Here is a 61,665-nt window from a genome sequence, read left to right on the forward strand (position 1 = left end):
TGGTGTGTGTGTAATTCTGAGTTTGTGTGATTGCGAGTGTTTTTGTTGTCGTGTATGTGTTGAAGCCGACTCCCACTCAGACATGTGTGGGGTTGTCTGAGTGCAGTTCAGTCTTGGCCATGTGCAGAACCACAGCAGGAGATTTGTAGTGGCAGTGTGTGCTGCCGCAGCTGACACCACTGCAGGGCTTCCTACTACTAGTCCTGTCTGCCAGCTTCCTGCTGCACAAACCCTGCCAGGTCTGCAGGGTCTTAGAGCTCCACACCCACACCCCGCTGGTAATGCCAACCACCAGCGACATGAAGATCTTCAGCATGAACACAGCCACGGTGGGCACAGACGTCTGTAGTGTGCAGTCGCTGCTGTGCCCGTTGAACGAGCCGCACTTCATCTGCAGCCCCCTCAGCTTCCAGTAGTCCATGTTGAGCCTCTCATAGAAGTAGCAGACTATGACGCAGGTGGCCGGCACTGTGTAGAGGATGGAGTAGATGCCGATTTTCACCATGAGCTTCTCCAGCTTCTCTGTGTTGGTGCCCTCCGTCTTCATCACTTTTCGGATGTGGAAGAGAGCCACGAAGCCTGTGAGGATGAAAGAGGTACCGATTACCAGGTAGCAGGAGAGGGGGATGAGGACGAAGCCAGTGAGGGCCCCAGAGTCCATGCTTCCTACATAGCACAGCCCTGTCAGTTCATCTCCAGCCACCTTCCTCATTGTGAGGATGATGATGGTCTTTAGAGCAGGGATCCCCCAAGCAGCCATGTGGAAGTAGTTGCTGTGGGCTTCGATGGCCTCGTGGCCCCACTTCTTCCCTGCAGCCAGGAACCATGTGAGCGTGAGTATGACCCACCAGATAGAAGAGGCCATGCCAAAGTAATAGAGGATGAGGAAGACAATGGTGCAGCCTGTGGACTCCAGCCCTTCCTGGATGATGTACAGCTCACCATGTTCACGATCACAGGCAATATTTTCTGCCCCAGCCACAGAGCGGATGATGAAGGCAACAGAGTACACGTTGTAGCACATGGAGAGGAAGATGATGGGCCGCTCGGGGTATTGGAAGCGGTGAGGCTCTAGGAGGAAGGTCAGGACGGTGAAGGCAGTGGAGACAAAGCACAGGATGGACCACACTGTCATCCAAATGAAGGCAAAGTCTTTGTCCTGTCTGGACCAGAAGACATCTACCGCTGGGGAGCAGCGAGGTGCACATGACTGGCTCTTCTCCACAAACTGGAACTTGTCTGGGTTCTCACAAGAGCCCGTGCTGCCCGGCGAGCGGCCGCTGCTGGTGCCTGGCTGCCTGGGGCGAGGGGGCACCGGAAGCATCCCTTCGCCTTTCTTCCCCTCTGTCCTGGTTTCATTCTCGGGGGCCTCCATGCACAGAGCATTGGGGTCGTTTCTGGTGGGCAGCTTGGAGCAGTCCAGCGAGTCCGGCCAGGTGTAGCTGAACTTTTTCATGATGGGGGCACACCTCTCCCTGGCCTGCTCGCACATGGGTCTGCAGGCGGGGATGGAGGTCGACACTTTGTCTGTGCACATGGGGGCGTAGAGGGAGCAGAGGAAGAAGCGGAGGTGCACATCACAGCCGTAAGCCACGAGAGGGGCAAACTCGTTCAGCTTGATGGCAGCCTCGTTCTGGTTGTCGTGGTCCATAAAGTTGGGCATCCGAGTCAGGTTGTAGCCGATCCCCTGGCACATGGGGATCACGATGGGCTCGCACTTGGCCGGTCTGCCTCGTTCTAGGTCGTAAGAGCCAATCTCAAAGCTGGAGCCCGAAATCACGAGCAGACACCAAAGAAAAATCACCACCTTTAACGGAGAACCATCCATGCTTATTTTCTAGTAAAAAAAAAAGCTCTGTGTTTTAAAAATGATCATGGGAAAGCCAAAAACACGGGGTCGGATCAGAAGCGAGATCCTCGCTATTTCCCCATGGCGCAGCAGCTCCGAAACGCTCCAAAACAGCGGCACACACAAAGTAGCTGTTCAATTATTTAATGTTGCATTAAAACGGTTTATCCCACGGACAGTCGAGGTAAAGGTCCGCCAGAGAAACGTGACAGTCACAAAGTTCGACGACCAACGGAGGGAAATCACCAAAACCAAACACCGAGAGCTGAGCGTAAATCCTCTCACCGAAAGCTGCTGATCGCTGATCAAAAAGAGTTAATCGGTAATCTTGAAGCGGATGTTTGTGGCGTCTGAAGCGGGTCGACTTGTGAGTCTGTCTGCGGGCTCCAGTTCTTAGTCCTCCGCTTTCAGGCTCGACACTGAAGTTTGAGAGCCGCTCGGTGTGACTTCAGTCAGGGGAGAGACAGAGAGGAGGAGGAGGACGACGAGGAGGTGGGGGGGGGGCGCTCCGTGACGCTCACATTTCAGCCAGAGCACCACACAAGGAAAATTATCAGACAGATGCCGGAGGATGGTCAAATACTTCTGACATTTCTGCTCTGAATAGTACGACTCTCACACCCTTTACTACAGAAATTGTAGCAGTGCCACAAAGCTATATACCCAATATATAATAATAATATATACTCAATTGTGAGCACAACTACTGCATTCGTTTAAACAAAATAAAACGCAGGTCTGCTCAAACACAACAACTTTAGGCCTAAATGATGCACCAGCGAAAACCAAGTTTTTTACATACTGTTCTGTGCACGAGCAAGAAGATATCAATAAAAAGAGCACTTACTTTCCACTTAATATAATTTATGCACGTGTATTTTATTCAAGTATTTAAACTAGATTACAAAACGAATTGTATATAAGCAGGAGCTCAAGGGTCTTTTAGTATACATTAATTATTTCATAACTGCTGCACCATGAACATGGAATTCATGTTGTAGCCACTGACTACTTGGCAATTCAGGTTGGAAGCATAGGCCTTTTAGTAGTTACAGTAATCTTACAGGATTTTTCTACATTGATTATTACAACTAATAAATTCAACAGTAAAAAGTAATATGTAAAATGGAAATACTCATATAAAGTTCAATATCAATATTAACTCAAAACTTTTTTGTGACATTGAACCTGTGGCGGGTTAGAGTCTCAAAAGGAGACCACACAGTCAGCCAGTACTGCAGAGTCAGAGTCACTGAGTAGTTTATTTTTCTTCCCCATTGCTATAGAAAATAATACACTCCTCTGGTAACATGATATTCCCATTGGAATTTTACTGTTACTGACTCATAATGATGCTGTCACTATTTTTGTTAATGTTGTCATGCAATATAATGTGAAACTTTATTGAGCCCTGCAGGTCAGTTCTCTCTCAAGCAAACACATTTGCAGCTTATCGGGGCTCCACTGCATTGCCACAGGGCACTTTGGGCTAGAAAATGGACCAGATGATGCTCTTTCTAAAATCATAAAGAAGCATGCACATGATGAATCCACAAATAGGATGACTTGAATTGGCACGATGGAAAAAGACAAAGCAGTGCAGAGTGCACAGAATCAAGCATAACAAGCAACAAATGAATTGCAGCAGTGATTGTGCTGAGCAGAGGGCTATTGTTTCCATCTAGTGGCTGAATGAGGAGAGCCCACAGCTCCTCAGCTGTTGCACTGAGCATTTGATCTTTTCTCAAACGGGTGGAACTCAAGGATTTTGGCCTCTGGCCCTGCAGGACTGAATTGGCTGTCAACTGCATACTGTCTCTATTAGTCCCACGTCTGATGGAGGCAGTTTTGCTCTTTAAAGGCCTAAAAAGTACTTGTTTCCAACATTCAGATTGTTGCTGACACCATATTAAATAAGTTGAGCAATTTATATTGAATTTCATGTAATGTATAGCTTTTGCTGAGGGTTAAATGAGAAGATTACCATTCACTAATACATTATGAGCAACATACCTGCCAGGAGCAGGTGTCAAAGGCCCTCAAAATACACCAGCAAAGCACCTCACTAATTAAGTCACACATCTAATATCTTGAAAACAAAAACAAAATCCTAATTTATTGGTTTACCTGGTTTTAGGCCTGCACCTGAAAATATTTTTGATTTTCCAGCCAAAAATATAGCATTTACAAATCAGATTTCCTAGATGTTAAATAAGTAAAATAGATTTGCGAATGGATTAGGATTAAATGTTAGCTGGACTGGGCAGACTAACTATTTCTATTCTATTTGTTTCTGGTATTATAACCAGTCACTGGCTTCAGATTTATATTTATTCCACATCTGTCCATGTGAAAGTGGTATCAGCCTTCTCATCCCACTCTCAGCAAGTTTTTAACAAAATCACCACTATCCCTTTAATGTGACTAAATCCCACAATATTTTGATCCTGTCTGAAAAAGTTGTGAAAATACTGTAGCTTAAATACTGCACTTTGTATTATCAGACTGTAAATTTACCTCTGACATATGAAGGCATGTCTCCTCTTCTTTTGCTGTTTGATGACAAATTGAGCTAGATGAAGGCTGTGTGTGTAGCTTTATCAGATCTGGCATCAGGTAGAAAAAAAAGCTTCCAACTTCAAATTAAGCCTGATCGAGTGGGGGAGGAAATACATTCCAGGCTCCAAGATGATATCTTATTGTACGTCAGTGCTGAGGCTCTTGTTGAATCAAATAGAAATGCTTTGACTGAAGTTCCATTACTACTCAGCAGCCTTTCCACTTTAACATTTTCAAGTTCACACTTCAAAGACAAGGGTTCATTGGCGAGGGCCTGGAGAAGCCTGAGTGCGCCCTTAGAAGGCCTCAGATTATTATCAGGGGGATATCTCTCTCCAAGGTAAGCAGCCCATATCAACGTGCATTAGTCACAAAGCCTCTTATGGTGGTAGCACTGGTGGATCAATGTTTGACCCTCAAAGCAGTTTAAATTATAGTTAACTGAGTTAAGCAGCATAAGGACTGATCCAAGAGCAGTAAACCTCATAAAGCAAAAAAGATTTAAGCCACTGTTTCATTCAATGAAAAACAAATATTTTGTTTGCATTTGTATGGATTGATCAAGCCAGTTTATAATATTTATATTATTATATTATTATATTATAACATGTTAGTGAGCCTTGGATGGGCTGCTTGATTATATTTACACAGTAAAGCAGTTTCCAGTCCAAGCTAAGCAGCTGCTGGCTTTAGCATTTAGCACTAATGCTCAAATGAGACTGGTATTGACCCTCTTATCTTACCTTGATAAGAAAGCAGATGTATATTGCAAAATGTGAACTGTTACTAGAAAATTTGGAAACAGGTGTAAACAGCAAGATACTTTTGCCTCTACTTTTGCCACTATAAGTATAAAAATCTGTCAGTTTACAAAACATAAAATTATATCTCCAGACGTTTCTGTGCCAACCTGAGAAACAGCTCGAACACACATCACCCCCCATAAATTTTGCTCATTTTGTTACGTTTGGACAGAATTGCTGTTTCCCCCTTTTTCCAGTGTTGATGCCAAACCAAGCTAACCTGTGGATGACTGTTGCTTTATAGTTACCAGTATTAATCTTCGTGTAAATCTTGGCAACAAGGCAAATAGACCTCTACAACGTTCAGGAGGAATTCTGGACTGTTCTTCTTCACAGAACTGCTTCAGATCAGCCATATTCGAAGTATCCTACAGTATACTGTCAGGATGGTTGTCTGTAAACCGAAGTTCAGAAGAAGTTTGCTAATGCAGCAGGACAATGACCCTAAACACTAAAAGTAAATCTACTACAGAATTACTTTGGAAACAAAATATGCCTTTTAGAGTGAACCAGTCAGGTCCTAGACCTCAACCCAACAGATATGCTGGGGAATGCCCTAAAGATGAACATTTGCACCAGATTTCCTAAAAATATGACAAAGTTAAAGCCATTCTGTGAGGAAGAACAGACCAAATTACTCCTGAAAGTTAAAGGCCTAATCCACAGCTACAGGAATTGCTTGCTTAAGGTTATCGCCACCAAAGGTCCATGACATTGTCCACTATCGCTTTGAATGTTTTATGGGTGTGTTCAATAAGCAAATGAAAGATCATAACTGCTTTAACTGTGCTTTATCATCTTAAAAACGTTTTGTTTGTTGATATTTGTGACTTTGGTGAAGATCAGATCACATTTTATGACCAATCTTTGCAGAGAGCCAGGAAATTGCAAACAGTGCCATTACCTTTTCTTGAGACTCTATACCATAAATCCATTGTGATGCCCCTAAAGACTTGATTTACACATTATTGTTGAATACCTTGAAGCTAGATGTTTTTTTTCTTCTCTTGCATTCCTGAAGTGACATTTACAAAGATTTATTGGTGGTGTGCTGCTGATTAGTTTAGGAGACGTAAGGTCTGACCGCACTGTTGCTCTGTGTCCTGGGCCCCACAGTAGGACACCATTGTGTTATTATTGTTGTGTTTTAATTTCATCTAATTGTGTTATTTCTTCTTGACCTAAACAGAGAAATTGAAAACAGTAGGAATATACACAACTGAGTATTTTGATTTGGACACTCGCTGGCTTGCAGCTGATTTGTTTGAAGAAGGTCAGTGCTATTTACTTTGCCATTTTGTGGAGGAAATGGATATGTGCTATTTATTTCTCCCCCTGGTAGCACTCTCTAGTTCATGGTGCTGCTGCATGTCAGATCTCTTTATGTCTTTGTAATAACTAGCCTCCACAAAGAACCCCCCATCTTTTATTTCATGCATTCATCAAGTAATGGAGTGGTGGAGTGTGGGCCTTGTAATTACTCCCTCTTACTTATTGGTTATCATATATCAGGCACAAAGCTATAAACATCCCATGCAGAACAATGGGAGAGCCTTGCCACAGCCTGGCATGACATTACTATCCCAGAGACGTAGGCTGTCTGAGATTGTTATGGGTGTAATAAGAGCCACCTCACACTTAAAGCAATACATCTGGACCAGTGGAGGGCCTTTGACAGGGAGTATAATGGCGAATTGTCGAGGTTTGGATCATGTAATTATCTCTTTGTTTGTGTTGTGTAGAAATAATCTGTAATTTATGCAGTCCCGGGGGAACGAGCAAACACAGGAAACAAAAGTTAGCAGCCGTGGTTGTCATTTTCTTGTTTTTTACTCATCACTGCAGAGTTAAGATGTCTGTTTGAGCAACTTCTTTCCAATCCACAATTTGTTAGTCACTATAATGAGAGGACAGTGTGCACAAAATGTCTCAGTTTCACTGTTATGCAATTTTATGTTGAGCTATTAGGTGACTGAAGTGAATGGACTTGATTCATCACCTCATCCCATCTGTGTTCCTCATCCTCCAGTGTTTTGAAACTAGATAATGTCCTTTACAGTCTGTAGTAGGTAGCTAGAATGACAGTGCTGTCATATCCTCAAAATATCAGGATTGCTAAAATTAGGCAAGCATATTATATTGCTATTGCAAAGTTTGTTTCGTTACCTTCTTTTGTTTTATGTCTACCCTCGATAAATGGCAAAGTAGTAGTTGGAAGAACTCCTCACAGCTGGAATAGTAAAAGTAAAATCACTGCCAACGGAGGCCCGATGGTTCCAGTAATTAATTAATCGTCTCAAAACATGTTTTCTGAAATTTCGATTAACCAGTTAATGGAAATATTTTGAAGAAATCCATGCTATCACACAAATTAGCAGAAGAAAGAAATCACTAGAATCACTAAAAATCAACATACAGATGAAAATATTCTTTCACAAATTTTACATTAACAATGAATATTTTGAGTATACTGACATATTCTAAATGTGAGTTGCAGCAACTTTTACGCTTCTCTTTCTCGACTGGATCAATAAGAAGAAAAATCTCCTCTCTATATTTCCTCAGTAATGATTTGCATAAATATAAAAACAGAAAGATGTTTTATACACTAATGTTCATCACTGCAGATAAAGCACTATATTTTAAGAAACAATACCTGTCTAACTATTGGTGTAAGAGCTCACTGTGACATTTTCAACGCTGCCTGTGATAAAAATTCACAATGATCCTCATGGGAAAGAGATCTATACGGTTTCATTTCAGCAGTCAAATCATCAACTAAAAAAGAGAAATACAAAAATGAAGTTACGCATGTTTGCAGAGTACTCAGCAGAGGAAAGATACAAGGGTTCGCTTTTTTCTATTACTTTTTCTGCATACCTCATAGGTAAAGGAACCATATTTAATTTCAGTCAGTTCAGAATGTTATTCAACTACAGGATGTTTAGCCAGACATTTGAGAGATCATGAGGCCTGAATGTCAATACTTCTTGTGGTTCAGCAGCACTCAGAGTCCACACACATTTATTGTAAATATGTTCACTGCCAGTGAGAGCAAAATACTTTTGGGGCCCCTTCTAAAATAAAGGAGGCTTCAGAGGTTTTACAGTTTGTACAAGCGAGATTTGTGAAACATCACTAGGGTCCTAAAACAAAAAGGCCGAAGTGAAATGTTTGGATTATAATTTTACAACCTTTAACCACATCATAAACATGAAATAAACTATTGATGTGACGGTGTGTTTATGTATAGTATGTCTGCATGCAATATGTGGGTTATTGCATGTGTGAGGGGTTTATTTGCAACAGTTTATTGTCTCTGCTTTGTTTTAAAGGGGTGATTCTTCAAATCTTCTTGCAGTACAATGCAGTTAAAAGCTAATGCATGGACATAGAACTGTAGTAGATGAGGCTGGGATAGGATTGAATGCTTTGTATAGAGGGAGACCGGAGTCAAACGAATAAGCAATAATTTTAATGGGATTTTTAACAAGGGAATTGTGTTGTTTAAACACTTTGACTTTCTGTGGGTAATACAAAAAAGCTGAAAAAGTGCTAAGAGCGACTGTATTTCACTTTGGGATGGAGTCGGTAACAATGACTTTGTCAGCCAGGCTTGAAGGACTAAAAATGGACAGAGGGAGGTGGTGAAGCCAGCAAGGTTAAAAGAACAAGTAGCATGACTGACTTGAAATAACACTTGCAGTTGCTATTTATTGTGTCGAGGCCTGTCAATCTGCCTCACAACTGTACCAAGAAAATGAAAAACATGTAGGTTAATTTAAAAAATGCTCAGCAAACCTCACGGTATTTATCATCAATCATACTGAGAAAATATGCTGAGGAACACAGGAATGGCTCAACAGTTTATAAAATATGCCTATTTCCATGATTGCAGCAAGGTTGATAAGATATTCCTCCATAATTTCTCCAACATATGAAGCTACAACATGCAAGCTTACCATACTGGCTCTCTCTATAAAAATAGTAAAAAAAAACAACCCTAGATTATCAGCACATTAAAAACAAACACTATATTTTATTTTTTTGCATATTTGCAAAATAGTATGATCTGATGGTGTTAAATAGACTTTATTAGGGCCAACTGTTTCCCTCTCTTTCCATGCTAAGCTAAGCTAAATGGCTGCTAGCAGTACTGTCAAATTTACCATGCAGCCATAAAAATGACACCAGTCTTATTGGCTTTTGACTCCCAACAAGAAAGTGACTTAGAGCTTTTCCCAGAATATTTAATTGCAATTAAATCAAATAATAATGTTTTAAATCTATCCTTATTACAGAATTTTTTTCAGCCTTAACAGTGTGAAGTTATAAATTTTATTTATGAGCTGTTTAACTGGTGCACCAGTCTGCAAAGCCTTCGATGAAGCACAGGTTAAAATCCCAACCCCTCACTTTTCTTTCTTCTCTCGATGTTGTCCGAAAAAGTAATTACATACTGAAGGAGGGCAGAATGCTTGCTCTTTGAAAAAAATTAGGGGAGAGGATTATTTCTCACAGCTGTGCAGTCCTGAGGCCATATCTAAGAAGCCGCCACCAGAGAGGTCAGCCTGTCACAGTCTCACACCAGCCTTTAAATCAATCACACGTCATGGCTGTGAATAGCAGGCCAATAAGCTCAATTAACACCAAAATACTCTGAATCTGTGCCCTTCTGCTGCCCGTCACCACCTCCTGGGAGAGGCCTCTCAGATCTCGGGACATGAGACGACACCGACACCCCTGACCCGCCATAGCCTCCCGCCCAACTGCGGCTGTACCTCCCCTATCAATCTATAGTCACATAACTTGCGCCTGCACTCGCACACAAACAGCCTGCGGCCTATTTATATATCACATCCTGGCAACCCACATGGGAAAACAAGACCACTGCATCAGTGTATCCAGTGTTGTCTGCCTCTCACTGTTCTGTCCCTGTCTGATGTTAGAGGGGACAGAGACACAAGATAGCTGCTTGGGATAGCTGATAGATGGCTGCTTTAGATAGCTGGAGGTATCAAAACAACTTGATTATGCATTTGGCAGTGGGGAGCAGTTGTTATTATTCCAGACGTTCAATTCCCTGATGTCATTCCTATGTGTGTAATTGTCTGTAGTGTTGTTTTATCAAATTATTAAGAATAACAAGTCAACAATAAAGCGGCAGGGCAATTTACCTCTGCCTGCAGCACTTGTGCTCTGCTGTTAAACAAAAAGTTATTTTATGTGCTATGTTCTTTAATTGGATTGTGCTTCAAATGATACCTCGATCAAAAGAAGACTTCACAACATAAATAGAAATTGCAACGTGATGAACATGTGGTGGGCAAATGTTTAGAGAAATCTCGCAATACAATCCCTGCAATAAATACAACCTTATGCAATATATTGTAACGCATTCCTTTATTGTTTCATTCCTCCTTGATTATAAAAGTAAAGTCAAGCTTGCTATAAAAATCATCACAGTACATTAAAAAAATAAATAAATTTACCAACTACTCAACAATCAAATACCAAATAAATTAATTAATTTTTGTAATGAAGCACAAATAAAGTGACAAATTACAGCACAAATATTCTAGTAAACATTGATGATTGAATCTGATTTATAATGTACCAGACAATTGTAACTTTAGGCATTCAAAGGGACATGTGTGAGTTCATATTTCATTTTTTGCATTTATATTAAAACAATTATGCTGTGACCTTGGGCTGACAAATGCGGATTTATGAAGATTAACTGACACACTTTTCGACAAGACAATCCTTGTTACTGCATGACAAGATCAATAAAAATAGTTGCTTCAATATAATCATAATAAAAAAAGAAATGATTGAAGAAAATAAAGTAAAAAAAAAAAAATTAAAATAAAAAGGTATGTACATACATACAGTCACTGCACTGGTTAGAGTCTGGCTGGGAACCTGTGCTGCAGTTTATCTCTATATGTATTTAGAATATTTCAGTGAGAAAAACAAAATAGCTAAAGAAATGTGAAACTTTCACTTTCTTATGATGTAAATATGTGAGCAGGTTTTTGCAGTGATGATAGAAACCAATTACAAGGGGCAAGACATAAAATAAAACAAAAACACAATTTGAGTATGAATCTTTTCTATTTACCCTGAAAAGAGTAGTTTGAGAAAATAATCTTAAACAAAAGGCTTATTTGCCTATTAGTCACGATTATGATGAGAAAAAATTTACACTATTTTTATAACTGGGCATTAAATATAAAGCTAAAGCCTGCATTTAGTTAGCTTAGCAAGAAAGGAGCAAGAAAAAAAAAAGGAGGAAATAGATTGTATCTCTAAAAAAACAATTTTCTAGGCTTTACATAAAGTGTATGTTTGAATAGTTTGTGCAGAATGCTGCATCAAAAGAAGTCAAGGGAGTTTGATTATTTAAAATATACACATATAAACATTTTCAGAATAGACAATGAGAATACAAATATTCAGACGCTCCTATAGTTGATAACTAGAACTGGAATGTTATCAACTAAAAAAAGTGGAATATGTAAAGAAATGCAATATTAATTAGATGTTTTTGTATCTCTATCCCCTCAAAAAACACACACATAAAAAGTATTTTCTGTGATTCTGGGAGAGAGCTGCCTTTTAAACAAAGATAAAATAATGTTTGCATACTAACTCAAGAGTCAAAATGCATATTTTATAATATGTTAAAGTGTTGTTTTTATTTTCTAACATATTTGTTAGAAAATAATCTGGATTCTTTACATTTACCGTAAAAGACTTCTAAACACACATAATGGAAAATGGAATGGAAAAATTAAGAGTAGCTTAAACAAGATGAGGAACTTTGTTGTATGGCAGTGTTCCAATATAGTGCATGGAAGAAAACAAGAATATAGGGCTGTCATTTTGGGTACATAACTGTCATATTTTTAAGGTTTTCGGTGGGATTTAACCCCTTATATTAACTTAGTGTTTTTGTAAGCATATTGAAACTGTAAACCATCATTTCTTTATACTGCAGAAGATTAGTGTTAGCACCAATTCCCCCAAAACTTCAGTATTTGAAACTTTAGTATTTTCTCCTTCTAACAACCTTGATTATTACTCCCCTGATACACATAGCCTTCTTACTTTTCACAGCATCTAGATTTAAGTACAATTATGGAAAAAGTATTTTATTGGTACCTGACTCATAGTACACTCATAGCATACTGTGAACTGCGGGTTGAACCATAAAGTTAACATATTTTCTGGAAAGTGTTTATATTTCTAAGTGTACGCCTAGATATAAATACCACAAACGGTGACTCCTTATACTTTTTATCAGAATTTAGTGTCAAGACTGATAGTTGGTGATCAAACCCAGGTCTGAGGCCCAGCATGGTACCTCCTGTCTTATCTGGATTTTGGTTTTATCACTGTTTTCTTACCAAGACAAGCCTCCAACATGGCACCAGAAAGTTTGTTCCTTCAGGCTTGTTTAGTTTAGAGCACTTCAGAAGTCGATCTGCAGTCATCACACAAATGTGAGCCAAAAATCACAGGCACAGATTTAAAAGCAATTTGTTGTTCTCCATTCACTTAGGTGCTGCATTGAATCTGCCTGGTCTTCTTTAATCTTGTTAATCTGCATATCCCCTTTCTCAGGGACTCTCTGTTGGGAAATACAGCATGTGCAGGCCAAAGAATCGTAATTCATATGTTAACACATGTTGACTCATTCTGCATTGCTGCCAAGTGTGTAGTTACGCTTAGTGGGGGGAGCTAAAAGGGTGTTGGGATGCATTATAATTATGATGATGAAGCACAAGTCTATCTGACCATTTGCCATGTGTGTGAACCATTTGATTAACAGCTATCAGAGAGAGACTCAGCAATAATGATGATGAAGCACAAATACCTCCTGCCATTTGTCATGTTTTCATGTGTTTGACCATTTCAATTACTCGCTGTCAGCTGGAGAGGGAGAAAAGGAGACAGTGTATGGGAGATAGAGCACATGCCTGAGAGAGTGCGAGTGACACATGCTGCACAGAGTGAGTGAGGGGGGACACATGGTGGGCCAACAGTGAGCTAGAGAGTCAAAGAAAGAAAGTACACGAGGGCAGAGCTACGTGTGAGAGAAAGCTGGCAGCACAGAGGAAGGTGGGGTTAAACTGAAAGTGAGACCAGTTAGAGGACAAGCACGGGGATATCAACTATCTTTGACCCACCATCGCCTTCTAAAACCCCTACACCCCATTCTGCCAACCCTGAAAGCCTCAGTACTGGGACGTCAAACTAGTCCTATTTATAACCTGTGGATGGATGAGGGAATCAGGTGGACTCTCCTCTGGAAAGACTCCAGATCTGAAGGGTGTGTGTATGTGCTAATGTAGAAACTGTGTGTGTGTGTGTGTGTGTGTGTATGGGGATGGGTGGGAGGTTGGCTTATGCACATTTGCCCTTCTGAATGTGCACAGGAATGTGTCCCACGACTTACTGATATGCCGTGCTAATGTGTTGTTGCTGCTAGAGATATGTAGTGAAAAAATATAACTAGAATACAACAAGTGAGACAGTTCAAGTTGTTTTCATTTCGGTTTGTTCGTTGGACAATCCCTCATCTGTTGGTCCTGCTGAAGTTTCTTTCCCTGGTTTAAGAAGTTTCCTCATTTAAACCAAGACTAGTTGAGGTTGTATGTAACACAGAGATAGATTGACTAACAGATTTTTTTGTACATGCAGAAGATTATAAAAATAATATTAGAATATTAGCAGAATTCAGCACTAAACCAACTGAAGGGTCAAAGTTAATCAGGTTATAAAGGTGTCCTCTCATGTCATTAACACAGCCACAATCTCAGCTTTTAGTTATCTTTAGGGTGATTACAGGAATCTAGTGTGATGTCATTGAAAACAGTCTATGAGACATTCACTCATCCTTAGCAAAATAATATAAACGATATCTTTGAAAAATCTGTATTTTAACGTGCAACATTTTCAAATTTTTATTTTCTTAATTTGACGTGGTGCTATCGAAGCCTCCTGTATCAGCACTGGCAGAGATATTTTCCTCTAAATATTCCTGGCTATATTTTCCTCCCCCTTCTGACCAGTCAGATGGCTTTAATTATATCTTTTTTATCTTTATCTATATATATTATTGATTAGTAATATTTTGGACCCTTTTCATTTATTGTAACTTCATGATGACGACAACCTGAAGCACTGAGCAGAGAGTGATGGAGCAGTAGGAGGGAGCAGAGCAGAGTTAAGGGCCTGATAAGATGTGTAATTTATAACTTGAGGAATTCTGTCCTTTTGCCAAAGCATACAAATTCTGAACATTTTGCTCTGTAAAATCTGATCTCACATCTGTATTTGGGTGTAAAACACTGCAGAATACCACAAAGCATTATGAAAATTTGCACATATGTCTTTTTATAGAAGGAACTCTTTAAAGATTAAACATTAAGACAGGCTTTTACTCACTTAATAAACAAAAAGGCAAGTTACAATCATATGTTTCCACTACTAAAATAAAAGCCATGTTCCACAGCAGAGTGACCTGAAGAAAGACCAGGTTCAGATGCTTTGAAAGGGATCAGAGCATCTGAACGTGGTCTTTTGACATTTACAGTACACATAGTAATGTTTGTCACATATTTCATAGGAAAATGACAACTAATCTGAATAATACAGACACAATAAGTGCCAATAACAAAACGAAACCTAGAATTAATTGATTGTGGGGTTCTTCTTGCCAATAAACATATAGACAAAGTGTAAAAACTAATTATTTTGACTTCTTTTGATCAAAAAAAAAAATCTAAATCATCTCATCATCTCACTCCCAGCAGCGTCTCATTTCTCCCTGCTTGGTTGCCACGGTCAGCTGTGGTGTGTGCCCACGAGGCCGAGGTGTAAGGCTAAACCTGTGCTAACAGTGGAGCTAATAAGCTCATCCATCACATAGAAAACAAGACAAGCTCTCCCCCACTTTCTCTCCTCTATTGGTTTAGTCCCACTCAGCCAGACATACTCACACACAATTACTGCAAAGTTCTCCTTCGGGGTACCCTTTCTTTATTATTCTAAGTGAACAAGAGGGCCCTTCATGGTCAACGTAATTTATCCAGTATCTCAATTTGGAATGAAAAAGCCCAAAAACGAAGTGAAAGAAGCGCAAAGGTTGTTGTGGTTTAAAACCTCCAAACCACAGGTCTCAAGAGCCAAGGCCAGAGGGTCACGAGGAGACCCATTCAGTTCACATAGCTAAAAACACAGATCCATCAGTAGGGCCATTTACAAACTCTTGCATTCCTACACTCTGCCTCCCTCTCAATATTTTGGTGGTTTGTAGTTTCAGTATGTCAAATTTCATGGCGTAAGGACACCGAAAACATCAGCATTACGATGAAGGAAATGACAGCATAATTTAAGGACGGCATGAAGACTCTGCCTAGTGATTCTTTACAAATTCAGATCTTTACAAGATCAGATCTTTTTTCTGTACAAATTTCTTTTCTTTTTTCTTTACAAATTCAATATCCATGCAAGGAGTGAACGAGACATTCACTCACTGATCCATACCACCAGAATTTACAGCCAGGACATCCGAATGTCATTCTGACTGGGTTATTTTGGTGGGATGGTAACAAGGAGAGGAAAGGTAGTCAGAACTGAGGGGATTGTACTACCAGAAGGCAAGATAGCAGGTGTTGAGGATATCTACAGGCACCTTGGGATCCCAACGGCAAATGGTTACCATGAAGAGGCCACAAGCGCAACCTGTGGCGCAGGAAGGTAGAGCGGTGTCCACCAATCTCACAGTTGTTGGTTCAAGCCTCGGCTCCTCCTCATGTCAAAGTGTCCTTGAGCAAGACACTGAACCCCAAAGAGGCCAGCTGCATAGCAGCTCCCCCATCGGTGTATGAGTGTATGTATGATTGTGAGTGCGAATGGGTGAATAAGAAGCAGTGTAAAGTGCTTTGAGTGCCAATAGGTAGAAAAGTGCTATATAAGTGCAGACCATTCACCATTTACAAGGAAAGCAGCTACTACAAAGTACCTACAAAGAGTAAGGCAAGTCCTGAGAAGTCAGCTGAATGGGAAGAACAAAGTCAAGGCAATTAACACTTACGCCCTCCTGGTCATCAAGCTCTAAGCACAAGACCAATAGAGGCCGGGGTCTATCATACCAGGAGGGACTCCAGGTGCAGGCTGTGCAAAGATGCCCCTGAGACAATCCAGCACATAACAGCGGGGTGCAAGATGATAGCAGGCAGGGCATATGTGGAACGCCATAACCAAGTCACTGACATAGTGTATCGAGCGTTCATACACACTTTATTTTAGACTAATTAATATATTCCAAAGGCAACTACAGCACAACATCATACCAAACAACCACCATCACAATCTACTACTGTACATGAGCTCCCGAGTCATTTCGAGACATAACATCAATATATTGTCAGATACTGTTACAATATGATGACATATACTGATACAAAAGTTAAAAGTAAAAGTATGCAAAGTAGTATGTATTGTATTTCCAGAGTGGTGATAATCATATTATTTAGGTATTTGAAATTTGTTCGGTCACTGGCTTACTATATAAACATAATGCTCAAGCAAACATGCAGGTTATGTACAGACAAAGAGACTTGCAACTAAACATATATGATCACATATGCACATGCATGCATCCACATGCACATACACGGACACACACACACACACACACACACACACACACACACTCACACTTAAACGCACGCACACCTTTTGATGGTAAAAGGCGTGTTTGATTTTGTCCCAGTGCAGTACCCAGAAGTCTGTGTGGTTTCCCAAAAGCAGGAAAATCATAAAAAGGTACCAGGTTCCTAAATTACGGTCATTCAAAGAGTTTCTTTCTCCTTCTCTCTCTCCCTGTCTCCATTCACCTCTCCTCCCGCCAGCCCCACAGACTCTGACCCTTTCCTGCCTCCACCAGCAGCAATGGGGGCTTTCTCTTGTTTCCTGGTGCTGGCGCTGCTGGATAAACACACAACCTCCTCCTCATATAAAGGCTCAATTCTTCTCCATCATGTTTTAAATATGGATACAAAGAGAAACTTGTATGATAATTTTTGGCATATGGTGGTGGGGGTCAGCGGGTGGGGTGTGTATGTGTGTATAAGGGGGTGTGGGGGGTGCAGGCTAGACAGAGTTCTTCCTTGTTCTGATACTTGTTTAAGATTTCAAGGTTTTTGTTTTATGCAAGACCAGACTAATGCCATCTGACAGAGTCAGTGAGCGAGCAGCACTTTGTGTTCAAGCGTGGCAGAAAACGTGAGGTTCAAGCGTTTGGCTCCTTTGTGTCGCATGCTGATATGATAAGTGTTGGCAGGATATGCTGCAGCATAAAGCAGCACTGTTATGGAATTTCTGTGACATGTGGAAACACACTGAGCAGCTAAAGATTAAACAAAGGCTTAATTACAAAACTCTAATGAGGGAGATTACTTCTGCTCTCAGATGGTGGGCTGTCTCGTTCCAGGCATGCAGTTACAGTATCTTTCATCTCTGATTTAGTGATGGACTAATGGAAATGGAGACTGAATATGGCTCTTGGGTTGGAACATGCCCGAGATGACACAGATACCCTGGATGATACTGATGGTCTGCTGATAGCCTGTAGATCCCCTTACTGCTCCTGTGCCAACAGCCCTACAGTGAGGCAAGTGCTGGCCCCTGAGGAGAATGATGTTACCCTGCGTGGATCTGAAGCCTCCATGGAAGGCCCCAGTGATAAAGAAAAGTCGCTGTAGGCTTTAAAAATACACCAGAATTATTGGTTGTAGCTTATTTTACATTTGCTATCAGTTTCTAATAAGGCATGCTTCATGAAGGGTATATCAATTGTAAACAGTGCCCACTTTATTAATAAACCATCAAAATCATATTAAACCCATTAAACTAAAGCTTTTAAGTTGTTAAAATTGTGAATACATCTTACTTTACTCTCTTTTTACTTAGTCTTATTCATCAAGACGATGAAACCAAAAACCTGTGGCCAAACTAAACTAAGGCCAAACTAGACTAAGTCATGAATGTTACTGTAGTTAACAGAAACTCTTCACTCCACCTTGGTACATTTAGGACACACTGTTTCCTGCACTGGCAATGATTGTTGGCCCTGGACATACTTCGTGAGGAGCATAATTGTCCAGTATGGTTGTAATCCTTTGGCACAATTAGCTGAACAAAGTTGGATGGAGCAGTGCTGGCAAAAGAGAGGGTTTTGGCACAATATCATGACAAGTAAATCAAGGTACCAAATGCATCAAAAGGACTTTTTTGGTTGTGCTTTGCACACACCTTGGGGTCTCAAATCATTTCTTGTAAACAATTATTGAATGCTATAATGAATCTACAGAAATTAAACATTTGTAGTATTCAGTAAAACTTTATGAACCTCAGCCACTTACTTCACTCTTACAGATAGAGGCCACTAACAGCTAACATGTATTAAGGACAAGAAACATATTTTTTCTGTTACTAACTAGCATGTAGACCTGAAGATAGGATTGTTTAATCAAAACTATTATGTCCAAGGTGTGCAATACACTGCTCCACCTGCTGATGAAGACCCTGACATATGCTCGGGTCATTTTAGATTTCACTGACAGTCTGTTTTGCTCTGCAAGCATGAAGTGGATATGCTGCAGTATTTGATCTGTATTTGATATTAACACTGAAAATGAAAGCGAAAAATGTACCAAAACCATCAGATAGGAGCTGGCTCCAAAGTTCTTTGTGGTGATAAACCATAATCAGCTGGGATTTTTAGCTCAACTGAGGTGATTGAACTCTCAGGAAAAAGGCTAAAAAGATCAAAAGATGTGGATTTGATCATAGATAGAAAGACAGCAGTGCAGATTATAAAATCCTCTTTGTGTATAGCTCCTTTGAGTCTGACTGTGGGCACTCCCGGTTATATAATTTAGACGACAGTAAATATCTGTGCACATGGAACAATGTATCCTCATACATTACAGCCAAGCTGTTTTTGCAATAGTGTGAGGGACACCTATGATGATTGGCAGCCCAGTGCATATGTAATAAAGCAGGTATTCATTCTTCTTTCTCTTAGAAAATAGAGGACACATTCACCAGCCGCCAACGGACACGGCCTAATGGTTTGCTGAGGAGGACATATAAAAATCCTGTTTCTTTTGTAATCAGCCCAAAAGCCTATTTGATATTTCAATCCAATCTCACTTTACCCCTGTGTCTTCAGAATGAAAACTCCAAGGAACTGGAAAAACAACACATTAAGTTTACATTTCGCTAAATCTTTTCCAGGGTTTGTGTTTTTGTGGAATAAGTAAAAAAGTCCGCATCAAATGACGTACAGTGCACTTACTCATGCTTATACGAAGCGAACTACTGACAATTATGACTACAGTTAGATCTTTGTGCTGCTGCAGATTTCTGACCAGATAATACTGCAGGACAGGCGTTTCTGTGCATTTACTGAAACTGGACGTTGGATTTTTGCACAGATTATGAAAACTTACATTCTGCCAGTGACCTTGCTTCATTAATTTTTGATGGTAGTAGAACAAATAACACCCAAAGTGCCTCAACTCTAAACCCCATGAAAGACAAACCAGCTGCAAGTGCGCTAACACAAGAGAAGCTACACTGAGAGTGTTTTTATGTTAAAAGTCAGAAGTAGCAGAAAAACCAGAGGAGTCTTTATCTGAACAGGCACCCCTTTTAGCCTTGTTGAATTCATTTAATCTTGTTGCAATTACACCAATAAGCAGAAAAGGAAGGTTTATGCCTTTTTACTGTGATGTGTGTGAGTGTGTGCACGTGTGTCGGATCACCTCGTGCCCTCATCTCACACAGAGGCAACAGGGAGATTAGGAAATTGCCGGGAGGGTGATGTGAGATAAAGCGCCCCTATGCCAAACTGTACACCAGAAAACTGATCTTAGAGATAATAAAGATCTAAAACACTGACGTTCAGATTTCGAGTTGGTAAGTCTGACTCATAACAACCTCCTCCGTGCAGCGGGCATGAAAGAAAAACCTTGAATGAATTTGACATGTGGAGGAGTGAGCGATAGGGTCAGTGAAAAAAGGCAGGAAGAACGCAGACAACGCTGTTGGTGTTTCCATTGAGACTCGTAAAGAATGTTATGTTGTCTGTTTGGTAGCGAGGGAGGTGTACACAAATGTATTCATCACTCTGTCAGATTTTTTTAAACAAATTTGATTTGTGTTTGTTTTGGTTTTGTTAGTTGCCTTGATAGTTAGAAAATTTTTTTTTACCTGCCCACAGCCTTTCCCTCCAATCCCAGTCACCTGATTTCCAATGTCCACTTATACAAGTGTGTCTAGTTTCTGGCTCATCCCAGACAGTGTTTTAGCCTGTCAGTCAGTCCTGCGTCTTGCCACGTCATTGTTGTTCTGCTGTTCATGCTGTGATCTCAGCTTTTTGCAAACTCATATCTATAGCTTATACTTTTTAAGTCTTTTACATATCTGTATTAAACCAGTTAACTGCATTGATAGCCTCTCTGGCCTGTATGTCAGCATTTGGTTCCTCCCTTCCCTCTTCCAAAAACTCCAACCCTGATCCCAGGATGAACTGTAATAACTTCAGTGATCCCTGACTTTTCCTCTATTGTCATCATCAGTGTATAATTTAAGTAATTCCAACAGTTTGGTATATAAACCTGCCAAATGTATGATATTCTCATCTGCCTTAGATGCTGATGTCTAATTACCAGATGCCTACACATTAACAAATTAATCTGATGATTGCACATGGCTGACATTATACTGCTAAATATCAGTATGTTAAAGAATGGTTGGAAACGGAATGGAGTCTTTCAGGTTGGAATAGAAATTTCAAAGCTGTAAGTGCAAGACTCTTGGTCACAACAAAGTTTTAACGCTTTCCACAGTGTCTGCGAATGTTTCCACCCAGAATGTGACTGCGCTGTAAGTGTCACTTTAATCTTTTAGCTCAAGTACAGCTCAAGTAACGCAGCCAGCATAACTCTAGTTCGCTTGATAAACCAGTGATAAATTGTGGGTTTGGGGTTTGCAGGTAAACAGTCTATACTCCATGGGGACATTTTTGTCTTCAATTGCATATTTAGTTAGAATTGATCATCATTATTTCAGTGTTTGTAGATCTGTCTTGCAGATGTCAACAGTTACATTCAAAACCTGATGCAGACCATCTACTCACTCGTTAATATTAATTAAAACTGACTGGGTTAACTCAGGCCAGAGCAATAAAATATTTGCCCTGAGACCTCCTTTAAGCATATGGATGAATACATTCTGCCTCTCTCTGTACATACAGTGTCTCAGAATATCAGTTTAGTGATATGATTTTAGGAGCGCAGCCACTGTGTGGGGCATAAATCAACTAGAGATTAGTCTGTCAACATTCAATAATATACTTTGTGTTTGTGATCCTGTAAAGCTCCAGCCAACATAGCAAACTCCCCCTGTCTCAGCAGGACGGGGGATGAGCTAAAATATTGATTGCTCTCTCTTCTCCACATAAATCCTGTTAACAAGAATGCTTCATCTATCGCAGCTGTTAGAGGGAGAACCTTGTGTCTCCAGGATTGAGAAAAACATTAATAATATGTGTGAATTTCTGATAAATGGCCATATATTCTGAAAGCAACATTTGCCAAGTTGTGAAGAGAGACTGAGGTCATAAAGGACTGAGTTAGTGCATATAAGGTAATGTAACTTTTCAGTTTGCCTCAGGACTTTTTTCCAAGAGTTAAGTTTTCACTCCCTGTTTGTCTCCAGGTTTCACAGACATGAGTTATGAAGCATGTTCACTGACACGAGAGTTTTAGCTTCCATCTGTGTCATTGGCCTATCGATTTACAACATGAGACTGAACTGTTTCCCTCAGACTGAGAGATCCATGCCCGAAGAGCGTTAGGTTCTAGATCAGTAAGGGGCCTGAGCATTCAGGTCACAAGGAGTGACATGTTCCACAAGGGGGTCATGCTAAAGTCTAATAAAGCTCCATGGTGGCTGAATGCAGAGTGAGCCAAATCCATGGGGGAGTCAATCTGTGATGACTCAACACTGACGCCCTAAAGTACAGTGATGACCTTTTTCTCTCCACTCTGCGGTCCAACCCACAGACACTAGACCTGGAAATGCAGTAATGACCAATACACTGTTTAAAGAAGGCCAGTGTGGCCTAGCCCTAATCTGTATGAGACAACTGATGTTTACTGACAAATGCTGCAGTTTGAAGACAACAGCAGAAATTAGCTGCAGATCCACTAAAATAAACTCACCCTTCGTATGAACAAGCCATCTGTTGAAAAGAGGATTACTGGTATTTTTAAAATAATAAATCACAATTTTTAGCCATTATGATTTAGATTTCTGAAAAACGTGTTGCAATCCAAAGTATGTGTTGTTTTTGGTCAGTGTACCTGAGTTGAATACATGAAATAAGCCAGTGGTTGTGTCAGAAATGATCATTCCAATTAGTCTGGTCATTATTTACATCATGTGTGGATCATTTACTCTTCCATCCATCCGTAACCTGGTCAGGGTCACTGGGGGCTGGAGCCTATCCTAGCTGTCATTGGGTGGGGGCGGGGTCCTCTTTGGACAGGTTCCAGTCTATCTCAGGGCCAACAGAGAGAGACATACACGGACAGACAAACATTCACACTCACACCTACAGGCATTAACTTAACATGCATGTCTTTGGATTGTAGAAGGGAGACTGGAGTACCCACAGGAAAGCACAGGGGGAACATGCAAACATATAAAGTCAGCAGCTGGCCAGGATTTGAACCAGGGACCTTCTTGCTGTGAGGCAGATGTGCTAAATTCTCAACCACAATGCTGCCTCCAAATGTAAAAATAATAAAAATATAATGACTTCCCAGGCAAGGCGGAAGCTTAATCAACTGTTCCAAAAAGAATTAAAGTATTTCATGTTGTTCATATATGAAAAAGAAAACCAGCAAATAATGACATTTGAAAAACTTGCCAAAAATCTGTTTTGCATTTTGTATTGAAGACTGTCTGAACGGCTAAATAATCACTTATCATAGTGCAGATTACTTTTCTTGTGAGCTCCAGTGTGTGAAAAATGTTAGTATCAGAAAAATGTTCCAAAACATATCACAATGTGCTGTTGACTATGACGCCAAACTCACAGAACACCACTGCAGAGACACTAACCTCTACAAGTTTTTGAGCAAAGCACGAATTGCAAAATTTCTGCTTGATTTATTTTAATTTGAGAATTTTTAATAACTGAAGTATTGTGATGTGTACGGTGGAGCATAGCAAACAGAAGAGCATAGCATGGCAGGGAGAGGGAGAACTGGGTGGACTGATGTGGAGTCTAGCTTAAATTGTAAATTGTATTTATAATTTCAGCCGTTCCTTATATTGAACAGTAACAGTTCTGAGTTATCATCAGGTGTAATGTTTCATGAATGTATATTTAGGTATATTTGTTTTGTCTTGTTATAGACATTTTACAGAATACTATTAGTACTATGTTCTCACAGTTCTGAAGTAGACTGAAGTAATAATACTCAGTGGTTGTGGTTGTTGGTGTGTTAGTACAGTATAATGCATCTTTATGTACTTAGTCTAGCAGAAATTGAGTCTAACCCTGTGTAGCCTCAGAACATCTTTTGACTTCAGACAGTCCTCCTGAAACTCCTCAAAGAGAGAGCAGTATTGTATTGCCTTGACCTTCAAATAATTTACTGTGAAAACCAAATAGTACAGGTGGTTTAAAGCAGCACCTACAAGGAACCCTGCTGATGTATTTCAATAGTAAGGAACCCTGTGATTCCTACACCTGCAGTACAAGAGTTTGATGTTTCCACAGCCCTGCAGCCCTGAGACATGCCGAATTTAAAAGAACATTTGAATGCCTTTGAACCCATTTCTGTATCTTCCACAATACTATCCAATGCTCTATGCAGCCAATTGAAGCCGCCAAGTGTCTTCTGTTGTCTGCAGATGTGTACAGGCATCAATGGATAGTGGAAGCCAGGACAGTCTGTCAATACAGGTGATCAAAAGTAAATTTGATCAGCTATAGCCCACTACAAGATTATGAATGATCTTAACATGTTGTCAAATCTACATGTAGTGCACTTCCTCAGCACTGGGAAGTGCAGAGCTGATACACAGCCTTCTTCTGTTTTTTCCGGCAGACAGCACCACAGCAGGATGTTGTGAGCCTCGAAGAGCTGACAGGTAGTGTTTGTGCTCCAGCTGCTCCCTGCTGCCAACTTAAACCAAGTCACTGTGCTTAAGTTTCAGAGAGGCCAACAGAAACAGAAGGGCAGTTAGTTGGGTTGAGACTGACATCCTGTAAAATACAACTACAGTATGTAGGTTGTTTGTATAGGCAGGAAAGAGTGACCAACAGAAACATTTTACTGTGGGCCGACATGTAGTGGCTGTAGCAGACATAATACTTTAGACACAAAAAAGCAGAGGACTTCAGTGAGAGCAAATCTCGAGTCCAGTGTCAAACAACTTTTTGTTGCTTACTGCACCTGGTACATGACATAAGTAATTTGACAAGCGTCATGGGACCAAAACTTTTTAAGTAAAACTAAAAATGTCTATTTAGCATCTATCCCCAACCAAAGTAAGTCCTAGTCTTGGTGCCTAGCCCTAACCCCAAACTGCTGTTTGCACAGTCCAGCATTTTTAATTGTTTAAGGGGAAAATAGTGTTACACCAGCCACTTTGGCATCACTGTAAAAGAAGACTTCAGTTGTTGCCTGGTGCCAAAATGGGAGCACACTGTAATCAGCAGACTCCTGGGAATGCTCTTTAAACAAACAGTCCTGTTGGTCGTGGAGGGTAGGGACAAATGACCTGTATGAGTGTTAAGGTTGGGTTCTTCAGATTTTTCTGTTGACCAAAGCCACATTTTTCTATCTGATACATTTGATTTCTCTGAAAGCACAGTCGCAGTTTTATATCTCTAACCCAGTCACACTAAAGTTATTGTGTTATGTGTACATTGTACATGCAATGGCTGTTTGCTCACATCAAGTGAACGGAAACAGTTTTTCAGTAGCTCTGATAAATGACTTGTGCTGCCAGATAAGAACTCATGAAGTTGGACAAGTCTCATTATTATACAATGATACTTTGACACTCTGTTCGTACATATTCTCCAAAATATTACTTTTGTCTATTCTACATACAAGAAACCTTTAAAAAGTCTGTTCTGAGTTTTTAAATTCTTTTAAAATTAGTTGTTTGTTTTTTCTTTCCTGAATCAATAGTCTGACGTCAGATGAAGTCACATGATGTACAGATAGCAAAGCCCTGTGAAGGAAACTTAACTGGCATTCATTAATCCACCCATCTTATGATGCTATACAACCCTAATTCTAAAAAAGTTCGGAAGATGTGAAAATGTAAATAAAAAGAGGATGCAAAGATTTGCAAATCTCATCAACCAATATTTTATTTATAATAGAACATAACAACATATAAGATGTTGAAACTGAGATATTTTACCATTTCATGGAAAATATTAACTCATTTTGAACTTGATGGCAGCAACACGTCTCAAAAAAGTAAGAAGAGGGGCATCTGTGCCAAACTGTGGAACAATTTCAGAAAAATGTTTGACATAAAATTGCAAAGACTTTGAAGATCCCACCATCTACAGCATATAATATCATCAAAAGATTCAGAGAATCAGGAGGAACCTCTGGGCGGAAGGGACAAGGCCAACAGTCAAAACTTGATGCGTGTGAACTTCGGGCTCTCAGACGGCACTGCATGGGCTCAGAAACACTCCTAGAATTCACTTTCTGTGAACACAGTTTGCTGTGCAATCCACGAATGTAAGTCAAATTTTAACATGGAAAGAAGAAGCCATATGTGGAGACGAGGGAAAAGTTCATTCAATGGTCTGAGGCAAAATGGAAAACTGTTCTGTGGTCAAATGAATCACAATTTGAAATTCTTTTTAGAAATAATGGACACTCTGTCCTAGGGACTAAAGAGGAGAGGGACCATCCAGCTTGTTATCAGCGGACAGTTCAAAAGCCTGCATCTCTGATGGTGTGGGGTTGCATCAGTGCCTATGGTGTGGGCAGTTTACACATCTGGAAAGGCACCATCAATGCTGAAAAGTAGAGGTTTTAGAGCAACATACGCTCCCATCCAGACAATGTCTCTTTCGTAAAACAAAAAATCCGGCAACGAAAGCCCCTGACTGTTGAGCAGCTAGAATCCTGCATCAGAATCCGGTATGAGACAACATTCCTCTTGTGAAACTCCAGCAACTGGTCTCCTCAAGTTCCAGACATTATAGACGTTATAAATTATTATTATAATTTCCTCTCTGCACTAGCCCTGGCTTTTAGTGTTGTCCACTATGTTTTCATTTGTAGAGAAACACTAGCTGGACTCACCCAGATCTCTCAGAGGTCTTCCCCTCTGGTCATAATGGCCACTTTATACAGTTGTACATCTGTGACCCAGCTTGTGGAAATGTCACAGCCGGCCTCTTTGCAGCCGTTGTGCTTCTCCTGGCGTGAGGGCAACTTGCTCTGTTACACCCTCAGATGCCAGTCATGGATGACCAGGCCTCACTTAACATGCTAATACATTCAGAGCGGCAAACCACACATTAATGTTTGAAAAATTTGACCTCAGAGTCTTGATATCAATGTAGACCAATATGAGTTAAATCGGGCTTTGCCCATTGTGATTGGTCCAGCAATGACACCTCTGCAGCACATGTGCGCAGTGCCATCACGAAGTGTATTTGCAAGGGATTACCTCGATGATTAGTGATAAAGTGTTCAACTGTTTTCCACACGCTCCTCTCATGGGCACAAGGGCAGAAGCGACAGCCACAAGGGCAGTAGCAACAGATAGAAACAGAAAGAGTGAGAGAAAGACGGTGGAAGACAGAAATAGTATGCAAGCTAGATGGATAAAGAGTGACAGAGAGACATTGAGAGGTAAAAACAGACTAGGACAGGAGGCCAGGCTGAGGGAGAAATAAGCAGCGGTAGAAGTGACAGACCGCGAGTATGAGATGGCAGAGAGGGAGAGGGAGAGAAAGAGGGGAACAAAGAGCATATTGTCAGGGCTAGGCGCTAATCGTCTCCTCTAAGGCTGCCAGAGACAACAGGTGAGAGCAGTTTGACTCCCTGCAGGCTCCATGAAGCTTTCAGGGCTGTGTGTATGTGTGTGTGTGTGTTTGGGTGTGGGTGTGGGTGGGTGTTTGTGTTTGTGTGTGTGTGTGTGTGTGTGTGGTGTGTGTGTGTGTGTGTGTGTGTGTATGTGTGTGTGTGTGTGCGTGCATCAGCCAATGGACCTCGGGAGAAGTCTGTCAATGCCAACTCAAACGGCAAATAAAAAGTGAGGGCTGCACCATCAAAGGGTTCTTTTCAGACATATCAGGACCTTGGTTGTGCAAGATATATACACTACGTGTGTAGATGTGTTGGCATTTGAGTATAAGTGCATATGGGTATTTTTTGTGTTGCACTGTAAGATATGCTTGCAAGAAAGGCTCCATCTCTTCACAACAGGCGTAATAAAGGTACACGTGTTTAAAGCAACAGGAGAAAGGACACTGCACTGACTGAAAAAAGGATGCTTTGATGTTTACAAGTGAGGGCTTATTATGTGTTAACAATCTGACAAAGCATGTGAGCATGAGCAGCTGCTCTCACCTATAGGAGCACGGACATGACTGCTGGATTTCAAGCAGGAAAAATGATGAACGTCTGTTAAACACCACTAAACGGCAACCAGAACAGTAACCTTCCTGATGGGATTGGTTAAAGCCACCCACACAGGTGTTTTCATTCATGTTTCATAAGTTCATTCTTATCATGACACAGAAAAACCATACTTTTCATCCCATGCACAAGCTAATTTTGGACAAGAGACACAGACATACTTTTTAAAGCTGCATGGTAAGAAAATACAAGCAGCAGGACAGAAGTGCCCAATGACAGAGTGAGATAAACTTGGTCTTGTCTTATCCTTTCAGCTTATCCTGTGAGTTCAGGGTCGCCACAGCAGATCATTGTCCGCATGTTGATTTTTTTTACGCACATTTTTTACGCCGGATGCACTTCCTGATGCAACCCTCCCCAATTTCTACCGGGCTTGGACCGGCACTGCACAGCTGGGGATGGGAATGGGCCGTTAATGTCCTGCCCAGAGACATATAGCCGGGACCGGGGATCGGTCCCAGTTTTTGACACCTTGCAACTGCAAAGAGCTTCAATCTAACTATAGGTCAGATTAGCCAGAGTCACTAAAAAACCCCTGTGTTAGTATTTTAAATGAGATTGTGGACAAATCTGATCAATTGAAGTGAATAGCAGAGCACAGGAAATATAAAGAAATATAAAGTGAGCTGGGGTATGAATGAAAATTCATTTGGATGGCACTTTTGTGGGGACATCTGCCATGCTATGAAGATACTTTAGCCATGAAACTATGTGTTGGTTTGCTGATGTTTCAAACCAGACAGCAGATACAGTATGTGACAGTGGGATCTCTTCTTTTTTCAGTCTCATGCTGTGTTCACCTATAACACAATTACGATTTCAATTAAAAGTGTACAAAAAGCACTATTTCTACACTTTTAGGTGTACTAATGAATATTTCTGCCTCATGAAAGACTGTTAAAAAAGTTGGGAAAACGCAGAGCTGTGTTGTACAGGGCATGGAGAGTTAACTATGCACGCATGGGTAAACAAATGGCCTGGAGTCATAGCAGACCATGCCAAGAAACATCTGGGGGCGATGTGTGTGTGTGTGTGTGTGTGTGTGTGTGTGTGTTGATGTTTCTCATAGCACATTGTTGCATGTCCATGTATTTGTGTGTCACAGCCCAAAGACCACTTTGTCATGATCATCCTAAGATAAAGCCCACCCCAATAATCCACTGTAAATGTAAGTATAAAACACATTCACTAAAGATAAAAATAAGCAAGATAAGGTTACAGTGTGGAGCTTTAACATTTGAAACCTGTTGCCACTAAAAGCATTCTCAACAGAAGTTATGGCCTCTGTTGCAGGATTGGCAACTTGAGCTCAGCTGGATTTTGAATGCCAAAAGATGGCCTGCAACAAGACAAAGCCTAAAGTAATCTGTTAAAACAAGATGTAGTTTCTCAAAGGACACAACTTCTAAGTACACAGAGCATTTAAAACTGTAATTTTTTCATTTGGGAACCAAAATTATCGGTCATCCCACTGAGATGGGAAGAAAACCACAGGATTTTATGTATGACAACATAACTGTTTGGTGCTCATTCTAGTAACCTGTGGATGAGGTGACATCCACAACGAGTACAAAGCATCCCTCTCTGATCATAATCTATATTTAGCAAAAAAGCCACCTCTTCTTATTGCTACATTTGCCAAGGTGCATGTCTTTTTTTGAGATACCAGAAATTATACTGCATCCCTGTTCCACTCAAGGGAACAGGGATGCTGACATGTACATAGTGACATTGCCAACATGCAGTTAAGCACAGTATGTGAGGCTTAGCATGTTAGCCTGTAAATATGTGTTTGTTGCACAAATCAGAGTGGTACAGAAAAGCTACAAACATAAAAACTGAGAAGATGGAACTAAAATTGCAGTTTGTCTTTTGTAGTGGAAACTTTATAAGAATTATGTGCAAATTAAACACGTTCCTTTAGGAATCAATTCCTTAAAACCGTAAGATATTGTACTGTACCTAAACTCCTCTACATCAGGCATATAAAGCCATAAGCATGACATCATCTGAAAACAGCAGACATACCAGACTGCTCTGAACAAAGAGGACACTCTCCAGACCTCAGCTGCACACTGACACCCTGTCCACAGTGAAATATTGGACAAGGAGCATCCTTTTAGGAATTTAAAGCTTTTGCCAAGAATCTGAATATAGCTCTTCCTGCTAGCAAACAGGGACCAAATGACTCTGTGAGTAATACCTGTGAGGAAACACCATACAGTAACAGTATGAGGAGTTGCTGGGTTGTCTCCTGTGCTGAACAGACCTGACCTTTGTCTTTCAGCAAAAACCAGCTAGTTTACACACGTCCTACACGTTTCTTTATTACAGAAACAGGATCTATCAGCAGCTGTGTATCAACACACCCCAGATGTTATAGGATGGTGTGATGGGAGTGAATTTAATGAGACACACACAAACACACACACACACACATGCACACGCACACACACACACACACACACACAAATGCAAAGTGATACTGAGAGTCTTAAAGGTTGTGACAGACTGGAAGAGGCAGGTTACTGAGTCTGGGAACACACACCAACAGCAAAGATGGACTTGGACTTAGTCCAGACTGCCTGCCACACCAACTGTCAGTCATGACTCTGCTAACAAAAATGCAATAAGTACCAGCTAATTAAATCAAACTGCAAGAACACTTAGAAACTAACACCACCTCACAGCTTAGATTTCTGCTTTTGTGTCACTGCCACCCAGCACTGTGGAAATTATTTCTTTTGTGCCCACTTCTGAGGACTCACAAACACAGATGCCAAAAACCGCTCAAACAGTGACCCCCCAGGACAGCATGTTTCAATGTAATTAAAGTACATTAACACATGCACCACAAGTGTTTTTCCCTTCACAGTTCAGGATGAAGAGTTGTAAAGTGTTTCCCTGATACTGTATTCTGTATCATTATAACCCTCCCACTCTTCGTTTGATGTGCTGATCTTCAATCACCCTGCAGTGGAGGAGTGAGGAACATCAGAAAGCTTTACACTCTGGCCAACTCGGGTTTCAGGAAGCTGTAACTTTTTGAACTTTAAGCCGTTTCCTTGGGATTTTCTACTTGTGGAAGAGAACTTTATTCCCTGTGACAGGTGACCGAAGAAATGTGACAAAGTGCTGATCGTGGAAATGGGTAAACTGTGAAAGTTAAGAAGTGGAATAACAATTTATTGCAATTGCAATAATTAAAATAATAATAAATTGCAATAATCAGATTAAATTGTAACCATTTAGATGTTGGTAAGTGTTTATAGTGTAGATAGTAATCTATCTAGCGATAGTTGAATGTATGAATTGTTGAAACAATGGATTAAATAACAGACAAATTAGATAGATACAAAAATTGGCTTAATGCATGCATCATGACTTGTTATTTGTCCAGATGGCCCGACCCTTACAATAAATCATATGCTGTATGTGCTGGAAAACTACACAGGGCTTTGAAGTGATTTGATGAAACGTTTTTTGGGAATATGCACCACGTGAGGACAACATAAAGCAGAGTACTTCAAGTCTTGAAACAGGATTCATCACAGTTTCTCTCCAACAGCCAACAACAACATGATTAACAAATGAAGGAACTGTCTTAGTCGACATGGTACTTTAAGGTTGCGAATTCCTCCGCAGTTCGTCAGTTTCAGTCACTTCCATCTTTTACTGAGCCATAAAATTCCATTTTCCTGAATCAACTGAAAACTATCTGTTAATGTGGAGAGACCATTTTCACAGCTTCCAAAACAAATCATGTTTGTTTCATGAATTCTGTCCATACCTGTCATTTTCAGTATTTTTCTTACTGAAAGAAAAATAATTGTTGAAGTCTGAACATGAGATTAAATGACACAGACAGATGGCTTTTGCAGTAAAGAGACTAAACACACTGAAGAGATAGTATGAGAGGTAAGAGTGTGGGACTGTTTACAAGTGCACATAAGTACTAAATAGGCTCTATCCATGACGTTGTCCAGCCCCTGGCAGTGGAAGGGTCTGAGGTCTGGGCGCCATGGAAACTGCCCATTGGGCCTCATTGGGGAAGAAAATCATGCACACACACACTCTGTTTCTGTTGGACCGTTCTGCAGGAATTCACTTATTTGTGGAAATGTAAAGAATTCAAGCAATGAATCTTGGAAAAGTAACCGTTGACCAGAAACGAAACACTTCCTGAGTGGTAGTGGGGGTCACCCTGGTAGCTCAGCATGATGAGGCTCTCTGTCTCGATGTGATTCTTGATTCGTATTTCTCTACATTGTTATGCAATGGCATAAATATCACTCAGGGAAAATATTTCAACAATTGAAAAAAAAAGATTTTAAACCCCCAAATGAAGGACCTCACACTAACTGTGGGTACAAGACAGAAAGCAACAATCCTCTTCTTCAGTCTCACTCCCACATGGTTGACTCTCTCTTTCCCTCGGCAGACAATGGCCTTTCTGTCTTGGCTGTTTAACCACCCTATCACCTATGCTAAATACTCACTTTCACAGACACACACCGTTGTGCATGCACAAGTGCTTAGACTGACACAAATCGGCCTTTTTAATTTATACATCTATAGAGACAACTGCATGTGCATGTATTCATTTATCCAGATACACACTCACAGCTAAAGCAGGGAAAAACAGTAATATCAGTGGTGTGATACCATCCTGAGAATGCCAGTGCAGAGCTGAAGTGTGGCACATGCCTTTGATGTGAATCCAGGGCATGGGCATGTCACAAACGCAGATACCAAATTACACCCTGTCCTGCTTTGATCTCTAAAACCCTACGTCTGCTTCAACAGAGGTAATAAGATTTTGTGTGCGTGTGTAAGTGCAAGTGTGCATCAGAGTGTGTATATTTAACTGTTTGTTATGACATGTGTGCTCTGTGTACATCTTTGCCTGCAGAGTCAGCAGATTTACAAGTGTGTAAAGATGCATAAATGTGTATGCATCTGCATGCATGATTGCAAATGCGCAATGATACATGCTGTGTGCATGTGTGTCCACTGCAGAGTTGTTCATCTGCTGTGTATGTGTGTTAGAGGGCAGTATTACAGCGTCGGGCCATGGGGAACTAAACCCTGGCAGAGGCTTGTAGGCGCCTGGTAAAAACATGTTCCTGGAGACCTTCTGCTGAGTTCGTCTTGTCGTCACGTCGTCCACAGTGGACTCCCCATTCTGCCTTCACAGCCGACGATGATCAAGTTGCGTCTTGGATTTCCATCTGAACCACCCTCTAATCTCATGACAGTTGAGCGTGAACGGAACCACTTCTCAGCCCTGTAAGGTCACCGCCTTGCAGGAATTAGCACAACACATGTTTATGTGTCCCTCATTACCTAAATGCGTCTGAGGTTTGGGAGTGATCCACTGAGTGATGGTTGCTACGCTGGAATATTGAGGTGACATTGTGTTGTAATTGTGAATGTGCTGTTGTTACTACAACATTTTGCTCTGGCTATATAAAGTCAGATAATATGCAGCATGAGCAATGAGAGGATAATAAAAATAAGTGCATAAGTGTTCATCTGTAACAATTATTGTCATCGAAACTCATTAACAGAAATCATTACAGCGATCTTTATTTCACCATTTCTTATAAAAACTGTGGCTAAATGCTCAAACATTAAATAAATAAGAGTAGAGAATGTTGTGAAACACACAAAGCAATAAAAGTAACACAAAACAAGTACTAATAAGTTCTAATACCTATAAACCTACAAATAAAGAACGTATTTAATTGGCAAATATTGGCACTAAAACAAAACTTCAGATAAAATTCCTCCATTAAGTTAGTAATTAGACACCTGAACATGCTTGTAGCCTAAGATGTGTAAAATGTATATAATGCAACATCTGGTCATTTAGTCATCTGGCAGATGATGTCATCCTAAGCAACTTACAAGTGAGGTACAAAACCTGCGAAAATCAAAGTCAAGGAGAAAACATTAAAGCAAAGTACTATGAGAAGAAAGGTTTCTGGTTCATGAGATGCAAGTCCATCAAAGAACATATAGCATTTTTTTAATTGCAAGTGGAAGTTGCAGAAGAGTTCTGATTTGAGCAGTTTTTGGTTTTTTTTGTTATTGGGAGTTTGGAAGGTCAGGTCAGGTATAACATGGTCAGGGACGATGTTCATGTCATCCTACCTCTCTGTTCCTTCATTCCTCCTCTCTGCTCACTATCAAATATCAGTAGAATAACCTAAAGTAAAACACTACTCACAAAAAGTTAGAGATATTCCATGATGAAATTTCAGAATGCACCTAAAATGCGCTCTAACCTGTATGGGTGAACTTAATTTGACCTACTCTAAACTTTTGAATGCACATTTCCAACTGTTCAATATTTCAGTACTTATTGCATAACATCCTGTTCTCTAACAAGACGATTAACTGCAAAAATCACAGCGTGATCCGTGGACCACTAAATGTTCTGGTTCAATATCAGTTTGTATGTAAACATTCCTTTCTCATCATGCTGTTCAAATTTTGACATCATGAGACCAAGCCGACACATAACAATTGACAAGTTATTGAGACATTGACATTTTTTGTTGTGGTATACCCACCACTCTTGTTAACTCTTTTGTTTCAATAAATACTTTGAGATGAAGCAATTACTGTTGCAAAACAATATATGCAGTCTAAGAAAAATAAAAAAAATCAAGATTAGGCCATGGAGCTCATACTGAGGCTTTTTATGTAGGTGGAAATGAAGTCCATCTATGGATATAAGAACATGTAGTTCATTGTTGCTATGTTGTAAGTCTATAAGGTCTGTTACTTTAGTAGTGTATGGTGTGTAAACACAGGCTGATTTGGTGGGTAATAATCCCTTTTTATCGCCAAAACCTCCATGTGGGAATATGACAGCCGCATCCACTTGTGAAAGCTGAACTGTAAACACTACAGAAGCACAGCCAGAATAATGTGGATGGTAAAGAAAGCTGCTGGAGGTGGAATGCATTTCATGAGTGTGTGGCGGCACTTAGTGGCGAATGCCAGCAACTGAGAGCATTCACATCAGTCCTTAGCTCACATGAGGATCAAAACTCACAAGAGCAAAAGGCAGTCATGGTATTAATATTTAAACTTGAGCTTTCTAACAAATCTGACATATTGCTACAAATACTGATCATAATCCTGCTGCTGTTTGCTGACAGACAGCCATTAAGGAGCTTGTTTACAAACACGTGCAAACACTTAAGCCTGCCAAGATGACTGAGTGATGTAATGGAAACTATGCATGCACTAGGATCTGCTGTCTCACTAGGAACACAGGGCAAAGAATAAAGCAGCAGTTGCCGCACAATGTCAGCATGTGTTTCCATCCGGGCATAAAGTGGAAAACAAAACCTATGGTTTTAGTTTACCACTGAGACAGATGTCCCATTATGTTTGCTTGTGCCGATTCTATGATCATGGTTCTAAATCAGCACAGACTGCCAAGACCATTCTCCTTTGGTAAGACAATATATTAAGGTTAAGGGAAAAGGTGAGCAGTGGTTGTAAAACATGTTTGAAAAGGTTCCTGAGGAGTTTAATATTGCACCATAAGCAGGCACTGCAAATGTTTAAAATGGATTCGATTTATGGATATTTGTGCATTCAAAAGTATTCAAAAGGAATATTGTCCATTGGTAATGGAGATGAAATCAAATGCTTACAAAATTGCACACATCCTGGATGTCAATGATGTGTCACAGCCCTGTGCGTTTAGTTTGCAGTCATTCAGCTCATCGAACACTCCGCTGTCAATCATCTCTTTCTGCCACTGGATGGGGACAGCACCCGTGCTGAACTCCCTAAAGAATTGCTCATCCTTGGCATCCAGCTCAATGTCCTGTACATCAGAGGTGTGACTAAGCTTTTCCAGGTTCTTGGCATAGACCACATTGGTCTTTGGCACCCAGGGGGGCTGCACCAACCCTGCCTCAAGACGATGGAAACTGATACTCTTGAAAAATTCGTGACTTTTTGGGTCACCACCACTAGCATTAGAAAGACACAAAACATGGATGGTTAATGACTGAAATGAGACGTAACATATTTGATTTATACTGTAGGTAGTGGGTCTGTAAAAGTATTAAACTAGGCAATAAAATGGTTTAGGTGTGAGATCAGAAATATATAATAATAATTATCATCATCATTATCAGTATCACAAAAGAATGGGGGTGGATGCTTTGTACTTCTACTTTCTACTGGACTTCTACTCGAGGTCAGCTCTGTAGCTACTGAGAAGGACAATAAGGATGTTAGTTTTACAAATAAACAATTTACAAATTAAGTACTTCTATTATTATATGAAATTATTATTATTACATTATTATTATTAAAATTAAGGACCCAGATATGTGAACTTATTTTCTGCAATAAAGTATATTAAAAAATAGATTTTTGATCCCACACATAAACACTTTTATTGCCTAGTTTAATTTGGTCTCACGCCAGAGACCTGATTCACCTTTAAATTGTAAGGTTCTCCTGTGTAAAGATAGTTTCAGGGAGAAGGTGGGACTGACTGAAAAAAAATGTTAATTTTCTGTTCTTGCAATGAGAAATAAATGTTTGATGTGTACTAATGGACAGTCTACAGCACAGTGTGGCTGCTAAAGGTGTCTTTGGTCTCTGATCTGGCAGCTTTGTTTCAAAGATGTATTCAGGTATAAATTTGTTTTCCTAAAAGACTCAGCACCCCCTGTGCTGGCATGAATGCAGTGCTTCAGCGCTTTGTCTGGAGGTTCATTTTTATGATCCCCAAAATTCTGAATCTTGCTATCTAGACCAAGGATGTCATATACTTGCCAAAGTCCTCCAAGCATTAGCATCAAGCTAGTGCCCCCTCTTTTACAAGAGGTTTTAAAAAACCCACTGACAAGTCAACTCTGACAGTTTATTTTCATTAATGATGTTTTGGTTGGCAGGTAATTAGAATATTGGTCATGGCAACTACGATTTTGACCTGTTATTTCTTTTTATAATCTATATTTTATAACAAAACACACACACACACACACACACACACACACACACACATACACACACACACACACATATATATATATATATATATATATATATTTATATATATATATATATGTATATCCCAGTAGAGAGTAGAAGTACACATTTTATAATTTGTTGTCTTTTGCACAGCAAATAAATCTACCCATTCATTTACAATTACAATCAAATATTGTAAGAAAACATCAGTTTTCTGAAGCAGAACTCTGGTATGTTGTTTTACTAATATTACAGTCCCTTCAGTTTCTGATAGGGAAACCTACCAGTGAGGCCAGTTAAGTACAGTTCTGAGGAAAACATCATGCATTTTTGGTAAGGAAGGTATATGTGCCCAAAGTATGAAAAGATTCCCTGCTGTCAGGATATTTGTTGCACGATCCTTACATCACCCAATCTTAATGTGACAAAGTCTAAACAAATGTCTGTTTTTGCTTACCGACACCCAAGGCGATGCTCCAACTTCTTCTTGAGTAAGCGGCTGATGATGTCCTTTGTGGGAGCATCAAAGCGTTTGTGTTCAAACTTGCACTCATCCTCCAAGGTGCGGCGAATTACCTCCTCATTCTGCACCTTTTCTTTAAAGTCTTTAAAAGGCAAACGGGCAGCCACCATCTCGTAGATACTACAGCCCAGAGCCCACCAGTCTACAGACATACGATAGTACTCTTGCCTCAGGATCTCAGGAGCCATGTAGCCTGTCGTACCAGCCTGGTGACACAGAGAGAGGAGGATAATGAGGAAGAGGTCAAAGAGACATGAGCCTCTGCCCATTCCTCTGGAATAAAACTTTAACAGTGATGTTCAGGTCTGGTTACAGTCACAGGATGTTCATTTGTGTTGTTTGCAACAGGGTCTTGACCAGCCTTTACATGATAGAAAACATTATTAATGGAGACACAAATATTATGTGAGATGTAGGGGCCTAACATAAAACCTTATTCCACCAAATATTGATCTTTAACTTCCCTCCATAAGGCTGGTAAACTGATAAATACAACATTGTTGTTTCTCATCTTCGCTGAGTGCAGCTCTACTGTGAAACTCCTGACTCATCTCCTTTGACAGACAGTCTTATCTAGTATTAGTAAAGCAAAGATTAACGAAGTAATGCTAACAGGGTCTGGTCAGTTTTCCATACATGTTTCCACTGGCGCGGCCTCCAACCCAGGATGAGGTCAGGCATCTTTTAATTGGATTAATTTGTGTCACACAGCTCTTATGCTTTGTCTTTCAGAGCAGCATCGTGTACCATCATATCTGTTTCTGGTACATGCAGTACACTACAGTGTCATTACGAGGAGAGTCCAAAACACAAGTATATAATTATTGCATTTTGAGAATGGAGAGTTGTCACCAAAACTATTATCCTGTAATTAGTAGTCCATACAAATGTACAGAAACTTTTAAGCACAATCCAAGTACTGAAGGTCAATTTAGAGACCAGTCACTATACTAACCTTCTGGCAGAGCATTTTACCCTTTGGCAGTTCCATGGCCAATCCAAAGTCTGATAGGCGACATTGTCCTTTACTATCTAACAGAATGTTGTCAGGCTTCATGTCCCGGTACACAATGTCCATAGAGTGCAGGTGAAGGATCCCAGCAGTTATCTGGGCAGAGTAGTAAACTACACGCTCCATGCAGATTCCCCTCTCCCCTAACTCGTAGATGTGAAACTTAAGGTCTCCTCCATTCATGAGGTCCATGACCAGACACAGGTGGGTTTTGTTGTCGTAGGCATATGCCAGATTTACAATAAAAAGGCTGCTGACCTTCTCCAAGATCTGCTTCTCCAGAAGGGCCATCTTCTCACCCCTTTTTTTCTTCAAGCGCCTCTTGTCCAGCTTCTTGCAGGCATACATTTGTCCTGTGTGCTTTACCTGCACTGCACACACCTGGCAGAAAGAGCAACATTAGTTTGGTGTTAATGAAATTGGTTGCTACTACTCTGTAGTCATACTGCTTTATTAAAGTCAGCAAATTGTAATGTTTACTGAACAATACCACCGAGGCTAAATGTGCCAATGAAATCATAATTATAAAACATAACCTAAAACAGGTTGTCAGGTCAGTGCACAGCACTAAGTTAAATTTACAAATTGTTGCACAAAGATGTAGATTTGCACATTTCCTGCACCCACCTCACCAAAGCCACCTTTTCCCAAAGTCCTAAACTCATAAAAGTATTTGTCACTGATCTTCTGCTTCTCGTACTCCTTCCACTGCAAGAACTTATAAAAGAAGGGGCTTTTAAGATAGTCTGAGAAAGGTTTGCCTTTCAAGAATTTCCTTGTGCCTTCTCTTATCTGTCCCATCATGATCTCATCAAAGTTTTTGTCTGATAAATGCTTGCACCTCTTAGCATCCTCTCCTGTAAGGCAGGAAAGGAAACCCCTGGATTCAAGTTGACAGAACTTAGTGAAGATTCTCTGTTTGGCCCTCTCTTTGGTTTCATCTTCAGCAAAGCTCCAGTCACTCAGGTCTTCCAGGAACTCAACAGCAGCCATGTACTGAGGGTTAGAGGCTAGAAGGAACTGCCGGAACAACTTTCTCCCAATAGGCTGCTGTTCACACAGTGACTCATACGTGTCCTTCATTGCTTCCTGCAGAAAAGAGGATTTCTTTGGTACGGGCAGAGTGAGTGAGAGTCTCTGTTTTCTTAGCTCATTGTGATCTTTCTGCTGAGCCTTCAGGAAAGCTGTGTTGGCCACTAGGCTGTCCAGTCCCACCATGTCACCCATGCTGGCTGTATCCTGCAGCATACCTGTAGGTAGCTGGAAAAACTAAAACACATAATGTCATCTTCAGGTTACAGGCACAACTGAACATTACGAGCGTCTGCATCATGAATATCCGTCTCGTCTTGAACAACGCGTCTTTGAGCAATGAAAGTACCAATGTCCTCAGGGATTTGTTGGTAATTAAGTGTCTTTGCAAACTTATTAGTGCAGAGCACTTAGGGAAAGCAACTTATGTGGTTTGAACTTAAGAGGCTTTAGAATGCGCTATTTTTAGTAGAAGTCAAGAGCCTGTGTATAGTAACTGACTGGCCAGCATGACATATCAAGGTGGTAGATACTGGCCATAACAAGTTATGGATGATTGTAACCTAGTTTGTCAGATAGAGGAGCCAATGAGAGAGCAATGTGTATGTAATGTGCACAGAATGGAGACTGTGTAGGAAATTACTGCAGAGAGAATAAAGACTTAACCACTTTTAGAAATCATCGGGATCTTTTATCAAGACATGAAGATCAGGAGGTCATTAAATTGTAAATGTTTAAATGATGTAGAAAATATGGCATAATTTACAGGTCCAAAACAGCTTAGTGAACCTTGAGGAGAGATTATTTTTAATCCCCTGCTCTCATTTCAAATACATCTTAGAATATGCACCAAGTACCAACTTTACTTTTCGCTAAATGAAAATGGTTACAGAACACTAATTTAATTGCCATGCTTCCACCTGCACAGGGTGGGGACAAAATAACATTGAATCTGATGCAATTGCTTTGCCTTTCACTACAAATGTAGTGAAAGGCAAAGCAATTAGTGTAATCATAATACAGTACAGCTCAATCATTTCCTCAGCTACAGGTTCAAATAATTTGTCGTTATAAGAGCAAATGTACTTCTTTGTCATAAAGAAAGTGGCATAAGTTAAGATTGCATGAGCCAATTGGCTTTGTCTATTGATACCAGTATGTCTATAGCTTTAAGTACAATTTAATATTCAGGAAAATATTAGTATGAAGTTGTCATTAGGACACTGAAACAAGGAGTTGTTTTTGCTTACTACCTCTACTTGGTCAGGAATGTTGAAGCAATGACCTTTCATATATAAACTACATCTACAGGTAAGTGAATTAGCCTGATCAGCCATCTCACTTAAAATATTCCATGACACAGGAACTGTTCTTAGTACTTCTGTTATTTTGACAGGAAATTCCATACAATATTTGTTCATGTTTAATGCTTGGCATTTCACAGAAAAAAATATTGACATATCCAAATGTACATAATTATTATAATTATCATATTTAATTTAGTTGATCTAAATCCTGATGGAGTTGATGACTACACTAAAGAGGTCAGAATGTGTGGATTTAAGGTCGAAAGAGGAACAAGGCCTCACCATGCATGTGTAATGCACGCTAGTGGTGTGGTGGTTATCATGGCTAGCTTCCAGGTAGTTCACAGTGTCTGTCAAATTAATTAGGCAGGAAGGTGACTTAAGGGCTTGAGTCCATCCATTAACTAGTTATTTCCATGACGAGGAACTGTTTTGTGGTTGTTAAAGTTCTACCAGTTTGATAGAGGAAATTCAGCTTCAAACTCAATACAACATAACCTCTCTCGTTTACAGTCTAGGATCAGATATAAAGTTAACTGGATTCTTCTGGCTTCGCAAGATCCAGAACTAGCTGCTCAAGGAGTGATTACAAACACATTTTAAACAAATGTGGAGAAATTAGACTTCACACATTGTGCACCCTGTCCTCGCAGTGCACCTATATTGGTAATGAAAAAATTGTTAAAACCTTTCAGAAAATTAAAAAAACAAATATATAAAGATTTTACTGCACTAAAGAGCCAATCACCAATCAGGCATAACATTATGACCCCTGTGCAATTTAATGCAATACAATACAGTGGCTCTGCCATGAATTCTGCATTTACAATGTTATAATTTCTCAGTTTAGGGTGAAACTGTCAGAGTTCAACTTTCTACTGTCTGTGTATATTAAGTTTGTGGAGTCGGACTGGAGTGCATTATAAGAAGTGGTTATAATGTTTTGGTTTTGGTTGGCTGAAGAAACATTGAGCATATTGCTATATACCAGTGAAAAAGTACATTTTTACAGATATACATTTTATTTTTAAAAAGACACTCAAATATTCAAGACACACTAAACACCATCACAGACAATAATGTAAAGCAAACTTTTGACCAAACACTGCAGGTTTTTTTCTGATTGATCAAGACTCTTGATCCCTCCATCCACATTAACCAGTAGCTTCCCACGAGTCTCTGCTGCTGTAGTTTGTCCATTTGTCGAGAACTACTGGAACATGCAATCATAAGTAGGAGGACAGTTGTCAATGAAAGTGCACAGGACGCTGCAGTGATCACTGTCAATTTTGACACCCCTTCTCGGTGCAAACAGGTGAAGAGTCAGACTGCCTGGATGTGCAGCCTACTTTCCGATTCTCTGAACCACCCAATCCTGCTGGCAGAGGGGACAGCGATTGTTCTGCTTCACCCAAAGGGACATGCAGCAGTTATGGAAGGAGTGGTTGCATTCTCCCCATACAACTATAAGAGGAGCAGACAGCAAGAAAGTGACTTAGTGAACAGCAAAAATTGGCATTGAATTCAAAACATGAAACCATCAAAGCAAAAATTAGTATATGGTACAGATTACAGTAGTGAAGTCTTTAAAGCCATCTACAAGTGAACTTACAATTTACAAATTGTCTCAAAAGTTAGTTTTATATCTATAGATATATCTATATCTCTCTCTCTATATATATATAGAGAGAGAGAGATCTATATATCTATATAGATCTATATATGCAGCTAAAATCTATCAATATATCATAATAATTTCTTTAGAATCGATTAAAATGTTTATCAAAATGATCAGTTACTGGCAACAAAATGTTTTAAGTAAATATACAAGTATGACATTATGCTACAAATTTATCAGTACAATTACCACTTGAATAGCGTTCATTTAAATGTTTCTCACTTTAAACGTTTAACATGACACTTGTTTATGCAAACCCAGTTTAATGTCCAACTTAACTTAAATAAAACGTTAATATATGAATACAAACCCTTTCTCGAAGATAAATAAAACCATCTTGGAGAATCCGTCGACACTAACTTAGCTAGGTAACGTTAGCAGCATTAACCTGCAATAGCGCTAGTTGTGTACGCAAACGTCACTGCCTGATCACTGCCAACGGTGTGTTTTAGTGCTGACATGGTCTTACCAACACAATCCTCTTGTTTGTTTTCCGCCTGGCATCGGAGACACGCGTCTAAAAACGGAGAACATTTACTTTAATTATAATTGTTTTAGAATTCCAGATTTTCTAGCCAGTATCCGAGCTAAGCTACGCTAGCTATTAGCGGTCTAATCCAACTCACCCATCACTTGTACACGACAAATGGCACAAGTATCACATTCAACGTCCCAGCTCCACATTGCTACAGCATTCCACTTCTTTAAGGAAAACATCTTGTCCCCACCCGATTTAGAGCCGGAAGAGGTGTTGTGAGAGAGAACTAAACCCGGCTCGTCACCGTCATCCATCTCTGCTGCACGATAAATACGGTGACGTTAGCCAGTTTAGCTAAGCTAAACAAGATGGAGGAAAGCACTAGTGCTAATGCTAGCTAGATTAGCAAGTGTGCTGTCTGCCTAGCAGCAGAAAAGGGCGCTGTCGTGCAGGACTTTGGGTAAAATGACTACTACATTTAAAAGTTCAAAATCAAACTATACACAATACAACCATAGAGCACACCAGCGAATTGTTTAATAGAGCGTAAATACGTTTTCTAGACTTTATGATAAGAATAATTTTATTGCCTTTTAACATAATTTTAAATGTTTTATTTGACACTGACAGTTTAGTGACCTAACCTATGACCTACACATATGGTTACTAAAGGACACTCAAACCATCCTCTAGACTGTCAACAGCAGTAAATTACTGGTTTACATGATCGCAGGTGATGCTGCGACACACAGAGACCTGCGCAGAAGCTAAAAGTGATCTAGGGGCCGTTGGACATACAGGATCAAGATGTGTTGTGTTCACTGCTGCTTGGGGACATGAAATCCAACATTGAGTTGGATGAGTTCAGTGACAATTCAGCCTAAGGTTTGGAGTTGGTTTAGCACTGAATACATAGGGAGAATATTGGTTTTCTCTTAGTTTTAGGAGGCAGCTGATGACTAGTTATCATTAATATCAAGGGGGTGTTTTGACATAAGCAGGTCCTAATTTTTCTTTCCATCCTTGAACGCAGCAGAGGCAGGAGTATGCACTCAGCACACAGACCTGTGCTGAAGTACACTGACAGACACACAGTAGATGCCTCAGGACTCCTAAACTTTTGAGAGTCACGTCGAGAGCCTGCACTGAATCCTGTGACCTAGACTCAGAGAAGTGGATTTATCATGGCTGCGAGGATCCAGGGAGCAGTTGGCAAACCAGTGCCAAAGAGCAGAGAAACTGGTAATTTCAAGGAAGTGGAGATGGTGGCGTGATGGTATGCCTATCAGCTGCATGAGACAGTGACAGGAGGAGCTGCATAAAATATATTTTTACCTAAATCACAGTATTCATCAGGGTCCACTGAGAGTTAACCTATCGACCGTAATGCATATGGGTTTAATTTGCTTTAGGCCCAATGACAGATTAATTGGCAGCAGGTTTTGATATTTTTGCACCTTTCTGTATTTGTTAATTTCACATACATCTACAATGTTTAGATGTGTTTTATATGTTTTCGATTTGTTTCATATGTTGATGAAATTGAATATCGATTAAAAAGTTATGGATTGTACATTACGGCATGGTACCTTTACTGTGGTAATAGGTTAATTTATAAATATTTGTACAATCTTTCTTCAGTGATTTTTTTCCTCATACCTCTAAAATTAGAATTACTTAAATGTGGAGGCCATTTCTTTAGGACAACATGACATACCTTTTTCATTTACCAACAACACATTAAAATACAAGAGGAGCTGAAGGAATTTACTGTTTGCAGTTAGTGTTGTACAAGATTTGTAAACATTTTAGAAAACACAGAATAATTAATTTTAGCAAACCAAAAAGCACATATATCCAGAATAGACAATGCAATATTAGTGATCTTTATATAAATGACGTGGAATTGCTAAAGTTTTATGTCCAGACTAATACCTGGTGGGTTATGTATAATCGCATAAATAGTGGAGAGATTTGAGAGAATGAATGAAGATGGGAAACATGCTGTGGCTTTGCTTGTTGTTTTGCTCATTTTCAGATCTATTTAAATTTGATAAATGCATATTGTATTTGCAACATTCGCTATCTTAAAATGGCTCAAATGAATACAATAATTTTCTGTAGTCAATACAAATTTGAACCTAATTATAGTATCTGTGATTTCTGGTGTGCGACATTTGTTATGTGTATTTAGAAGGTCATATTTGTTTCTCTATAAGGTTATTTATTTATTGATGAGACACATTTGGTTTGTCTGTATTAAGCTATAATGGTGTGACCTACATAATGCGGTACATCAAAAATACAGGCGCAATCCTGTATTTTCATTATAGTTGTATTTGTATTATAAGTGTGAGACAAAATTAAGATAAATCAAGTTAAACCAAGAAAAAAAAATTAAACTTGATTTTATTTGGTGATCTCATAAGTCCGTTAAGTAGAAGAGTGCAGTCTAGTTTATTGTGTGTTAGTTGTCCTTCAATGTGCCATATAATATGATCGACTGTTTTTCTTTCAGAGATTATGATGAGGGTCCGGAAAGCTCTGTGGCTGGTACTGAGCATGTTCAGTCTGTCTCTTATGCTGATGGTGCTGGGGGCCTACACTACGACCCGGACAGAGAGCCTGGATGTGACAGGCTACATCTCTGGAGTTATTGTAAGTTGTTTATGTCCTAAAATAATTCCTTGTTACAATTTATTCATCAAGATGACATATTTACTTTTTAAAAATGTTTTCGAAATGTTTTGATTTTGCAGCTACATTAAAATCTGCTTGAAGTTTTTCAAAATAGTATGAAGCATGTGATATCCATTATGAAATTGAAGCTGAAATCCCCAAGTCTCATGGCCAAAAGTTTTACTCTGGTTACTCTGGTCTTCCTGTACTGTTTTCTCAAGACAGAAACACTTTAGTGAGACTATGAGATTGAGAGTTTGCAGTTTTGTGATTCAGTCAGAAATCAATATGAGCACTCCCTGCAATGGTTGAACAGGGCTTCAGGTGGCAAACTGAAGCCCTGCTGGGTGCAGCTCCTAAATTGGACTCACCATAATTAGTTTGTGTATTAATTTGTGGCGAGTTTAATGCACAGTTTAAATATTTTAGTGCCACGTTTTTCATATTTGACCACATGAGCCTTATACTTTCTACATACTTACCTGCTGTGTGCTCATATTACCGTGTCATATATATATATATTTTTATTTTGCTTACCACTTACAAATGCTTTATGTTGTGTTCTCTACAGCTGAGCCTCGGCTCATTCCTAGGACTTTTGGGAGTCCGTCTGGAGGAAAGCCGCAAGCAGCTGGTATATTCTCCCTTCCCTTTATCTATTTCTATGAGACACAACCACCCACCCACCCACGCACACGCACGCAAGCACACACACACACACACACACACACATACTGTTTATTGACCTGTACCCTCTGTCATAACTTTCTGTGGAGTTTCCCTGTGAACGCCCTCCCTCAACCTGCACTGGAGTACACTGGAGTTTACTTTGGCCAGACGACAGCATGTTAGCATGGTGACCAGCTATGCTGATCTGCCACACAAAGCAGACATCATGTGGCCTTTTGAAATATATCAGTGTGGAGGCTGGTGCCTATTCTCAAATCTGATATCATCAATCTTAATTTTAAATTTTCAAATGTCTGGATTTTTGTGAAAGACCACTTTTGGGAGTTAAGAGAACTGACAGCAACACTGGAGCAAAGCCATGGATTATAGGAGCAATAAGAAAATTCTGGATTTTAGCATTTGCCTCCACATTGCATGGCCCTCTGCACATGTATGTTGTCTTTTCCTCTGGTGACCCTGTCTGTGTGTTCCTGCTCAGCCTATAGACATTTGTGACATCACACAAATAAAATCCCATCTATAGGTAATGCGAAGGTATTACAAATATATACTTTCCTATAACTATGTAACTTTAAAATCTATGAGTTAAAGTTACAGTATGCAACATTTTTCACATTTTTCTAAAATGAAATGTGCTCCATCACTTAATGTGGAGATGTGAAGTAGAAGCTTCCCTTGACACAGACTCAATGAACAGTACTGCTAAGAGTGCAGAGAAATTCACTTACAGTATAAAAATGTTTTCAGTGAGGTTTCTGACTAATCATAGAAAACCAACAATTTCTGCTTGATTAGTATGTTTTTGTTCCTGTCACATCATTCTTTACTGTCATGGTAACCTGTTTTTATGTATGGTGCCGAAAAATCAAATGAAGGGTGCGGGAGATTTTAATAATTCATTTTAATAATTACTCACACTTTTGAGCCCTATCTCTCTCTCTCTCTGTCTCTCTGTCTCTCTCTGTGTGTGTGTGTGTGTATGTGTGTGTGTCTATTGACGCAAAAAAGATAAAAGTACATTTCAGTAAAAGAGTTAACACTGTCTGTACCTGCTGAATAAATTCATACTTTAATTTTTATAAAAGTGTGGTTGTAAAGCAATCACTGCTGTTTTTACATGTGAGACAAAAGACCTTCTAATAAGCATGAACTGCTTATAGTTTAAAATGATATACATTTATTTGTTCATTTTTACTTTTTTCTTTGTTTCTCCTCCAGCTGACGGCTGCAATTGTATTCCTGAGCTTTGGGATCATCAGCTGTTTTATCTGTGTGATGATTGATGGCATCCTTATCGTCCTAAGCTTGGTGAGTTACCTGCAATTGATGTACGTAATGTAACAGTAGTCTTGGATGATGACAGTAATCCCTCATTGTGTGCCTGTGTCTGTTTGAGTTTGACTCTGTTTTGAGTTTTAGCACAGTTTTGTCTATTAAAAGCCCACATTTTACAGCTCATTCTTTACCACATTCACCATTTTTTTTCTTTGTTTTGTGAACTCATAAGTTACCAGTTGTGAAAGCATCTGGTTTGCTACTTTTGGTCTTCTAAACCTCCTTTTTCTAAGAGGCTCATCAGTGCAGATGTACTGAAGGAGGCAAGTTGTCTTTCACCTAATACTTTAAGACATCTGATAAACTGGATGACTGAGAATCTTCAGAGATATTAACTAATGATTAATGCTGTTGTGATTAAGAAATACTCTACAGGTTAAAAAAGCAAAGCAACATTCCTGTCTCTAAGCTCTCATGTAAAGACAGAAATATGTATCCTTTGGATTTGCTTCAAGACTCCCTCACAAGTCTGTAGGAAGAGTGTTATTGGTATCTCAGCTTGTTAAGAAAGTGTGTTTCAAACTGTTCCCTATAATTATTGTAAACTAACAATTAATTAAAAAATTTCTAATTTGTCTTTTTCCCTCATTTACACTGCGTGAGTAAAATTATCAGCCTACATTTCTATGCAAACTCTAATGATGACCTCCAGGTGGATGTTTACACAAATGACCAGAAATCACAGCAAATATCAAAGGTCATCTGAGAAGGAAATGCATTGAAAGTGTAAAACCTAGAATCGTCCTTCCACCTTTTATACTTTCAACAAAATACCATGATGTGTGTGATTCTTTTTTATTATCGTAAAGTTAAAAATAGAATTACAGGCAGTGTGGCATATCCAAATGATTAGGCAACTGTGCATTAGAGTCTGAATTATATAAAACTATAAATGATGCAATAAGAGGGCAGCCCTCGTTTTAAGAATAAAATAATAACATCAGAGATTTGTGTGTTGAAAATAGCTTCTTGATCATTGTACTGAGTCACTGTGTAGGAAAGTACGACATTGTGACAAGAGTTTTACTCTTTGATAGTATTGCATACTTCCAATTAAAACCAGCTAATGTTGTCCAATCCTCTTCTCCACATTCCGGCATTCTTTTTTAAATATACCACGGGGGTGCTAGAAGCATACAAACTGAATACTCAACTAAGAGTACTACGGGTAAAAAGACACTCAAGTACAAATGTACTTCACTAAGATAGCAGTGTATTTTAAATAGAACTGAATTTGATGCTGTTGATAACATAAATGTACAAGTCTATTCCTAATTAATTTGACAAACTCTTAAAGGTGAATATTATGTTAAACATTACTTTTAGTGATTCATTAAAAATAAAGGTCAAAATTACCTTAATGTGGAAAAAACTCTGATTTTGACTCAATTTATAAAAGTACTTTATATTTTATTAGTTAATTATATCTTTAAAAAAAACAATAATAATAAAATATTTATGCACTGGAGTTAAAATATAAGTTGCACAAAATGGAAATGCGTACTGCAGTAAAGTACAAGAGATACAAAATTGTACTTAAGCACAGTGCCTTAGTAAATTTACTTAAAATAAAATGTGTGAACTTTTATATGATTGTTGGTTTAACTTTATTATATAATGTTAAAATCTTAATAAATATTTTACACTTAAACACACACATCATCAACTAGAGAACAGCACATTTCCCACACACAGAACAAGACAAGCAAAGAGTAACCAAAAAACACTTTCGTTTTTAAGTGTTTTCTGAAACTGCTGATCCAGTTAATATCAGTGTTGTTGCTAATCAAAACAACACAACACATATTGTGGACATTAATGAAAAGAAGTTTAGGAAATCCATAAAATATTTCAAATTGCTGCCAATAAACAAAAACAAACAAACAAAACACGCATTAGTACTGTTTGCTTTGTGTTTTAATGCTCATTATAGTAAAGAGACAGCTTCAGTCAAAGTAGGTAACAATATCTAGATGATTTTACTTAACAAACTTACTTTTGATAGCACTGGATGTGACCATGGAATTCTTGTAAACAGCCTGAGGCCTCATAGTGGACTGTTTGGAACTGTTTTTCACTGGTTTGCTTTGCTTGCTGAATTAGAACTTAAGGCTCATTTGAGATTTGTCACCAAATTAGTGTTTCTTTTTTTTGTTTGTTTTTTATTAATAAAATTGTATTTGTTTTATTAGGTTTAATTGATCTTTTATTTTTGATATATTATTGATTTAATTGTTCTTTCTGTGTGCACTAGTCTCTTTGTTTTATATTTTATTGCCCTCATTTGGTCTGTATTCTTATCAAGTTCTAAATGATCTGTAAACCACTAACTGCATTGCAGGTGCTGTTTAAATAAAGTTTGATGGATTGATCAATTCTGTGTAGTTTACCAGAGAAACATTTCAAAAGTGTTTTTTTACCTATTAGAAAGAGCCAAAAACTGTATTTTGTTGACAGACTCCTCGATTGATCACAGACTTTAAACTCAGCGCTTGTTTACTTCAGATGTTTTACTTTCTAAAAAAATTACCATATGGATTTTCTTGTGCAATCTTGAACAGTTTAACTGCTGAAAGTAAGAAACACATGTCATTATTTTTTTCTGAATAAAGATTGATTTGTGTTAACCTTTGCCAGGACATGCGTCCACTGAAAGCAGAAAGATGCCAGTATTACAGCAGCAGCACCGGCTACATCTATGAGAATTTTTACACCTCTGTAAGTCATACCCAAGGAAAATATTGACCACCTGAGAGTAAGTCAGACAACTTTGCACAAACTGAATAACAATGAAGACGTGCCTCAGATATTATCTAGTTTTCTTTTAGAGTGATTAATCTCCAGATGTAGTTTGTTTAATTTTTTTGGTTAATTAATAGCATTTTGTTTTTTCAGGTGTCGTGCTGGAATCTAAATGAGTCATGTAACATGACAGTATGAAGTGGGACCTGCTATTGCTGTGACCTCTACAACTGTGCCAAGTGAGACAATTCATTGTTAGTGTACTTTGTTAACACTGCATTCTCAGCACAATTAACACCCATTATCTGCTACAGTTTCCTCATCAATATGTAAGAAATGACACCAAACTCACAGGCTTTGTCTTGTTAAAATTATTTTCTTGTCCAACAAATTAAAAATTATTAGTAAAACCAGAGTTTTGATTGTGCAGTGGGGGCTACCTCAGCAACTACTATGAGTTTGTTGGAGTACGAAGCTGTGGGGAAGTCTTCATTCTGTACCTTTTAATCTGGATCCTCACTGGCTTGAACGTCGTGGCCTTGTTCGCAGGGATACTGACTGCAGCAGTGCTCGGCAACATCAAGGACTCGGTAACACACACACACACACACACACACACACACGCATGACACATTTTATACATTTAAGTTCAGTTAAAACCAAGGTCCTCTGCTCAACAGTAAACATTAACTTGGAGGCTAACAAATATGATTTTGTATCAAAGCCATTTGATTTTATTCTTTTTTTTCAACAATAAAACTCAACTTTAATTAAATTGTATTTTGACTGCAAAAAGAGATTCTTATTAAACGTTTGGCAGATTTTAAAGCTGCATTTATTTTTAGCTGCAGGAAAGGTTAGCAAATGCACATACAGTACATAGTACTTCAAAGGGTACCCAATGTGGGATCATTGGTAGTTGTGTCTCTGTAATGCAGAGTCACTTTGGTCAGTATATCCACTGGAGTGGTACTCATTCCAGGTCCTGAGAGAAGCTGTCCTGCTGGTTTTCCAGTTATCCTTGTACTACCCACTGTTCATTCACTGAACACACCTGATCCAGGTAATCAGCAGTGGGTAGAACAAGTATACTTACAAAACAAGCAGGGCTACTTGTTTGGAATACACACTTGAGGACCTGAAATAAATATTCCTGGTCTACTGTCTCAATGGTCAAATTCTTCTCCTTATTCTAAGTGTAGTAGCATCTATCAGCCCAGTGGCTCATAAATTTCTATACTATGAAGAAGTGCAGACAGAGTTGAAAGCACACACATATTATTAGAGCGCATTTACAAACCCATCTGAGCTGAAGTCATTCTAAATTGTTGTTCTGCATGCACAAGATACCAATAGGAGAAAGGAGGAAAAAACATGCAGCATTGTGGTGATGCGTGTCACAGAGTCCAGTAAATTTTGTCCATGTCCACGGTCTTCAAAAATGAAGGCGCAATGTGGTTCTCATTGCTCACAGATTTTCCTCTGGCTCTCTAGACCTGTCAGTTAGCATCATCCCACCATAATTAGTTACACTAAAAAGGCAAGTGAAACAAAAGAGCCCTGGAGTTCATTACAGAGGTTTCAGAAACTGTTACACATCAACAAAATATTTATTTTGTGCAAATTTTTGAATATTTTGGTTTATAGCAGAGATTAAATTATTGAATATTATTGTTATTTAATAGCATTTCCAGCGGTTTAATAAACATATAAATCATATATTTAGTAGCTGTAGATTTTAGGCCTGTTTCATTGTGTATTCAGTATATGTCAATTTAAGATGTCAAAGATATAACTAAAAAAGACAGAAACAGACAGAAAGACGTTTTGGCATCATTTAGTATTTTAAAATGTGATTCTTATCGAATTGCTGGTGTGGTTTAACATTCTTAGGGTGTACCCTGGAAGGTAATAAAATTTGATCTAACTACCGGGAAAGATGCTGTTCTACACCGTGTATGCTGGAGAATGATGTTGGGGTAGAGAGTTGATAAGACTCAGCAGTAAGGTATAAGAATATTTGGCTTAGTGAAATGTTTTCTTTTGAGAAACAACCTTTGTGACCAGAGGTGGTCCTAATCCATGATAATGTTTTTACTTTTGTTTTGGTTTATATGCAGTTTGCATAATTTGGTTAATGTGGTTCATGTGGTTGATGACCACAAAAATGTGGTCATTACCACAGAACCTTCAGCCACATAATCTGGAGACCACATATTGCATTTGAAGAAATTTGCTTGTGTTATTTAAGCGTGTCAATGTGTGAATGCTTGCATGCTTTTTGCAGACGACTGGAACAGTCACAGCTAAATCAGAATGAATAATACAAAACCTTTTTAAAAATTGTTATTTTATAACAAAAACAAATAAAATTCAAATGATTACATGATACAGTACATAAGAATGAATGACACATTTTGAAATGAAAAGACATTTACAAGACAAATAAATAATTGCCATCAAAGCCTATTGCATCTGCCACCAGGTGAGGGGCGACAGGTCTGCAGTCTATCTCAGGGCCAACACAGAGAGACTCACACACTCGACACACTCACATTCACATATACATGTAATTTAGTCACCAATTAACTTAACAAGCGTGTCTTTGGACTGTGAGAGGAAACCAGAGTACCCAGAGGAAACCCACGCAAGCACGGAAAGAACACGCAAACTCCAAACAAAAGGAATAAAAGTAATTTTAAAAACATAATTAACTCCAGTTGTACAGTGCAAAACCATGGAATGACACAGAATGCAGAATGAGAAATAAGAGTCAATTTCCAACCAGAGCTCTGTACATTCTTCACAAGTATAGTGAAAGCAGCAAAGCCACAGCCGAGTTCAGAACATAAACCATGAAAGCTAATCAAAATCTAAAAACACTGATAGGATATTAGCAGAATTAACCAGGACTGCTTCTGTAGGCGTTAGCCCCAGACCATCACTGAATTTGCTGTTTTTTTACAGGTGGGTGCAAAAGTTTGAATCACCTTATTTTGAAATGGAAAAAAGAAGAAAAAAGCTTCTTATAAAATGTTAGGCTAAACGTGGCATCCCTTTTATGAGCCATTTTAATGTACAATTAGAGGATGCAAACTTTAGCCCCCAGCTGTAGCTTTTCTAAATTGACCATACATCTGATTCACTCAGGTTTTAACAACGGCCGACTTCAGTGTCCAACACATTGTCTATGAAAGACAAGACCTCAGGCAGCTTCACCTTACCCACAAAAAAGTGTGGACGGCCTAAATCAGTGTTGAAATCCCCTTCTGCCCACCCTACCTGCTCAAAACTCTAAGGAATCAGTATTGTTTTGGTCTTTTGAAAGCTCATTGACCTTTGTGCTGCCAGAAATCAGGCTGATCTGCTTTGAGTGACCCCACACTCTGCAGGAGACTACATAGCCTTAGCATGTAGCCCAAACTACTCTTGATTCATTATATTTATTATCTTAGAGAAATAACATGATCTATAAGTATTTATGGAGTAAACACCCTGAACTGTCATAGTTATCTCTGAAATCTTTACATCAGATAGTCTGAATGTATTCCAATGTTTTCCTTATGTTCTTAAATTTAATATGATAAAGTACTTCATCATCGATATGTTGATTTTTCTCCCACATTCCACACCCCATTTCTATATTTATGGTGTATAAACACCTAAATTTAACTTTAAGTGTTTATAAGAGGTAATGTTATGACTGTTCAATATCTAAGATCTTTAATTTAAAAATCCATGCTATTTCCAGTGTAGGTGTGCTGAATTATTGTTCATTCTTTATTAGCTACATATGCACAAGATGATCATTTATAATGGGAATTGATTTACATTAAGCGTTTTGCACATTTCTTTTTGGTTTGGCTGCAGTAAATTACATTAAAGACATTGAAAACTAGCAGTTTGTAAAATGTAAAGATTTTCAGACTCCAACACCCTTTAATGCTGCAGACAGACCACCCAAATGGAAACCACAGCTGCAGGCCCAAATTCATCAGAGGTTTCTGCAGGGAAAATTGGATGCTGCATCACAAAAGTGAGCAAATATACAAATTCACAGAGACATGGACCTTCTAGTACCTGATGGAAAGAATTTGTTTTGTGAATATTATTGTTATTGTTACATTGTGTGTGTGTGTGTGTGTGTGTGTGTGTGTGTTTTCTTTGACTTCTTTGTCAGAGGAGCAGCAGCCCCATGACCGAACCCTCTGAGAGCACAATGTGTTCTCCTACAGCTCCTCTATTGATGGATGCCCACACACACCAGCTCAACCCAGTCAGTCTCCTGTTAACACACACGCACACGCAAACACATACACACACACACACACACACACACACACACACATACAAACTGTAAAGTACTGTCTCTTAGTTTTTCAGTTTCTATGCCAGTTTTTTCTACAGTTTTAGTTTCCATACATCTTCTCAACCGATTTCTCTATAGTCAGTAATTCAGGGATGGGTTTGAATAATCTCTCATTGGGTAATAATCTCATTGGATAAAAGCTCTATAAAAGCAGATCAGTTATTATGATAGAAATGAAAGTAAGAAGTGGGAGATGGCAACTGAGACTGACAGGATCCATTAGAGTGAACATGTGTCACTCTGTTGGGTTTTCTTGAACTACAGAAACATTCAGGTTGTGCATTGATGTAAGAGTGGAGCATCTTTTCTCACAAACAATATTTGGCTATGGGAAGATACTGGCTAAAGAGAGCACTTTAACCAACCCGTAACATTATGTTTATTATGTAACCAGTTAATGCAACATTAAGCACTGGTTAAAATCAAGAAGATTCTAGCCAAATGTTTTTTCCATTGTCATTTGCTAGTAGGTTTAGCAAATCTGTGTATTGTGACGAGTTCAGTGGTTGAATTACTGGCCGTGTGTCCACATTGGTCTTTTACCTTCACCCACTCCTGCCTGTAAAAGGGGGGGAGCACTCCCAAACCAGCATTTTGAGATACATGATACAGAGCACAGTAAAGAAATGATATGATATTGATCTGATATGTTTCAACTGCCATTCACACTTAAGACTGAAATTACTGATGCTCAGGAATTTACTGGAAGAAGTGCAGGCTCCCTGTTTGTAATTATATCTCTGTGATACCAGCCTCGTTTAATGTTGACTCCCTTAGCACCAAACATTTTCTACTGCTGTTGCTTTACATTTAAAGATGGGGTGGCATTTGTTGTGAAGCAGCGATTGGAAATGCGCTAAATTTGAACTGAAGATAGCAGTGGTTAACAGGTTCATCAGTCACATCAGAAAAGTATTTGTTAATTACTAATTACTTCATCTGTGACTAATAAAAAGATGTAGGTTACGTTCTACAGTGGGAGCTGATGCACAGTTTCTAACGAACTAGCTGCTGTCATATTAAACTGCATTCATGTCTGTCACGAAGGAAAGTCCATCAGTGATCTCAAATGCTTTGGTTAAATGCTTGTCAAACTGATCAAAATGACCAAATGCATTTTATCAATATTTTATTTTTGTTTGATCAACTGGCAAGACAATGACTGTTTAAACTTTGTTTTCAGTTAATGACATTAATCTTCACTGATTATGTTCAGCACATACAAAATATATTGTCTCTTTTTTTTCTCTCTGATCTTTGTCCTGTCCTGTTCATCCAGGGAGCCTTTATGTACTTCCCTCCAGGAGAAAAGGCAGCTGCCTCACAGAGTTTTCCTACATCCTTGATTCCTTCCTCAGAGTTTAACCCTCCTCCTTTCAGCCCGCTGACCAGCCTGCTGTCTTAGAGACCCCATGGCCTCTCTGCCTTGTCCTCACCAGTTTTTAATATTTTAAAAAGCCAAGAAATGGCCTGTGCTTACTGCCCCTTACATAATGACTGTAACTAATTCAGCTAGTTTGAGCTTTATGTGCATATAACTGAAATATACCAATTAAAATATCAAACTAATGCAACATACACATTTTTGTAATAAATAATTGGTTTTCATGTAGTTTCACCTGCAATTTTAGTGAGATATCACCTGTGTGTATTTTATTTCAGCATATGAGGCTCCTTAAACACATGATTTACAGTACGGACACAAAACAGACACAAATATTTCACTGTTGTCCTGCAGAATATATTGTGCTTCACAAATGTACATCGACTTTTTGTTTCAAGTGTCACATGCTTTATCAGCTGTAACTTGAGGACTGATTTATTGAGTCTTCTTCCCTTTCAGGGATCGCCACAGCCAATCATGTGCCTCCATCTAACCCTGTCCTTTCCATCCTCTCCTCTCACACCAACTAACTTCATGTCCTCTCTCACTACATCCATAAATCGAACAACATCGCTGGTCTCACCACTGTCTTGAACACCTTTCCTTTCATTCTCACTGATTCTCTTTTATCACACAGCACACCTGACACTTTTCTCCACCCGTTCCAACCTGCGTGCACTCGTCTGCACTCTCTAACTACATTTTATTGTTGGGTAAAAACATGCCATCTTTCCAAATTATGTGAATAAATATACACAAGAACATGTTTAAAATGTGTGAGAAAACCCTACATTTGATGTGATTCTTAGAAAACACAGAAAAGTGTGAGGTAGGTCTGGCAACAAGATGTTAGGAAAAAAGAAGAGAGATAGTGTGCCAGGTCTGGGAATTAGAGGGTATGTTTCCTCTGTAAAACACCCTTCAGAAAAACATGATGAGGAATTCAGGAAAATTGTCACAGTGTGTTTGTAGCCAGAGGTGGATAGATAAGTTTATCCACATGTAGAAGAAATCGAAAGGTGCATGGATCAACAAGGGAGGAGACACAGGAGGATTCAAGCCACAAAGTTTTAAATCCAGTACCACAGGTCAGTTACCAAATATAGTCATTTTAGTAGAATCTCCATCTACAATTAGCTTTAATCTGTAAAGCTACACATTGTTACACATTGTAAGTAGAACAGAGCAGCAAGCCACAGAAAAACTGGACTCCCAAGATTAACATCTGACAATAAAACTTGGTTTATGGACAATAACTAGCCAAAGAAAATGGTTTTAGTCAGTTTGACCACTTGGCTATATTTAGCTCGTCTCCACGGACTTCCCGTAAAACATAATAGAGGAAATACACAGCTCTCAACAGAGAAACCCTGTGATGTCAGATTAAGAACAGCCAGGCTGTCAGTCACATGTTTGGGGAACATTTGTATGTGCAGTGAGTCCAAGGATATCGCTAAGACTCTACAGACTGAAACTGTAGTCTTATAAAACAAAGAGGGTCAGACGGTGTCACTGTCAATAGAGCATGAAAGTGAATATGCTTGTGGTTTTACAGTGACTGGCAAGATGGCATTGTTTCCAGACCACTGCGCCCAAAAATAATGAAGAGGAGCAGCTGGGCAGCGCTGAGTTTTAGAGGGATGTCATGTTCATTCTGCATGTTCCTAATAATAAAAGTGACCACAAAGAGAAGGAATATTCACATTTTGTACTGATTTAAAATCAAATAAATTATGGCACATGTAAAACCCCTGTGAGGGACAATACACTGTGTACAGTGGGCACTTGAATGATATAAAACTGCAAACTCTCTGCTCTGTTCTCTCTGCTCTGCTCTTACACCATGTATTACAGCTACTGTATTGAATATCACAAAACAATTGAATGAAGATAAACACCTTGCGAAAATACAAAAAAAAAAAACGGACTAATGATCCACTATGGTGACCCTGAACTTATGATATAAGCCAAAAGGACAAAAAAAAAAAAAAAAAACCAAGGCTCCTGTCTATTTAGTCAATTTTTTCCTCTCTTAAGTCAAAGCCCAGGAAAAAAGAACTAAAAGCTGTTGATCTTTGATCAGCACACCCTTTATTTGTTCTGTATTCTGTATAGATTCAGTTCTTCTGCCATAAATAAACCAGTCTTGCACAAATCTGGGGAGAGCTGTGCCGTTCTTTACAGTTAATTCTTCTGAGCTGCTCTTTTTTGAAAGATGTATATCTGCTCTTCTGCTCAGTCAATAAACTTAAAAAACTGTGTGATTTTTGCAGCATGGTTTCATCTGACCAAAGAATATGCTGCCAACATCCATCAGGTTTCTTTACATGGTCTTTTCATTAAATCTTTAATCTCATTTTTGTGTGTATTGGTTTTGTTGTTGGTTGCCATGTGGCTGACTTCATGTCATTTGCTTATTCTGCTGGTCGCTACAGAACTGCAGCACACAGATTCTCTGTGTTCCAAGTCGGAAGCACTTGTACATCTGTTTTTCAATGTAACATTGTGCAAATGTTGAATTGTACGTAGCATCATTCCTGTTACTGGTAGGTGGCCAATCCACTGCCACTGCCACTGTCTGCATATAAAAATAGTACAGATATTGAATCATGTACAGTAATGAGGACTTTATGGATGGGGTGGACAAACTAAACCTTATGTGCATAGTTTTGAAGTTTTTTGGAGCTTTGAGTCGTGTTTGATAAGTTCACCATGAAGATGTACAAAGGTTTCAGAGGTCAAATGGAACATGCCTCAGTGTGATGTGTATACGGCATTACATTTTCAATATTCACCCCAAAGTATCTGTCAGACAAAGCATTGTACTCCTAAAGAGTGAAGGTATCGCATGCTGCAGTATAAATCTGAGCCTTAAAACACAAATATTTTCCCACAAATACTTTGAAAAGTGTATTCCATCTTCACAGACATGGAGGCACATTGTGGGCCTGAGTGTTGGCAAATAGTAATAATGTAACAATACTCCACAATAAAGCTGGACAGTGACGAATGAGGCGAGTCAGACCCTGTGATCACTGGCACATCCCAACTAAACACTCTGATCTGTGCTACATGTCAGGCATGAATATAATGTGCCAGACACTTAGGTCTCTACTCTGTACTACTACATACAGAGTCTGCTAACAAATGCTACGTGGGAAAAAGAACCTACGTGTTGCAGTGTAATGACAATGAGTCCTCATTAGACAGTTTGGAGATCCTGTCTACGGCAGGTTTAAATGTTTAAATAAAAATGCTCTGACGAGAAAACTATGATGAGGAAAAAATGAACTTAAGGAGGGGAAAATGAAAAACAACCTGACACAAATAAAACAAAGTGTGTGTTGCTCCCCTGCGCAACCAGGGATAACAACAGATGTTTTCTCTTTTCTCTTCCATATATAACATGTTGGCTGCATTTACATTTAGGCTTTCCAAGTGAAGCAAATTAAACAGCTTTTAGAGAGAAGACACGGAACTAAATCAGTTTCATGTGACATGAGTAGGGATTAGGAAAGAACGTACAGATTTTGAAACTGTAGGGCCATGTTGACCCACCACGTTGTACCTAACATTTTTTACTGCTGCTATTTATTTAACTAGCTGCTGCTAGTTATTTCTTGTCAAAACTCATAAATCAATGTGAGATCAAAGGGACTTTAATTTAATTTAATTGTAGTGGCCATGTGAACTCGGAGTTGTACTGACTGCACTGTTTTTTTTATGGGTTTTTCTTTTTCATATTATAGAGCAAATCTACAGCCATAGCAGCTGCTCTGTGAGGCTCCACTTTGCCAACTAAACTAAATGCCAAAAAGCGGATGATTAGCAGCTGATCTATATATCTGTATATGCTTACCATGAGCACCATCTCAGTACAATGAGAAAGCATACTATTATGTTGTTAATAAACACATAACAGAGATTGGGTCTTGCTGAGGCTGATGGGAATACTGTGTTATTGCAGGTGTTTAAAAAACAAAAACAAGTACATGTGATGTACTAGATAGTTAAGAAGTCTGGCTATTAAGGGCTGAGCTTTTATTAAGAACCTATCTGTTCCTTAATTGTTCCCTCATTACAGTTTTGAAATGTTTGTTTACTTTTGGATGTTGATGACTGTATGAATATTGGGGTCCTAATACAAATGATTCCTTCTTTTCTTATGTTTGACATCTTAGCAGTTTTCCTTGCAGTTAGCACAAAATCCTGAATGTGTGGGCTGTAAGTCGTTTACTAGCTCTTTCTGATGGCACATGGCACTTAATTTGTGTTGATTATTTAAATTTCAATACAAGCCTGTTTGTAAAAAATCTCACATGTACATCTGGCTTAATGAGTGTACTTCAGTTTTTAGACACAACATTTGTCTTTGTCACAACATTTCCCATTTTAAAGAAACAAAACACTTCCTTCTGTGATAGTACAACTGATTATTTATTAATCTCATTTAAACAAGAATAAAATTGTGCTGCAGAATGGGATGCTTACAACTCATTACATCCTGTATGTAAAACTGATATTTAAGTTGTAACAATTATTTATTATTCTTCTGGTTTCTTTAGTAAAAAAAAAAACATCAGTCAGAAAATGTGTATAACCTTAAATATGTGAAATCTTGGAATCTTAGTGCTCTTTGCAATTGACTCTACAGACACACACACACACTCTCTCTCTCTCACAGTGTGTACCATCGTGTTAAAAGTAAGTACCCCCTCTTTTAATTCTGTTTTTGTGTAAAAACATTACAAAATGATCTGATCAAAGCAGGTTTTAATAGTAGGCAAATATAATTTTAGACAAACAACAACACATGCATTTTTTGGTCTTTATGGCATAAGGTTGTACTAACATCTGGTACGATGAGATAATGACTGTAGGCAATTCTCAAACTGCCCTCATGAAGGCTCATTGCATGAATGTATATATGGTATGTATACGCTGATTTTTGCTTTCTGATGCTGGGCCATCAGCTGTCCTAGAAACTACTCGCATTGCTGTCAGGCCTTCATTGCACACGTTTTCGCTCATTTCGGTGGAAACTGCAGAATTCCATTTACTGTCTTGTTAAAATGGCAGCTGTCAGTGGGTGAGATACACTCTACAGTATGAGGCACAGAGTGCACAGTTATTGATGCTGATGTTTTGGAGGAAGGAAAAGTATGCATCAGACCATCTCCAAAAAAACACATCTTGTGGGATGTCCTAAGTATGCAGTGGTGACTACCTGTAGTACCAAAAAGGGTCCAAGAAAGGACAGCTATTAAACCAGCAAGAAGGCACCCAAATTCACTGATGCATCTGGGGATTGAAGGGTAGCTGCTCTGTTCTGCAACTACACAGCAGGGGCTGATGGGAAAATTGTATACTGTAGCACAAACTGCTAAAAAACTTCAATGCCTTCTTTGATTGACAGGTGTCAG

The 61,665-nt window shown here is 39.1% G+C and overlaps 4 protein-coding genes across 4 annotated transcripts in view; 1 reads left to right on the top strand and 3 right to left on the bottom strand.

The window, feature by feature from the left end:
• The window catches only part of fzd9b (frizzled class receptor 9b), a 2,784-nt gene extending 469 nt beyond the window's left edge, over positions 1–2,315 (bottom strand). Inside the window, exon 1 of the mRNA XM_067508397.1 lies at positions 1–2,315. This exon is cut by the window's left edge and continues 469 nt beyond it. Coding sequence (XP_067364498.1) covers positions 77–1,828 — 1,752 coding nt within the window. The 5' untranslated portion in view covers positions 1,829–2,315 and the 3' untranslated portion in view covers positions 1–76.
• Positions 2,316–35,243: 32,928 nt separating this feature from the next.
• grk7b (G protein-coupled receptor kinase 7b) lies at positions 35,244–39,781 on the bottom strand. Its single transcript, XM_067507645.1, has 4 exons — positions 39,176–39,781; positions 38,492–38,929; positions 37,471–37,742; positions 35,244–35,998 (listed from the first exon to the last, which is right to left on the bottom strand). The coding sequence occupies exons 1-4, from the start codon at positions 39,773–39,775 to the stop codon at positions 35,671–35,673; spliced, it is 1,638 nt and encodes a 545-aa protein (XP_067363746.1). The 5' UTR covers positions 39,776–39,781; the 3' UTR covers positions 35,244–35,670.
• A 2,107-nt stretch (positions 39,782–41,888) lies between these two features.
• Positions 41,889–43,414, bottom strand: rnf7 (ring finger protein 7). The gene is made up of 3 exons (XM_067508536.1): positions 43,192–43,414; positions 43,035–43,082; positions 41,889–42,351 (listed from the first exon to the last, which is right to left on the bottom strand). Exons 1-3 carry the CDS (start codon positions 43,355–43,357, stop codon positions 42,233–42,235), a joined length of 333 nt encoding a protein of 110 aa, XP_067364637.1. The 5' UTR covers positions 43,358–43,414; the 3' UTR covers positions 41,889–42,232.
• Positions 43,415–44,227: 813 nt separating this feature from the next.
• LOC137129238 (transmembrane protein 255B) lies at positions 44,228–58,401 on the top strand. Its single transcript, XM_067508182.1, is given in 9 exon segments — positions 44,228–44,285; positions 45,562–45,701; positions 46,294–46,356; positions 47,631–47,720; positions 50,385–50,465; positions 50,643–50,728; positions 50,920–51,079; positions 54,670–54,765; positions 56,138–58,401. Coding segments are annotated over 9 exon segments (1,002 nt in total). The 3' UTR covers positions 56,366–58,401.
• Positions 58,402–61,665: the final 3,264 nt, after the last annotated feature.

Source organism: Channa argus, chromosome 6 (genome assembly GCF_033026475.1).
Source record: "Channa argus isolate prfri chromosome 6, Channa argus male v1.0, whole genome shotgun sequence".
Classification (NCBI taxonomy): domain Eukaryota; kingdom Metazoa; phylum Chordata; class Actinopteri; order Anabantiformes; family Channidae; genus Channa; species Channa argus.

Excerpts from the sequence above, each read along its gene's own strand:
- rnf7 (XM_067508536.1), bottom strand. The coding sequence starts at position 43,357 with ATGGATGACGGTGACGAGCCGGGTTTAGTTCTCTCTCACAACACCTCT. Across the intron at positions 43,083-43,191 it reads TTGTCGTGTACAAGTGATGG|ACGCGTGTCTCCGATGCCAG; the intron begins GTGAGTTGGATT and ends CTCCGTTTTTAG. Across the intron at positions 42,352-43,034 it reads CAAACAAGAGGATTGTGTTG|TTGTATGGGGAGAATGCAAC; the intron begins GTAAGACCATGT and ends CTCCTCTTATAG.
- grk7b (XM_067507645.1), bottom strand. The coding sequence starts at position 39,775 with ATGGGTGACATGGTGGGACTGGACAGCCTAGTGGCCAACACAGCTTTC. Across the intron at positions 38,930-39,175 it reads GAAAAGGTGGCTTTGGTGAG|GTGTGTGCAGTGCAGGTAAA; the intron begins GTGGGTGCAGGA and ends TCTTTCTGCCAG. Across the intron at positions 35,999-37,470 it reads GAGCATCGCCTTGGGTGTCG|TGGTGGTGACCCAAAAAGTC; the intron begins GTAAGCAAAAAC and ends TTCTAATGCTAG.